Source organism: Sturnira hondurensis, unplaced genomic scaffold (genome assembly GCF_014824575.4).
Source record: "Sturnira hondurensis isolate 20B ecotype Veracruz unplaced genomic scaffold, ASM1482457v3 Scaffold0002840, whole genome shotgun sequence".
NCBI lineage: Eukaryota > Metazoa > Chordata > Mammalia > Chiroptera > Phyllostomidae > Sturnira > Sturnira hondurensis.
In genome coordinates this window covers 13576662-13648750 of record NW_028075471.1, presented here as the reverse complement: position 1 = coordinate 13648750, position 72089 = coordinate 13576662, and positions in this window count along the sequence as shown.

Genomic DNA, 72089 nt, shown 5'->3' with positions numbered 1-72089 from the left:
CTTTCAGTGCAAAACATTCCAGTGGGGATATTTTAAAAATTAATTTATTTTTGAGGCTACACTATAGAGTATCTGAGGCATTTAAGAACTTTAAATATGAGAAAATGTATTGAAAGGGGGAAGCGAATCATTTAAAATAGTGTATCAGAATTTAGAACAGGTGGGGAAACTCAACTTTTTTCTTAATGGAAGGAAATGTTGCAAATTGAGTTTTTCTTTGCTCACACAGGAATACTAAGAAACTAAAGCATCAGCCTTCATCTCTGCTAAAGAGCTCTAAATATGTAACATTGCAGTCACTTCCACACATACAGTGCAATCCACCATGTATATTTGTAAACAACTAAAGACCCAGCTAATCTGGGACTAATACACCAATGAGCCATCTTTGAGACCACCAGTCGCCTGCTAATAACTTTCTAAAATTGCTCTCCAGCACTAATTGAAACCATAAATCCTCATCACATTCAAAGCCTAATCACTGTACACCAATAACTCCCTTCAGTTTATCTTCTTCTGGGGCACTTTCTTGCCATATCCTCCTTCTCCTCTGAGCAGCCACGTTACTCCTGTTGGAGAGCTAAACATCTCTCTGAGCATCTCAATACCAGGGCCTGCTTAACAGGAATATCTATCCCAGCCCCATTGGAACAAGGTAAAAAAATGTTGGCAAAATATATTTTCACTTAGTTCATCCTAGATGCCTGTAGATAACACAGATCCAAAGAATATTTAAATTTTTTGTTATGACAGGCTTCTTCTGCTACATAGGAGAGCAGGTAGATAATTTGCCAGGCAAAAAAAAACGGTTTCACAGACTACCTGGCGGCTTTATTCTTGTGGCTCTGGCAGAAAAACAGGCAAAAAAGATTGCAGAGGTGGCAGAGTGAAATACAACACAAAACTTCAGAAAAATGTTAACTGGCTGTAAAATGAGTGTGAAGCTGTAGTAAGGGAAGCAGCATTTCAGTTATATTAAATCACTTATTACAACACTTTTATAGCCAAATTATACTCCTTTTCTGTGCTGTATCTTTGTCTGGAGCAGGTGGTAAAGAATCCTTCCATGAGGCACAAAATATTTATATAAAAGAAGAGAGAAGCACCAGCCATGATTTATGTTTCAGCTGAATCACGCTCCTGGTCTCAAAGGGGCCCCTGGCAGTGTTGGTCTGATTGATATGGAGTCTGCGCTTTTACAGATCTGTTCTTGCCCCATTTATGCGCCTACACCACCACTCCTGGGCCTGTTAATGGACACGTAATTAATGTGGAATGCTCCGATACCTGTATCCATACAAGTCCATTTGGGGGTCTCAAATCATTGAGGCAACAGTGAACACTGCAAGTTTTCTGTTCCTTGAAGCAGGAAAAAACAGACTCGATAAAGTATTTTCTTAGATGATAGCCCACTTGGTAGAATCATCTTCAGTTCGTCCTTTCTAGCCACACTCACTCATTAAATGTAGAAGAGAAATGGTCCTCTTAAACCTCTTGTAAGGACTAATAAAGACTTGGACATTCCATCCCCTAAAGAAAACTCTTCTTCATGTAAAAATTTGAGGTAACAAGCTATGCATATCCTGTGTTCTATTGTTGTAAGAAATATTAATACATGTTTATTCAAAGAAAAAAATCAGTAATGAAGTATTTGGGAAAACTAGGTGAGCCGATTGAATAGCTTTTCTCACAGCTGGACCTCTCAGAGGTGCTGATGTCTTAACAGGAGCTTCAGATCTTCAAGACAAATGTCTCTGTTGCTAATATTTATTTTACCATAGGACTCTTTATAGAAAATTGCATGGGATTAGTTTCTTAGAAGACTGTAAGAAACAATGCCCTTTACCTAGTACTCTATTAACAGTGAGAAATCATGTTTCTTTAAATGACAGGCAAATTTAAATACTTGCCCTTTCAAAAAAATTTAGAACTCCCCATTCCATAGAATAATTTTCAGATGTATTTATTTTATTTCATTTTATCTTCCTTTTGACATTCAAAATCCTAGAAAATAAGGCCTCGGACTTTTTCTCCCTTTGTGATGCAATACTTAGCTTTCCTGGCCTCTCACACTCTAGCCTCGTTTATTTCTTGCTGCTCTCTACATACTGTTTGTATCTATCACCTCTATATCCTTAAACATAATGCTTCCTCTGACAAACTTTCCTCTTACTTTTGTTTATTTGGGACTTAACCATTTTTCCAAGATCATGCCCAATGCCCACTTCCACAAAGTATTCTCCAGTCTTGCTGTTGGGAATCAGTCTTCCTGTGTTAATGTTTCTGCTGCACTCAGTGTGTATCTCTAGCCCAGCTTACATCAGCTTTCCCATGTTTTCATTGTTTTTCTCTTTTTTTGTGTGTAATTTTTTACTGTTGTTCAAATACAGTTGTCTACATTCCACCCCCTGACTCCCCCCTCACCCCAGCCATCCCTACCTCTTTCCCCTGATCCCAGCCCCCTTAGTTTTGTCCATGTGTCCTTTATAGATGTTCCTGAAAACCCTTCCCCCTCCACCCCATTATCCCCCCCGACTTCCCCTCTGGTTACTGTTCATTTGTTCTTAATTTCAATGTCTCTGTTTATATTTTGTTTGCTTGTTTGTTTTGTTGATTAGGTTCAACTTAGGGGTTAAATCATATGCTTTTTTTTTTACCTCCTGGCTTATTTTACTTAGCATAATGTTCTCCAGTTCCATCCATGCTGTTGCAAAGGGTAGGAGCCCCTTCTTTCTTTCTGCTGCATAGTATTCCATCATGTAAATGTTCCATAGTTTTTATTTTATTTTATTTTAAATTTAATTATTGTTCAAGTACAGTTTTCTGTCTCTTACTCCCATCCCAGCCCACCCCCCAGTGCTCCCCACCTCCCTCCCATTTCCACCCTCCTTAGTTTTTGTCCATATGTCTTTTATACTAGTTCCTGTGAATCCTTCCCCTTTTCCCCTGAAATTTTCTCCCCTCTCCTCTCTGTTCCCTGTCAGCTTGTTCTGTATTTCAGTGTATTTGGTTATATTTTGCTTGTTTGTTTTGTTGTTTTTCTGATTTCCATGAGTTCTTCTTCTCAAATACCAGTTTCTTGAGAGCAGGAACTATCTCTCATTCGTCTTTGGGCACTGAGCCTGTTATATTGTGAGGACAAACAGAATCTAGGTCACACTAAAATGACATATGCAGCCCCTAGACACCATTTCTACCTGACCCTCTTCCCTCAGCTTTCCTGAACTGTTTTTTTTAAAGGGTCAGGCCATAAGTTGATGGCAGTTTCTACCCTAGCAAGTCTGAGTGCACTATGATGAGCTCCAATGTTACATGTCTATTTCATCACTTCATGATTGACAGGGTGCTCCCAGCCCAGAGAGTTTCTATGGGCAGGTCCAATTTACCTGCAGAATTGTTCAAAACTTACACTCATCGGGCTGAGCCTGCCAGGTTGGGGAGGCAGCTGAGCTTACAAAAGGTCTCATGTGCTCCTCTCTCTTGGCTCCAGCAACTACCCGTGTACATGTCCCTGATGGGAATGCTGTCTCCAAGTTCTTCTCGGTTTCAGTCTCTGAAGAGCCCTCAGAATTATGCTTTCATGAGGTGGATTTATTTGTTCTCTGCAGCTTCTTTATTAAGGTCTCCATTCGCTGCATGCCCCGAAATTGAGAGACAATGTTCTCTCTGAGCTTTGGGAGCCCTACCTAGGTCAGGATCCTGAACCTTCCCATGTCACCAGGTCAAACCATCCATTACAAAGACTTGTGCCTGGAAGCAATGCCATATAGATTTAAGAGTAAATAGGAGCTCAGAGTCAAGTGGCCTGGTTCTTATCTAGCTTCCACCATAAAATAACTATGAGTTTGGGAAAGTTAGCCTTTGTGACCTCAGTTTACTTCAGTATAAAACAAATTATGGTAGCACCTATGTGCAGGCATTTTGCGAGAATTGAAGGAGATGTCACATATGAAGCATCTGGTACAATTACTGGCTTGTTGTAAGTGCCCCCAAATGGCAGCTTTTGTTACTACTTTGGAACACAGTGGAAAGACAAATTTAAAGCTTAGAGAGTTCCCAGGCAACAAGTTTAATATCCCCACTGCCCTTACCTATAAAATGAGTGTGCTGCATAACAAAGAACTACAGGCTCTGTGGCTTTGACAAACACACTCATTCTCTCCCAGTCCCCATGGGTCAGGAGTCCAGACACCGCTCAGCTGGTCCTCTGTGAGGCTGCGTTGCTCATCCTGCAGGATTTTCTTCTGGGGCCTGGGGACAGTCAACTTCCAAATCTCACTCGGGCTGTGAGCAGAATTCATTTCCTGTGTCTGTGGGACTCGTGGCTCACTTCTCCAAAGCCAGGAATAGGGGGAGAGAGAGATTCCACAGAGATTGCACCACAGCACAATCACACATGCCCCGTGACACTGGTTACAAGCAAGTCACAGAAAGTCACAGATCCCACCCACACTTGTGGTCAAGAAATCACACAGAGGCATGAATACCAGGAGTGACATAATGGGGGCCAATTTAGTGTCTATCTGCCATAAAAGCAATGATTAAAATAGGAATGAATTCATGGCTGTTGTGAGGATTAAACAAATTAACACATAGAAAACATTTTAAATAATGCCTGGTTCTAGTAAGTGCTCAGCGAGAGCGCTCCATTTATAATCAAGCCCATGAATAGAGGAGAAAGCTGGGTTGGGAATAATGAATGAATGAATGAATGAAGCTTTGTTCAGGATTCATAACTGAGTTGATTCTTTCCAAGCCAACTTTTTGCAGGGGTGATTTCTGCAGTGTTTTTAGATCGGTGGCTGTGAGCTCTGCTGTGGGTGGTGTTGAATGTCAACAGTAGGTGGGTATACTTTTCCTTAGTCATGTGTAACTAATTTAAAGTACACTTTTCAGGCAAGTGTCTATAATTGCCACTCTTGGTAATTGTGAGAGTGACTTGTTTGCTGTCTTCTTTCACAATTATAAGAAAATGAGTCAGGAGTGAAGGAGTGGGCTTGAATGAATTGGCTTCTTCCTGTATGAGCTACCTAAAAATTGGTTTAGCACAACAGATTGGCATGTAGGCAAAGTTCAGACAATCACAGAGCTTAGGAATCACTGTAAACAAACACAGCCTCACTAATTCACAGAGAAGTAGCACAAAAAATGAATTTCTTCATTTAATCAGGAGACTCTTCTGTGCCAGGCTTTGTCTCAATACTTATAGGACAATGGGAAAGAAACTCATGGAATTTTTAAGGTAAGACCTCAAAATTCTTTGACATTCCTCCGATTGAGGGGGGTGGGAACATTTCTCTCCTCTCCTTGAGTCTATGACTATTGTCCAATAGCATATGGCAGAAGTGATGCTGTGCTTGTTCCCAGTCCTTTAGACTTAAGATCTACAACATCCGCTTCCTGTCTCTTGCTTTTAAAACTCAGCCACAGGTCATCATGGTAAGTCCCATGTGCAGAGGCAGTGATAACAGCACCACCTGGATCCAAAACTGATGCCTTGTGGAACAGAGGTGAGCAGTCTCCATCCAGCAACACTTGCCCAAATTGCAGATTCATGAGCAAAATAATGGTTGTTGTTTTAAGCAACTAAATTTCGAGGTGGTTTGTTGTGCAGCAGTAAATAAGTGGGTTGGTTATGGCATCTTGCACTCAGAAAGGGCATCCCTCTCTGAAAAAGTAATGCTGGAGCTGAGGGGAAAAGGATATAAGTATATTAACTAGATCAAAAAGGAGCAGGAAGCAACTTGTGCAAAAGCCTCATGGTGAACAAGAGCATGAGGTGTTTAAAGAAGTGGGAAAAGCCCTAACTGGTGTGGCTTAATGAATAGAGTGCCGGCCTGTGAACCAAAGGGTCACGACTTGATTCCCAATCAGGGTACATGCCTCGGTTGTGAGCCAGGTCCCCAGTAGGCAACCACACATTGATGTTTCTCTCCCTGTCTTTCTCCCTCCCTTCCCCTCTGCCTAAAAATAAATAAAAATATTTTTTAAAAACGAAGTGGGAAAAGGTCAACGTGGATTGAGGGGTGAGAGGAGTGACTCAGAATCTGCAGATAAGGTCAGTAGTGTCCAGATGTTTGAGTGGGTCTGTCTCTGCAGAAGGGAGTGTCTTCAGATCTCATGGGAGAGGAATATGTGACTGTGGGGCTCACAGACACACATAGGGTGAGTTGAAGAGAAAGGACTGAAGCTTGGCAGAAGGTTTGGTGTAACCTGCCCATCTTACCTACAAATGCAAACCACAGTGTATGTCCCACTGCTGGCATGGGGTAGGGTCTTAATTCAGTGAGGAACCAATTATTTCCTGGGAGAAGAAAGACGAAAAACCATTTTATTAACAGTTCTAACTCTTATTTCAAACTGCATTTCATAGCTGACCTAATTCAGTAGCAATATCTACAGGAGTTTTTAATAGACTCATAGGGATTAGTGTTTCACAGACTTCTCTCTATTTTTACATCTTCACAGAGAAGAAATTATTTCTTATAGCTAAGCATACTTGCTGAGATTTTGGTCTTATTTCTCTTCTCTTGCCTCTGTGTATGTAGAAAAATGTTGAGCAGAGGTCTTTGCATAGATCTGGGTCATGTGTATGAGGACAGTTGCTTCAACCCCCCTCTATTATCCAGCTTTTTTGAATTGTCCGTTTTTTCAGGCAGCATCTTCTGCCCTTAACCCTCAAATTTACACTTTCCTTCCTTTCCACACTCACAGCATATCCACATCACTTCATACCTAAGACTGAGATTCATATAAGCAACAAGTATTTTTTGAGCACCTACTGTGTGTCAGGTGGTAGGCACTGAGGATTTCAGAATAAGGTCTAGTGTAGTCTGACCAGGACAGTGGGTCTCAATTCTAGCAGCATATTAGAATCACTGAAAGGTCATGAGGACAGAGGTGAGAGTTTCAAAATATGTTGATGCCTTGGTCCTAGTCCCTGATATTTTTATTTCATTGGTATTTTACTATTTGTGAAAGAAGACAAATAAGCCAGAGAAGTAAGCTAGACTGATTCATGCAGTAAGTAATTGACCAGACTCAGAAATAGCAGTATGAATTCATGTTTGGCTTAGTATAGATACAGATGATTACATGTAGAAATATTTATAGAAATATAAATATATATAAACTAGTACATTCACATATATTTCCTTGCTCTGTCACCTGAAATGACTTAGAAGCAATGATTCCTCAGTGGCAGTGAGCACACCTGGAGCTGAGATCTAGAACCAAGGATCCAAAAGAAAAAGCAATCCTTAGAAAAATGGCTGATTTTAGAACCTGGACAGGAAATACACAAGATGAGCCTGGAGCATCTTGTAGTACCAGAATATAAAGGATTGCACACAAAACACACACAGAAACACAATCCCACAATGAGGAGAGTATGGCAAAAGGCACTCACAGAGTGCCAAAGGCCAAAGCTGAGGATATTTGAGCAGGAAAATAAATAAAATAGGATTGGATTATAACCAAGAGCATAAAATAAATATCCACAAGTCTATATGGATATGCATAAATGATTACATAAACACATGGAGAGAAAATAGAAATGAAGAAAATGCCCCATGCATAAGTCCAAATAATTTATGTATAAACCTTGCTCCCTGGGAGGTGAAGCATAACTCCCCATACCTTAAGTGTGGAACACAGTGAAAGCACACAGTGGCTGCCTTCCAAAGAGTATGGACAGGAGGAAAGTAATGACTTCACAATAAAGAAGTCTGACAAACAATACCTCAACCAAGTGATCAAGATCAACATTAACAATGGTAGGTCTTGTTAATCACATATACTCTTGGCATGATATAATGCAAGTGACCCTTTACCTTTGTGATCTTCCTCCCTCCCAAAAAACATAACTCCAAATTAATCATGAGGGAAAAATCAGACATCCTAAATGAGGGACATCCTGTAAAATACCTCACCGGTATTTTTTGAAACTGTCAAAGTCATCAAAAACAAGGGAAATCTGAAAAACTCTGGCAATCCAGAGGAGCCAAGGAACCATGACAGGTAAAGGTAATGTAGTTCTTTAGATGGGATTCCAGAACAGAAAAGGACACTAGGTAAAAGCTATGGAAATCTGAATAAAGTATGAGATTATGTAATAGTAATGTATCAGTATTAGTTCACCAATTATGACTAATGTGGCATATTAACATAAGCTGCTAATAGGGGAAATGGATGTGGAGTATATGGGAAATCCCTGTACTATCTGCTCAGTTTTTCTATAAACCTAAAAGCATTCTCAGATTTAAAAAAAGTTTATTTAAAAAATAAAAGTCTGTTTCATAATATTTGGTTATCTCCATTTTGTTCATCTTCTGTCCAATTAACAAGCCTATGAGTTCTCTGAAAATGAAATCTTCTTTCTTTTTATATTATTTTAACATATACTACCATGTGAAATAAGTAGGCAATTATGCCTGTTATATTTATGCCCTGATAATGAGAAAATTTTAAGTAACATATGCTGCTTTCATAAAATTGAGGAAGAGTTAGTTAAAGTAAAAAAGAAACAAAGAACACTGTTCATGCTTTCATATTCTACTAGATATTCTTTGTTTTCCATTATAAAATTGAAATCATGCATTACCTATTATTTTGAAACCTATTTTCATTAATGGTCTATTGAAGTTTTTCTTATTCCATAAATCTTCTTCCAGTATAAATTCAAGTTTTAATAGCTAGATAATGTTCAGTTGCCAAGATTGCTCAGAACTTAGGGAAGAAAGGGAAGTGGCAAGATAAAGGTTAGGGGAGAGTAGGAGCAGTGCTGAGCAATAGCAGTGGTGTTGGCACTGGGTGTCAGGAGTACTCAACTTGCTAGGGTGGTGGGAGTCAGACAGGCTAAGGGAAAACTAGTCTTCTTTGCTCCTCTAAAGTCACTTTTCTACAGGCAGAAGGACCTGAAGAGGTCACTTTAATGCTTCTCCTTTTCCACTGCAAATGAGGAGGAAAACAACTCACCATCAAGTTGAACAGCATTTTCAGTGCCATGTTATTTCTTTCCCTCATTCAGTGGACAGTCCAAGACTCAGAGGTTAGCTGGCATACAGTGAATAGCTCAGTGTCTTTGTAGAGCTCCAGCTTTCTCTGCTCAGAGCCACTGTCTAGCCTGTTTGTACAATGGAAGAGTGTTCTAGAAAACAACTAATTGAGAGGAGGTTGCTCTTCCTTCCTGTCCTCAGTATATATGGAAACACAGAGCAAGCAGAGTTGACCCCATGCTACAAATCCTCCACTAATTTCTACTCCCCACTTCCCCAAAAACCAAGTTTCAGTGTCTAGGCAGGCTTTTCCGTCATAAAACAAACTGTGCTTGATACATGCTAAGTAACCTTCCCCAGGTTTTTGTAGGGCAGTGCTTATATGCAGGAGCAGGAAAATAAATCAGATAGGCTTTATATAAAACCAGATGCTGATTCCCAAATTCTGTGACATGCATTCCCTTTTCAGATGTTTCAAAAGAAAAACTGAAGTAAAAACTTCTGAGTGGGCTGCTGTGAATGGAGAAATATTTTAGGTTGGCATAAGGACATTTAGAAAACAATGAGTGTTTAATGTGGAGAGTGAGGGAAGCAGTCACGAAATTTGGGACCAGTATGGATTTGGGGTTTTAAATAGCACATGGGTAACTGCTGACATTTGAAAGCTTTCATTTGGGGTGGATTATACATGTAGGAATTACATGTGTAGGCATCTAATTGGCATTTAATAATGCCCAACTGAGAACTGATATAATTTGGTGAAAAAAAAAGTTCATGAGTTAACTCATCCTTGTAATAAAGATACTATAGGGTCATGTTGATAAGTGTTTCTGGGTGTTGGGGAATGTTTATAGCCACTAAAAACCAACCTTGTAAAAATACTAGAATTTCAAATTGATCAGGTTTTTTACTGTATAGAAGTTTCAGGATTGTGTGAATCCCTCTTAAATCCCATCCCAGGAGCATTATTTAACTTAATAATGCTTAATCACTTAAGGCTCTTCTTTTAATAAAAAGATTTTATTTTATTTTATTTTTAGAGAGAGGGGAATGGATGGAGAAAGAGCAAGAGTTGTGTTTGGACCAAACCCACAATCCAGCCATGTGCATTGACCAGGAATCAAATGAGTGACCTTTCCCTTCGCAGAATGACACCCAACCAACTGAGCCACTCCAGTCAGGACAAGGCTCTTCTTTGAAGTTATCTTAACTATGAGAAATTGGATACCACTAGAATATGTATTAGAAAAGAGGAATTAGAAGGTTTGGTTCAAATCCCTGCTTGTTATTACAGTGTGCCCCCTTATATGGGTGGTTTCACTTTCTGTGGTTTCAGTTACCAGCTGTATCCAGGGATCCCAGGACAGGTTCTAGAAATTGCCCCCATTTTGAATTGTCACTTAAATCTTTTTAACTTGTATGCTCTTATCTCATCTCTCCCACTATTAAAGTGTAATTTCCTTGAATACAGGCATTTGACTTGTTTGTTAACAAGAAAACATACGGCAAATGTGAATAAAATACTTGATTTGGTCAATGTGTGCTGAAATTATTAAATAAAAAATTCCAAAAACTAAACAATTCATAAGTGTTAAACTTTGTATTGTTCTGAGTAGCATAATGAAATCGTGTGCCATCCTGCTTTGTTCTGCCTGGAAACTGAAGAAGTCTCTTTCCACACCATTGTATGCTCCCTGCCCAGCACTCACTTAGTAGCCATCTCAGTTATCAGATCCACTGTCACTGTATGAGAGCTTGTGTTCAAGAACCCTTGTTTTACTTAAAATGGCCCCAAGGTCAAGAGTAGTAATCTTGGCAGTTTGGGTATGTCAAAGAAAGTCCAAAAGTGCTTGCTTTAAGTGAAAAGGTGAGTCCAGCATTATATATTTTGAGAGAGAGAGAGAGGCAGAGAAATCATATTTACATAATTTTATTAAGTATAGTATAATTTTTCTATTTATTAATAGTTATTGTTGTTAATCTCTTACTATGCCTAATCTATCAATTAAATTTTATTATAGGTATATACTTATAAAAAACATAGCGTTTACAAGGTTTGGTACTATCCACAAGTTCAATCATCCACAGGGAACCCTTGGAATGTATCCTCTCCAGGTAAGGGGGGACAATTCTACCTTACTGTGCAACAATAGTGAAACATAGAATCATAGACAATTGCAAGTCACTGTGGTAAGTTCTGGTGATCTGTGATTAGAAATCATGGGTCCAAATCCTTGCTCCATCACTTCTTAGCTATGTGACCATGAGAAAGTCAGAGAACTTTCCCGAACTTCAATTTTCTTTTCCATAAAATGAGAATACTGGTTCTGGCCAAGATGGAGGCATAGGCAAAAATGCTTCACTTCCTTGCACAACCAAAAGAAGGATAACAACTAATTTAAAAACAAAAAACAACCAGAGCTGCTAGAAAATGGAATGGCATGGAACTTCAATAACTAAGGAGACAAAGAAACATTCATCCAGACTGGTAAGAGGAGGAGAGACAGGCAACTAGGTGGACAGGATGCATAGCAAGGCAGCAAACCATGCAGACAATGGAGGGGTGGCTGGTAGACTGGCCACTCCTGCATTCATGTGCAGATAAGTCAGGGGGAACAAAAGGGAACCGAGACAGACTGAGAAACCCAGGGTTTTAGCATGGGAACTGAAGACTCAAAACCCATCTGGCTATAAAATGCTGTGGGGGTTGTGAAACAGGAGAAACTCCCAGTCTCCCAAGAGAGCCCTTTGGAGAGGCCCACAGGGTCCTAGAATATACACAAACTCACCCACATGGGAATCAGCACCTGAAAGGGCACAATCTGCTTGTGGGAAGCAAGAGAAGTGACATAAAGTAGGCCAAGAGCCCAGCAGGTGGCATTGTTCCCTCTCAGACTGCTGTCCCACATGCAGCACCACATCCCAGTGAAGTGGGTTGCCCTGCCCTAGCAAACACTTAAGGCTCCACCCCTTACAACATAACAAGTATGTTGAGACAAAAAAAATATGACCCAAATGAAAAAAACAGATCAAAACTCCAAAAAAGGAAGTAAGCAACAAAGAGATAGACAACCTATCAGATACAGAGTTCAAAACACTTGTAATCAGGATGCTCACCGAAATGATTAAGTTTGGCCACAAAATGAAGGAAGAAATGAGGGCTATACAAAGTGAAATAAAAGAAAATATACAGGGAACCAACAGCGAAGGGAAGGAAGCCAGGACTCAGAACAATGATTTGGAACAAAAGGAAGAAATAAACATCCAACCAGAACAGAATGAAGAAACAAGAATTCAAAAACATGAGGAGAGGCTTAGGAATCTGCAGGACAACTTTAAACTTCAAATATCTGAATCATAGGAGTTCCAGAGATGAAGAGAAAGAAGAAGAAATTGAAAACTTATTTAAACCAATAATGAAGGAGAACTTCCACAATCTGGCAAAGGAAATAGACTTCCAGGAAGTCCAGGAAGCCCAGAGTGTCCCAAAGAAGTTGGATCCAAGAAGAAACACTCCAAGGCACATCATAAATAAGTCACCCAAGATTAATGATGAGAGAATCTTAAAAGCAGCAAGAAGAAAGGTGAGAGTTACCTACAAATGAGTTCCCATAAGTCTATCAGCTGATTTTTCAAAAGAAACCTTACAGGCAAGAAGGGGCTGGAAAGAAGTATTTGAAGTCATGAAAGGCAAGTACCTACATCCAAGATTACTCTATCCAGCAAAGGTATAATTTAGAATGAAAGGGCAGATAAAGTGCTTCCCAGATAAGGTAAAGTTAAAGGAATCCATCATCAACAAGCACTTATTATATGAAATGTTAAAGGGACTTATCTAAGAAATAGAAGAAGATAAACTATGAACAGCAAAATGACAAGAAACTCACAACCATCTACAACTGAATGTGGGGGCAACTTCTCTCTGGAGTCCCCCCGGGTGCCATGGACAAAAGTGAATAATGACCGAGCCATGCTGAGATCTATTTGGGGAGGAGGGGTGGGCTGTGGCCAGTTTCTCCGGGGAGACAAAGGCCAGCAGCAGCCAGTTTCTCTGAGAAAAAAGAGGCCCCGAGCCCCCTGCTCCATAGCATTTTATTGGGTTGTAATACACAGGAATATAGGGTGGCAAGGATCAAATAGCAGATAACATTTCAAAAGTATCTGAGAGCTTCAGAGTCTGAGTTAGTGTCTGTCAGGAAAGGGGGTTGCAGAAACTCTGGGAGACATACTCATTTCCTCTCGGACCCTTATCATATGAATGAAAGCACTCTTAGCAGAACAGATTTCACGGGTTTATCAGCAAGTCTTTGTGAGGCCAGATTTTTCCCCAGGACATGCTCTAGCAAGGCAAGAAGCTGCACCTCTCCCCAACAGGTATTCAGGCTTAAGGAGATTAGAGCCAGGAAGCACTTTTCCCAGAGAACATGGGGACTCAGGCTATGTCAAAGCCAGGGGGCGAGAGTCCATTGCTCTTTGTTGCAGCCTCCCAAGTCCTTCCATGAAGGCCTCCCAAGTGATTGAGTCTGGCTTAGGTTGCCCCCCCCCCCACTGTAAGGGGTCTTACCCGTCATTGATTTCTGACCAAGCTTTGGGAGCAGGGAGAGCAACTGAGGCAGTGTTTGGTACCAGAAACAAGCTTTGTCCCCTGCTGCTCACATTCCAGAGGTCGTCCCTCACCCTTAGCCACAAGGGGTATGGATACAATTCCTAAAACCAGGCAGAGCGGTCTACAACAACTGAACCCAAAAAAAACTAAAACTAAGACTAAGCAAACAACTAGAACAGGAACAGGATCACAGAAATGGAGATCACATGGAGGGTTTTCAATGGGGAAGGGGAGGGGGGTAATGGGGGGTTNTTATTTAAACAAATAATGAAGGAGAACTTCCACAATCTGGCAAAGGAAATAGACTTCCAGGAAGTCCAGGAAGCTCAGAGTGTCCCAAAGAAGTTGGATCCAAGAAGAAACACTCCAAGGCACATCATAAATAAGTCACCCAAGATTAATGATGAGAGAATCTTAAAAGCAGCAAGAAGAAAGGTGAGAGTTACCTACAAATGAGTTCCCATAAGTCTATCAGCTGATTTTTCAAAAGAAACCTTACAGGCAAGAAGGGGCTGGAAAGAAGTATTTGAAGTCATGAAAGGCAAGTACCTACATCCAAGATTACTCTATCCAGCAAAGGTATAATTTAGAATGAAAGGGCAGATAAAGTGCTTCCCAGATAAGGTAAAGTTAAAGGAATCCATCATCAACAAGCACTTATTATATGAAATGTTAAAGGGACTTATCTAAGAAATAGAAGAAGATAAACTATGAACAGTAAAATGACAAGAAACTCACAACCATCTACAACTGAATGTGGGGGCGACTTCTCTCTGGATTCCCCCCGGGTGCCATGGACGAAAGTGAATAATGACCGAGCCATGCTGAGATCTATTTGGGGAGGAGGGGTGGGCTGTGGCCAGTTTCTCCTGGGAGACAAAGGCCAGCAGCAGCCAGTTTCTCTGAGAAAAAAGAGGCCCCGAGCCCCCTGCTCCATAGCATTTTATTGGGTTGTAATACACAGGAATATAGGGTGGCAAGGATCAAATAGCAGATAACATTTCTGAAGTATCTGAGAGCTTCAGAGTCTGAGTCAGTGTCTGTCAGGAAAGGGGGGTGCAGAAACTTTGGGAGACATACTCATTTCCTCTCAGACGCTTATCATATGAATGAAAGCACTCTTAGCAGAACAGATTTCACAGGTTTATCAGCAAGTCTTTGTGAGGCCAGATTTTTCCCCAGGACATGCTCTAGCAAGGCAAGAAGCTGCACCTCTCCCCAACAGGTATTCAGGCTTAAGGAAATTAGAGCCAGGAAGCACTTTTCCCAGAGAACATGGGGACTCAGGCTATGTCAAAGCCAGGGGGTGAGAGTCCATTGCTCTTTGTTGCAGCCTCCCAAGTCCTTCCATGAAGGCCTCCCAAGTGATTGAGTCTGGCTTAGGTTGCCCCCCCACTGTAAGGGGTCTTACCCGTCATTGATTTCTGACCAAGCTTTGGGGGCAGGGAGAGCAACTGAGGCAGTGTTTGGTACCAGAAACAAGCTTTGTCCCCTGCTGCTCACATTCCAGAGGTCGTCCCTCACCCTTAGCCACAAGGGGTATGGATACAATTCCTGAAACCAGGCAGAGCGGTCTACAACAACTGAACCCAAAAAAAAACTAAAACTAAGACTAAGCAAACAACTAGAACAGGAACAGGATCACAGAAATGGAGATCACATGGAGGGTTTTCAGTGGGGAAGGGGAGGGGGATAATGGGGGTAAAGGTACAGGGAATAAGAAGCATAATTGGTAGGCATAATATAGACAGGAGGATGTTAAGAATAATATATAGCAAATATAAATGAATGGATCAAGAAACCATGGTACATTTAAGCAATAGAATACTACGCAGCAGAAAAAAGAAGAAGCTCCTACCTTATGCGACAGCATGGGTGAAAATGGAGAGCATTAGGCTAAGTGAAATAAGCCAGGTGGTGAAAGATAAATATCATATGATCTTACCTTCAAGTGGAACCTAATCAACAAAACAAACATGCAAGCAAAATATAACCAGAGACACTGAAATTAAGAACAAACTGACAGTAACCAGAGGGGAGGTGGGAGGGGATAGTTGGGGGCAAAGGGGGAAGGGTTTTCAGAAACACCTATAAAGGACTCATGAATAAAACCAAGAGGGGACAGTGAATCAGGGGAAGGAGGTGGGGATGGCTGGGGTGGGGAGAAGTTGTGGAGGGTAAATGCAGACAACGGTACTTGAACAACAGTAAAATAATTTTAAAAATAAATCTACTTATAGGTTTTTGGTTTCTCCATAATCATTGCCAAAAAAAAAAAAAAGAATAGCATAAGGAATGGAGATGCCAAAGAACTTATATGTACAATCCATGGACATGACCTGAGGGGGCAAGGGGGCTGCTGGAGGAGGGGGGGTTGTAGGGTGGAGGGGATAAAGGAGAGAGAAAATTTGGGACAACTGTAATAGCATAATCAATAAAATATACTTTAAATAAATAAAAAATAAATAAGAATACTGATAATAAATACATGCCCTACAACCTCTACCATAGAGTGGACAGAAGAAAACAAGGAAGATGGAAAGCTTGATGTAGATATATAATTAAATGTGAAATACTGGCACAAACCCCCAATTGATGTTGCTGTGGGGTTTTAGTTCTGATTCAGGAAGCTTTAAGACATTGGAAATAATTTAATAATGATACATTTTAAAATCACTTTTGTTCTTTAAAACCCAGAATCTCTCCAAAGAAAAAGGAATAGATTTGTCTGTAGAAATCCTCCTCCTTGTGTCCAGAGAACAATAAACTTTGTTCACAAAGATTACTAGATGCTGTAAATGATACCAAGGTGGGGATTCTGGTTGGCCTAAGGACTGGGGAGGGGGACTTTTCTTCATTAAGTCTCTCTCCATGAATAATCAATCCAGAGGTCCTTACCAAGAAGGTAACACTGACTACTAGGCCAGATGGCCCTGACTTGACATGAGGAGACCAAGCATTCCCACAACAAAGGCTCCCAGGACACAAACTCTAGAAATTGCCCTCATTTTGCATTGTCACTTAAGTCTTTTTAATTTGTATGTTTTTATCTCATCTCTCCCATCATTAAAGTGTAAGTTCCTTGAAGACAGGCATGTGACTTGTTCATTAGGAAGAAAGCCTGTGGCAAATACGGATAAAATACTGATTTGGAATTAAAACAATCAAGTTCTAATGTCATCTTCAAACAATGAGTTCTCCAAATTCAGCTGTATAAGACTAGGCAAGAAGCTCTTAAAGCCCCTGAGCCTTGTTTTCTGCTTCTAGATATGAGAACTTTATGGCCTCCAACAGAATAACTTGGTTTTGTTTAAATTTACTTAATAGTGACAGTGTCTGTTAGGCCATGTGTGCTTGGTTCTCTATATGTATTAACCCATGAAGCCTCACAGCTCAATGGGGTACAATATTATGATGTCCATTTTGTAGATATAATCACTTGCCATTTTACAGAAACATTAGAAATGCCCTGAGATTCATTCCTTGGTTGTTTTTTACTCTTTTTCTATTTATACTTACTCCTTGAGTGCCATCTGGCCTCAAGGCTTTCAATGTCATCTAGTTCCAAAGACTTCCAACTTAATCTGTCAAGCCTAGACCACTCCAAGTAACTTCATACCCAAATACCTAACTGCTCACTCAATATTGAACAGGAATCAGAATATGACCTAAGCCAAGCTCCTTTTTCAGTTACACATTCTCGGTAAGTGTTAACTTCCTTCTTTCAATTGCTGAGACCAAGTGCCTTGGAGTCATCTTTGGGTTTTTTTTTAAATATAATTTTTTATTTAATTCTTGTTCAAGTACAGATTTCTGTCTTATATTCCCAACCCTGCCCGCCTCCCTCCCCTTTCTGCCTCCCACCCTTAGTTATTGTCCATGTGTCCTTTATACTTGTTCAGGTGAGTCCATTCCCCTTTCCCCTATGATTCTCTCCCCTCTCCCCTCTGGACCCTGTCAGCCTGTTCCATATTTGAGTGTCATTGGTCATATTTTGCTTGCTTGTTTGTTTTGTTTAGATTCCTGTTAACGGTGATATCGTATGGTATGTTATCATCTTTGAATCCTCTTAATCTGACCTCCCAAATCCAATCCTTGAAAAAAATCTTTTCAGCTCTATGTTTGGGCCCCTCACTTCTGGGTATCTACTGCTACTCCTTAGTTCAAGCTACCATCATCTCCCACATGAATTATTGCTGGAGCCTTTGACTGGTCTCCCTGCTTCTGAGCTTTCCCTGTAATGGTCTGTTCTCCATACAATGTCCAGGGAAGTGCTGTTGAAAAGAGAAGGGGACTGTCTCCTCTGCTCTATATACTCTTATGGCTGCCCATCTCATCAGAGAAAAATCCAAGTCCTCTGACACCAATGAGGACTAACGTGATCTGCTGCCTGCCCATGCCCTTCTGACCTCATCTCTGAGCAACCTGGTCCTCCTTGACTTCAGCCTAGCTGATTCTTTAGCACCCCTGCATCCTCTCTTCAGAACCTTGGGCTTGTGGCTCCCTATGTCTATAACTCTCTGCTCTCACATACCCACATGGCTCCTTCCCTCACTTCCTTCAGGCATGTCTCCAACATTCTCCTGGCTCCTTTTTCTAGACCGTCAGCCCCAAAACACCCCAATTCATAATGTGAAACCCCTTCCTTTATTGTTCTTTCTCAGCATGTGTCATTGTCTAAAATATTACATATTTCCTTTGTTTATACTCCATCACTCCCTCTATAATGAGAACTCCACCAGAGCAAACATGTCTGTTTTGGTCAAGACTGTGACCCCAGTGTCCAATACATGACACTTAGAAGGTGCTTAATTCATTTTGGAATTGATGAATAAGGAAACCAAACCTCACAGAGATTAAAAATTCCCTATAATCAAAAATGTTGACACAAGAAGTAGTATTTGTAGTATATGAAACTTAAGGTCTCTCTGAAATAGAAAAAGGGGAGATTCAGGCCTTTTGGGCCATGGTCCATTTATTTCTGAAAGCTCCTCAAGTGCCATGCTTGCCACAAAGTGTCTTTTAGAACTCTTGGTGATGGTGCCCAGTGAGTCAGCCCTGGTAGGCTGCCTGGTGCATAACAAGCTGACACAGATAAGTCCTGTAGTTCCGTGCACAAATCAGATTCATAGCCCTTGACATGGCCTGTCAGCTCCCACTGCCTTAGGTTCTAAATTTGTGTGATCTCAGCATAATTAGGCCAGTTTTTGTCATTCCACAACTACTAAGTATGCAGTGGCTGATGTATGTTATGGCTCCTCTTAGAAGCAGATGTCATATCATGAAATACTTATTAAAAAACAAGTGCAGTTTTTCTTAGTTATTATCACTGACTGCTTCTCCTCAAAGTCCAGGAGAGGTGAATCTGTGTACAGCACCATTGCTTGAATAGGATAATTTCTTTTTGATCTTTAATTTTCTTCCCGAGCATTTGGGTACATTTTGTGGCTTCTTTGAAAAGCTCCACTTAGCCAGACTGGCTGCTTATTTCCCCAATTTACAATGTCTTTTGTTTTATCATTTACATTTCTTAGGCTCTTTCAGGTGAATAAATATTAACTCAACTGCTCTACCTTAATAAAACAATTATTGCTCATTACCTCTGTGTGCTAGAATTAGCTGGAAAATATGCAGTGGGGTTGTCCTCTGGTTTTCTGTATTTAGAATTAAAAAATCATTTCTTTCTCTGGGACCCCTGAAGTATATCTTAGGGAGTGAAGAGAGAGGTCTTTGGACACAAGTTAATGAGTTCAGGTCATTGCTACATGCGACCCATTTTTTACTTAAAGGCATCACCAGTTCTTAGGTGGGTGAGTAGAATTAGAAAGTGAAATGTGCTTCAGGTGTCCAAAAACCCCTGTAGCTCATTAAAGCTGCTTGGTCTTAGAGCTCTTCTCATCCAGGTCTCAAACCTCTCTCTTCTCTCTTCCTCCTTTCTTGCATTTCCCTTATTCTATAGCTTCCTTCTCATGTAAATACAAGAAACTTATTTAATGAGTTTTCACATTGACCAAGTCTGGGGGCTCCCATCTCCATAAAATGGAACTGGAGGATGGAAAGCCTATTCCATGTGAGGATTATGAGATCATTAACCATAGAACTACTTGAAACAAGAACACATCTCTCAATTTCTTTTGCCCTTTCTCAAATCTCTTAAGCCTGCCTCTTTTTGTAGAAGCCAAAGCAATTGGAATGGATAGAAACCTATGCACTAAGATCTTAAAATATACATTTACTTTTATCCTGTACTAATAAGAAAAGTAGAAGCTAGTCTCATAATCCCCATTTTGTAGGTGGAAAAGCTGAGGAACTGAGAAGCTAAGATCTAAAACTACAAGTAGAGCCCTGGCTGGCGTAGCTCAGTGGATTGAGTGTGGGCCTGCGAACCAAAGGATCACAGTTTGATTCCCAGTCAGGGCACATGCCTGGGTTGCAGGCCAGTTCTCAGCAGGGAATGCATGAGAGGCAACCATACATTGATATTTCTCCCCCTCCCTCCTTCCCTTCCCCTCTAAAGTTAAATAAATACAATACTTAAAAAAAATTTTAAGTAGAACCCAAGGGTAATAAGAGGGAGTATTTAATACATATAAAAATATGTAACTCAATGAGACGTAAAATACACTAACAAAATGAATATTGAAAATACAATATCCAACTCAGACAGTACCGATACAATTGAGTTCATCTGTAGATAGCCCGAGCTAACCACTATTCTAAATTCCATGTTTATTGTTCCTCTGCTTTTTACAGAACAGTATTACTACATTTCTTTACATTTCTAATCAATATATATTTCATTTTGGTTGTTTTAAGACCAATAAAATGCTAACATATTGTAAATAGTTCTGAGACTTCTTCTTTTTTTTCACTAATACAACCCCCCCCTCAACTCCATCATTATCAATATATGTAGTTCAAATACTTTAAGCACATGAAATGGGATTCATGTTACTTGTAGATTAATGAAACGGGGAGAGCAAGCCCAGAAGGCTGTTTGGCTAGAATTCTGAAAGTGCGGGTGCACAATTCAAATTCATCTTGGTCCTGGCTGCACCTGGTGGCAGTTGCCTGCTCCTACTGCATGTCAGTGAGAACAACTCTGCAATCAGCATTACCATTCAGAGGAGAGCCACCAAGTAGAGCCAACTGACCTGCACTGGACTCTGATGAGGATATTTTCAGGCCACTGAGATTCAGGTTGTTTTTCAGAGAACCTTGTTTTCTTTTTTAAATATATTTTATTGATTATACCATTACAGTTGTTCTATTCCCCCCCTTCAATCCCTTCCACCCGCATCCTCCCTCCCCCACCATTCTGCCCCCCTTAGTTTATAACCACGTGTCTCAAGTTCTTTGGATTCTATATTTCCCCCACTATTCTCGCCCTCCCCCCTATCTATTTTCTACCTACCATCTATGCTATTTTCTGTGCCTTCTCCCCCCTTCTCCCCCTCCCACCCCCCTGTTTCTAACCCTCCATGTGTTCTTCATTTCTATGGTTCCACTCCTGATCTAGCTGTCCTCTTGGTTTGCTTTTGTTTTAGGTGTGGTTGTTAATAGCTGTGTGTTTGCTGTCCTTTCACTGTTCATCTTTTTCATCTTCTTTTTCTTATATAAGTCCCTTTAGCATTTCATATAATAAGGGCTTGGTGATGATGAACTCCTTGAACTTGACCTTATCTGAGAAGCACTTTATCTGTCCTTCCATTCTAAATGAAAGCTTTGCTGGATAAAGCAATCTTGGCTGTAGGTCTTTGGATTTCATGACTTGGAATACTTCTTTCCAGCCCCTTCTTGCCTGTAAGGTCTCTTTTGAGAAATCCGCTGACAGTCTGATGGGTACTCCTTTGTAGGTGACTGTCCCCTTATCCCTTGCTGCTTCTAGGATTCTCTCCTTCATTTTGGTCTTGGCTAATGTAATTATGATGTGCCTTGGTGTGTTCCTTCTTGGGTCCAACTTCTTTGGGACTCTCTGAGCTTCCTGGATTTCCTGGAAGTCTATTTCCTTTGCCAGACTGGGGAAGTTCTCCTTTATTATTTGTTCAAATAAGTTTTCCACTCGTGGCTGTTTCTTTCCCCCTTCTGGTACCCCTATAATCCGGATGTTGGAACGTTTAAAGATGTCCTGGAGGTTCCTAAGCCTCTCCTCATTTTTTTGAATTCTCATTTCTTCATTCCTTTCTGGTGGGATGTTTTGTTCTTCCTTCTGGTCCATTCCATTGATTTGAGTCCCCATTTCCTTTCCATCACTATTGGTTTCCTGTGCATCTCCCTTCATTTCAATTAGTTTAGCCTTCATATATTCCTCTAATTTGTGACTATAGTCTACCAGTTCTGTGAGCATCCTGATAAATAGTGTCCTGAATTGTGCTTCTGAGAGGCTGGCAATTTCTTGGTCGCTGAGAGTTATTGGCTCTTGGACTTTGAGTTCTTCTTGTGCCATCTTTCGGGTTGTTCATGCCTGTTCCATAGCAGGATCAGAGCCTGTCCCCGTTGAACGGTTAGATGTAGTCGGACTTCCGTATAATTCAATTTTCTGTCCTTTGGTTGTGTCTTTGTTTCTCCAAACCTTTGTTTTATTCAAACTTGGTTGTGGGAGAAGGCACAGTGTTTCCACCTATGCCTCCATCTTGGTGGAAGTAGAACCTTGTTTTTTAGCTATCCTGATCAATACAGCTTCTTTCAATTCCAAATGATGCTTCATATCTGTGCCTTCTCTGCATCTTCATCAACTTCATTTGATGTTTGTTGACTTTACACTAGTCTTTTCAAAGAAGTGGCTTTGGCTTAATGGACTATCTCTATTTAAAGGTCTGTGTTTTATTTCAATTTAAAAATTTTCCCTTTTACTTCCCTTGAGTAAAAGGAAAAGTTCCCTGAGTCTGTGCAGTGATTTCTTTTAATTAGCTGCTTAGATCATTAAATGTCATTCTTTCTTCTTATGCAAATATCTAGAGCTACATGTTTTCTTGAAGTACTAGTTTTGGTCTATGCCACTTGTTGAATTGGAGTTATATAAGCCAGGATAGTCTAGATATGCTACCGTAATAAACAGCTCCAAAGTCTCATTTAGTCAGAACAACACAGGTTGTTGCTAACAAGTTCCCAGTTACTGCTGCTGGTGCTGACTCCTGGGCCACACCCTGAGTAGCACTGCTTTAAGTTTATTCTCTCCTTCCTACTAAATGATACCTTAAGCTAATAATAGTTATGAAATAAGCTATGTACCTTAAGCTATGAAATGGATAAGTAACCTCTATTACTGAGTCATTTATTCCTTTGTATTATGTCTTCAGACATCCTCTCGAGGACATACCTTGAGGGTGTTAATCCTCCTTTCCAGGTAGGGAAATTAAGAGGCATAAGAGCTTTCCTCTAAGGCATCAGAAGGTATTTGGCCCTGGATGCTGATCTAGCATGGTCTTATTCAACTATGTCTGGACCACAGGTGAAAGCAGCTCAGAGAGCTCATGCTACTCCAGAAGGTCCCATCACTTTTCCCTGACCCACCCACCCCGAAAGGCACCCAACAAAGTAACACTCCACTGTCTAGGTTAAACCTCACAATATCTGCCATGCCACATCCCACTTAAATGAAGTTCCTTCCACATACATCAAAACTAGGGCATATTGTAATGTTACCCAACCTTTGGTAGGGCCAAAGGTGGGCAGCCCAGTGTGAGAGCTCTGTGTAACAAGAACAATGCAGATTAACCAGACCACTGGATTGTCATCCCATGAGGCCAGGAGTATTATAGTTCTGTTTTCTTCCCAAGACACCAGATTAACAGACTCTTTATGATCAAAAAGACTGAAATTTCTATTGTGGTAGGAGAGGGTTAAGAAAGCCTGTTTCAAAGCTTAGGCTCACAGGGAATTAATGTTTGATTATTCAAAAGGCAGTGGCATCAAAGGCTAAGAAGGGACTGTTTGCCCCTGGGCAGAGATGAGATATTTAAAGTACTTGCTGGTTGATAATTTTTTTAAAAAAGCAAACTTGAGGATATCATTATAGTTTTTACATTTTTATTTATAGAAAAGACATCTTCTTATTACCTGTTGTGGGACTGAGTACACTCCGCGGCAACCTTGGAATGCCACTGTTAAAAGGATAAGTTTCCAAGGGTAGAGGGCAGGATTGATGAGCAAGTGCTGGGCAGCTCTTCTTTGGGCTGATAGGTGAAAGAGCATCCCATCTCACACAGCACCTACGACAGGCAGACCTAAGCATGTGCACATGCCTAAGCATGTGAGAGTACATGTGCATATCTCGAGAGTGATCACTCCATGCTGTGGCCATAGGAACTGAATTCCTAAAGGGAGTGGCTCCTTGAGCAGCTCTGAATGAATTATAGAAATTTAGTCAATGAACATCCTAGCTCTTACCCACATGGTCTGTGAGCATCAGAAGCTCTTTTCCAAGCTTACTAGACTTCCATAGATTCCAGCGTTATTTTCATACATTTCTTCAAAAGGATTAAAATTTTCCACCAATGTGGTGATAGGGCATGGAGAAATGTTTGATTTAGAAAAATTAAGAAATACGGGTTTTTTTGTTCTGTGTGTCAAGAACCAAAGTGATATCGATTAAGCTGTCTTGCTTACTGCCATATTTATTCTTATAATAGCCCTCCTGGCTTGAAGAAATTTGAATTTTATTCTTGCTGAGAAAAGGGGACAAACTGGTTCAGAAACATAGTGCAAAATGAGTCTCCCCTAAACAGCTGTTTGCTGCTTCTGGTCAAAGGAGAGAATTACCTAGTTTCACAGGAAGGTTAGTATCTCAGAAAATGAATTCCTGGCAGGCTCTCTTACCTCTGTTTGATAAGACATTCTGGGCCACGCAGAATGGAAACCTGAGCCAAAGTAAGGACAAGTGGGTTCCCATGAGAAAGGAGGAAAAAAGGGAAAGCAAAAGTTATTTCCACAAATACAGAATACCCTTTTCTAACCTTTCTCCTCAGAAAATTGCTTATTGGGAAAATGATACATTTTCCCATTACCTGTCTGAACCTTCTTGACAGTATGTTATATCCCTTTTTTAGGGATACTACATCACTTTCTTGATGGTTGTAGGTTGGCCTGTGTCCCTCAAAACAATACCAATACCTCCTTGACCTTGAAGTGACCATGGGGTTATTGCTGGATTTCCAGAATTCTTTAACAGAAACCTTCTATAAACCCCTGTTTGCCCATAGTTGGTGGGTGGATTTTTCTTCAAACACAGGAGAGAAGTCACAGAGTGTAGATATTATGATCCCACAATGATGCAGAGTTCATTCAAGGCTCTAATGAGAATGGTTTCAATTCTCTTCTTGTTCCCCTCCCCCATTATGGTCATACCTATTTGAAAGTCTTCCTTTCCTGAATTCTACATTAAAATTAGCCTAGACTGACTTAATGCTGGGGCAAATGTAAGATTAAGCATTAATGGTTGCTTTATTCATTTACTCCTAAACAAAATAAACTCCAGCTTTATTGACCTAATTAGCAATATTACCATATTATTTATCCCAGTTTCACTTGAGTTTCTCATGCAGTGGCAACCTTATGTTGGCTGGAGCTACAGTCGTCTGGAGTCCTAACATGGGCTGAAGAATCCACTTCCCAAATGATTCTCATTTGCCTAATGAGATGGTGCTGACTGTTGGTCGGAGGCTGCAGATCCTCACTATAAGGGTGCATGAGCATTCACAATGCATGGCTGCTGGTTTCCCCAATGGGAGGGACCTAAGAGAAAGGTGGAAATTGCAGTCTGATTTCTGTTCTAGCCTTGTCACTTCCACTGTGTTCTATTGGTTGAGGCCATTACGAAAGTCTGCTTGGGATCTAGGGGAGAGAACAACTCTACTTCTTGATGGAATCACATTGTGAAAAGAGTATGCATATGGAATCTATTTTATTGCAGCCATTTTTGGAAAATACAATCTGCCATAATGGCTGATAAAAATGTAACAGTGCCTCAGGTATAAATGTTGGAAACACAGAGTTCCTAAGTTTCTTTTTTAAAAATATATTTTATTGATCACGCTATTACAGTTGTCTCATTTTTTCTTCCCTTTATTCTCCTCCACCCTGCACAACCCCTCCCACCAGCATTTCCTCTACCTTTAATTCATCTCCATGAGTCATACACATAAGTTCTTTGGCTTCTCCATTTCCTATACTATTCTTAACATCCCCCTGTCTATTTTGTACCTGCCAATTTTGCTTTTTATTCCCTGTACCTTTTTCACCATTCTCTCCCCTCCACCTTCCCACTTAAAATCCTCCATGTGATCACACTTTGGGTGATTCTGTCCCTGTTCTACTTGTCTGCTTAGTTTGTTTTTATTTTTTTTTTAGGCTCAGTTGTTTGTGGTTGTGAGTTTGTTGTCATTTTACTATTCATAGTTTTGTTCTTCTTTTTCTCAGATACATCCCTTTAACATTGTATATAATAAGGGCTTGGTGATGATGAACTCCTTTAACTTGACCTTATCTAATCCGCCTTTCCTTTGTATAGCATTGCTGGATAAAGTAATGTTGGATGTATGTCCTTGCCTTTCATGCCTTTGGATATTTCTTTCCAGTGCCTTCTTGCCTGCAGGTATCTTTTGAGAAATCAGCTGATAGTCTTATGGAAACTCTTTTGTAGGTAATTGCCTCCTTTTCTCTTGCTGCCTTTAAGATTCTCTCCTTATGGTTAAGCTTGGGTAATGTAATTCTGATGTGCCCTGCTGTGTGCTTCCTTGGGTCCAACTTGTTTTGGACTCCTTGAACTTCCTGGACTTACTGGATGTCCATTTCCTTTGCCAGGTTAGGGAAGTTCTTCTTCATTATGTTTTCAAATGAGTTTTCAATTTCTTGCTCTTCCTCTTCACCTTCTGGCACCCCTATGATGTGGATTTTGGAAAGGTTAAAGTTGTCCTGGAGGTTCCTAAGCCTCTCCTCATTTTTTTGGATTCCTGTTTCTTCATTCTCTCCTGGTTAGATGTTCATTTCTTCCTTCTGCTTCAAACTGTTGATTGATTTGAGTCCTGATTTCCTTCCCTTTCTGTTGGTTCCCTGCACATTTTCCTTTATTTCACTTTTCATAGCCTTCACTTCTTCCTTTATTTTGTGACCATTTCTGTGAGCATCCTGATTATCAGTGTTTTGAACTGTGCTCTCTCTTTAAAAAGAGAGGTTGGTTCTCTCTTCATTGCTTAGTTCTATTTTTGAAACTTTGCTCTGTTCTTTCATTTGGGCCATATTTTTTTTTTTGTCTTCGTGCAGCTGTTAGGTAGTAAAGGGCAGAATCTTATGTGTTCACCAAGGTGGGGCAACCCACTTTGCTGCATAGTGATGCTGTATGTGGGAGAGGAGTCTGAGCAGGAACAATGCCACTTGCTTGGCTCTGGGCTGGCTTTCAGTCCCTTCCCCCGCTACCCACAAACAAATTGGGCCCTTCTGGTGCTGATTCTTGGGGGGTGGTTTGTGTATGTTCTAGGACCTTGTGGGTCTCTCCAATGAAATCTCCTGTGAGACTGGGCATTTCTTTCACTGCCTCAACCCTGACAGGTTTTTACAGTCTGAGATTTTGAGGCTTTATTTTCCTTCTCTGGAACTCTGAGTTGCATGGTTTGTCTTGCTTTATAGTTGTTCCTCTAGGTTTATCCACAAGCAAATGTGAGACCAGCCAGTCTGCCAGCCACAGCCTCACCTGCCCCAATCCTCCAGCCACTGCTTTGGTGCAAGTCCTCTCTTCTCTGGCTGCCTGTCTCTGCCCCTCCTACCAATTTGGGTAAATATTTCTTCTTTAACCCCCTGACTGTCAGACTTCCATACAGTTCAATTTTCTGGCAGTTCTGGTTATTTTTGTTTTTAAATTTGTTGTTGTCCTACTTTTGGTTGTGTGAGGAGTCAGAGTGTATCTACCTGTGCCTCCATCTTGACTAAAAGTGGTTTCATAAATTTCTGAAGGTACAAAGCCTTACCACAAAAGCCCAAATATATAATGTTAGAAAGTAAACTTGTCCCTAGAATGTAATCTGAACAGTAGCCACAAATTGTACATGAGAGATTCAGTAATGAGAGAAATTCAGGCCCTGAATTAGTAGATCTCACAAGTGTGAAGAAAGACAAAATACTAGCACTTACAATTTGAGAATTTTTTTTCCTCCACACTTTTTCTTAAAATAAAGAAGATAGTTTTCCTTAAGGAAGCTCTGGCTTCATAAAGCAGATTCTTTGGGCTTTGGTGATGCAGAGTTAGAAGAATGAAGTTAGCAGGGTGGGTTAGCATGGAGATTGAAATGGAAAGAAGGAAGGATAAGGAAAAGGAGTCAGGCCTGCCTTAGTGACTAATTGGCTTAACTAGAGTGAGAAGAAAGCACTTGGCTTGGAATGAAGGATTTGGGAATATAGTTTGAGGGTCATTACAGGAGAGGCATGCCGTGAGAGTAGTAGAGAAATTAGGACTTCATTGGGTTTGAACTGTGCATTTGATGTTCTTTAATATTCTTAATAGATTTGGGAAAAGAATGGGATTCTATTCAAATTAATTTTACCCACTGAATTGTAATTTTTTTCCTTTTGTTGATTCCAGAGAAAAGGGAAGGGAGGGAGAAAGAAAGGGAGAAAAAACATTGATGTGGGAGAGAAACATTGGTTGCCTCTTGCACATGCTCTGATTGAGGACCAAACCAGCAACCAGGCATGTGCTCTGACTGGGAACAAAACTTCAGTTTGCAGGACAACAGCCAACCAACTGAGCCACACTGGCCAGGGCTGAATTGTATTTTTGAATGAGATTCATACCAAAAACTGAATCACATGTGTATCAGGGTTGAAGAAGCCAGCAATTAAATTTTGGGGTAAAAGTGCGATCTGTGAAGTCACACAGATATTGATACAATGCTGGCTTATGAGGTACTGGCTGGAAGCTGGGAACAAATTATTTACCTTCTTGGAGCCTCAGTTTTATCTTCAATTAAATGAGGTAATGTGTTTCCAAGTTTCCTCTAGCATTTTAAATACTAGACCTGATACATCCCCAAATCATATGACTTCCTATAGTTTGGCATCCAGGCAAAAATCAGGACTTTGAAAAATAGAGTCTCTGAAACAGAATAATAAGAGGAGTTGCTTAAAATAGAGGTTCTCCAGCAAATCCAGGGCATAAGACTCTTCATTTATGGCAATTAAAACTTTTCAGCCCTCTCTGTGGAAACTGGGACATGCCACCTGCTCCTCAACCTCTTTATGGCATGTACTTTGCATCATAAAGTTGTAAAAGAATCAAGTAGAATTCTTTTTTAAAAAGTATGTCCAAGTTCTGATATGTTCAAATTAGATTTTAATTCTTCTTAGATCTTTAAAGTGAAAATAAAAGTGGAAACTGAGGAAAAATATCAACTTTCCCCTCAAACTTAATGTTTATTTAGGAAAACATTCAGACATTTTGTTTTTATTTAAAGCATAGTTAGATAGATTCACTCCCCCCCCCCACCATTTACTCCAAAAAAGCAGTTTCAATATTTCTATTATTTTTCCCAACTGATAGGGTTTTACTTGAACCTGGAGTCTTATGTTGCTGGTGATAGTAATAAAAGTAATTGAATAGGAAAACCTGCAGTATTCTGGACCTCTTTATATCTTTAAATCTGTTATTTCTTCCTTCTCTCTTTTTTTCTTCCTTTGCTCTCATGATCATCGTCTCAGCATTTTTTTGAGCGAGTCACAATGTGTAGGACTTTTCACATATTCTATCATTCAATTTTTATAAATTCTCTAAATATTATATTATTATTTCCAACTTAAAGGTAGGTTTAAAGTGTAAACCCAGCATGATTAATTACTGATCCAAAGTCCACAGTCTGCAAAATGGCAGAGCTAAATTGCCTGATTCCAAAATATTTTTCTCATAACATATACAATTCTTTTATTCAATCACAACTGCTAATAGTTGACCATTTCCTCCTAAAACACTCCAAGTAACACCTTGGAGTATGATTGCTGGATCATATGACAGGACTATGTGTAACTTTACAAGAAACTGCCAAACTATATTCCAGAGTGGATGCACTATTTTGCATTTCCACCAGCAATGAATGAGACTTCCAATTACTGTGCAAACTTGTTAGCATTTGGTATTGTCAGGTTGTTTTTTTAACTTTAGCCATTCTCTTAGGTGTATAGAGGTGCCTCATGTTGTTTTACTTTGAAATTCCTTAATGATGTATGATGCTGAACATCTTTTCACAGGCCTTTTTGCCATCTAAATATCTTCTTTGCTGAGGTATCTGTTTAGATTTTTTGCCTACTTTTAAAATTGATTTAGTTGTTTTCTTATTGTTGACTTTTACAGGTTCTTTGTCTATGGATGTACAAGCCTTTATTTTTTTTATTTTTTAATATTTTATTTATTTATCTTTTTAGAGGGGAAGGGAAGGAGAGAGGAAAGAAACATCAATGTATGGTTGCTTCCTATGCATCCCCTGCAGGGAACTGGCCCCTGCCGGAAACTGGCCTGCAACCCAAGCATGTGCCTTGACTGGGAATCGAACTGCGATCGTCTGGTTCGCAGGCCCGGGCTCAATCCACTGAGCTACACCAGCCAGGACTTACAAGCCTTTAATAGATATGTGTTTTACAAATATTTTCTTCATCTATGGATTATTTTTCATTCTCTTATGCCTTATTGCTTTTTAAGAGGATCTTTCTAAGTTATTAAAATTTGGAAATGTCCTATTGACAATCTTGCCAAATGTTGCCAGGTAAAGCAAACAAAACAAAACGCCAAACCTTCAGTGAAGAATTCAATCACTTTTATATTTATGTTCAAATACACTGATACCAAGTTCCCAGAGGTTGCATACCCCCACCACCAGCACTCACTCCTTGATCGCAAGGGCATCCACAGTAGGAGAGCATATGGTACAGTCTTACAAATAAGTAAGAAGTTTGACCACTGCTAATAAAAGTAGTCATTGGGATTGTTCCCTATTCTTTGCAGCCAAATGTGATGCATTCCCTGTTCTCAGTTATTCTCAGATCTTCTAAAATGAGGCAGATCTGTGACACCCTGCTTATTCACTGTGAATTCATTATACCAAACTAGCTGAGTTATCTTTGGGAATTTCTATTTATGTGTTTTGATTTTTACCCACTCCCTTGGATTAGTCATCCTTGGTTAGATTATGCTGCAATGCCAATTCAAAACTCTCAGAGGTTCAAAACCCACACATCACACTTTATGTCCTCATGAAGGGTTATCCTCAGTCAGTGATTCAGGCTGATAGAGACTGAGCCATTGGGCCCGTTGTTAGTTGCTATGGCGAGAGAAGCAGGAATGTGGAATGGACCACTGGGTCCTAAAGTTTTCTTCCCAGAACTGACACAGTTTCATGAGCCATATCAAGCCACATGACCATATCACTCTTGAAAAGGACAAAGAATTAAAATGCTACCACATACACAATGGGAGAGATGAGATATATTAGTGAATAACCCTAATGACTGCTGAGCACCATGACTAGAGGATCCTGAAACATTCTGGCTATAATTTTTAAATAATTTTTTAATTTTTTAATTCCAGTTTACATTCAATATTATTTTCTATTAGTTTCAGAGGTACAGCATAGTGGTTAGACAATCATGTACTTCACAGAGAGGCTCTCCAATATCTCAAGTACCCTCTTGGCCCCATACATAGTTATTATACCACTACTGGCCTTGTTTTCATGATATAGTGGTTATCATGTTCACCTAAAATTCTGGCTACTAGTGATAACTATCATTAAGCATGTACTGTGTGGTCTTGAGTGGGTCTTTTTGAGGAATTGGTCATAACATCTACTGAGGTCAAAGTATACCCTGTACCCTCATATTCAGGCAAATGACAGTCATCTGTTACAGAATTTGCTGAGAAAAGGCTGATTTAGTAGAACTGCACTTGGCTGTCACTTCTCACCTTTTGGAGGAATGAGAGTGGATTAGGACTCATATGGTTTTTCTACCTAAAGGTGAAGTATGGGGGTAGGTGGTGGTGAGAAAATTATTTTTGAAGGCTTATAAGTTTTGCAAGAAGGAAAGAGATATATCATATTCACCACAGGTTTTCTCCCAAGCAGTCAGAATCTCTGCTTACGCTGGTGCTCCCAATGTGGAATAAAAGACATTACTGCAGTGAGTGGTGGTACGCCCCTAAGGTAAAGCCAGTCTATGCCCACATAAAGGTGGAGAAAAGTGAAAATGGGGGACTCAGATTTGTTGGAGACCACATAGGTACAGGGCAAATGGGCCTGTTTCAAAGAGACAGGGCCTGCTCAACAGCACCACCAGGAGAATGTGGGCTAATCCTGTGAAGAATAATCAACAGCATGGAAGCTGGTTGGATTGAGGCCCTCACCTAGTTGGCCCTTTGGGGCCTGCACAAGCGTATAATGACCCTTCAGACCATGAGCTACCAGCTTTCTTACCACAGAGAAAGACCAATCTAATCAAGGTAACTTAGAGTAATTCACATTAGGAAAGGGCTATTACCATGCACAAAGAAAGTATTAGGTAGCAGCCATAAATGAGCAGCCAGAGAGGAAATAAAGTAGGGCCCCAGCCCAGAGCAATCTAATGAAGAACTTAAGGCAGGATGCTAGAAACAAAAGGGAGACATATCTCACTTGTTGAGTCATCAGTCCTGAGCCTAGTACAATAAGATTGCCAGGTGTTTGGAATAGCTCAAGCAAAACTGTGATAGCACAAAAGAAGGTGAACCCTTGAAATTCTGTGTACAATATTTCCACTAGCTGGGAAAGAAATCTTTTGAAACTGTATATTAATCCCAAGGTCTGGAGAGGGAAGGAGGAGGGGTACCTAGAAGCTGGCTAAAGTATATAACCCCTGAACCCCAATAGTAAGTGCACACAGGTTAATTGAGTGTCCACTTGAGCTTCGGGCTCAAATGTATAGAACAAACTTACTAACAAACTTATTAACAGCTTTATTTCCTCTATACATGTGGCATTCAGACTAGCTGGGTGACTGCCTTAACAAGTTTAGTACTAAACTTGTTATCTAATTTCCATTATACATGCTGTCTCTCACCTGAATTCTTCTACTGCAAGCAAGGCAAGAATAAAGGAGAGGGAGACCCTTAACTCAAGTTTTCCCTGATAACAAAAGCAGCCAGTGCAACAAGATACCGTGATATGAGGATGTAAGGAAATACTAGTTTCCCCCTTCCCTATTCTGAGGCAGAGCCACAAGGGTAGAGTTTGAGATGGGATACAAGTGTGGGAGTACATACCCTTTCCACTCCAAAGCCCTTGGCTGGGGGGTGGAGGAGGAAAAAACACTTTGAGCTGACTATGAGATTGAATATGGGAAAGACTGAGTATTCACTTAAATGAGGCTGCTTAAATAACCAAAAATGACTGAAAAGGCATGGATTGAGATGAGAACTATGAAAACAGCTAGCTCAGTAGTGAGAAAGGTGAGCTTTGATGATGCATGGTGCATAGCAGGGAAAAATGAAACCCACCTATGTTTATATTTCAGTACATTGAGGTTCTAATCAACTGGGCTCCATATAATGAAACAACTTACATTGGTGTAGTAACTTCTCGTTTAAACAATGCTTCACATCCTTTTCCACCATCAATGTTTTTACCAGCCCTGAGAGGCATGTAGGACAAATATTGTCATCCTGTTTTTTTTTTTAGATAAGGAAAGTAAGTTTTCAAGCAATAAAGTGACTTGTCCAAAGCTACATGGTCATTAAGATCTTAACTACCAGTTTTGTCCAGTCTGTCTGATTTTTTTCTGTTCTATTAACATAATGGATTAAGGGAAAAAAACTTTAAAATTCAAATAAATACTAACATAAAGGAAATAAAAGAACCAAAGACAATTTTGCGAATAGGCAGATAATGAAGAAAAATGACAGTGTTTCTCACAGTGAGATATTTGGTCTGTAGACATTCAAATCTCCTGATTACGAATCTATTAAAAATTCAGATTTTAACATTAACTTTTAACATTAACCCTCAGACCTTTTGAATCAGAATTTCACAGTTGGGGTCCAACATTCCACTGTGAAATAAACTCTCTCAGTGATTCTTATTCATTCCAGTGGTTTAAAGCCAAACACTAAGTCTTCATGTTTGTTTCACTCTTTTCTTTCTTAGCTCTTGCTAAGAACCAGACACAGTACTTTGATTATACTTTACAAAATTTACTCATTTAATTCTTCACAACTATCCCAAAAGGCAGGGCTATTATCTCCACTTTACAGTTAGGAAAACTAAGGAACAGACATTTAAATAGTTTGCCCAGCCCTGGCTGGTGTAGCTCAGTGGATTGAGCACGGGCCTGCTAACCAGAGGATCGAGGTTTGATTCCCACTCAGGGCACATGCCTGGGTTGCAGGCCGGTTCCCAGGAGGAGACACATGAGAGGCAACCATACATTGATGTTTCTCTCCCTCTCTCCTTCCCTTCCCCTTTAAAAATAAATAAATAAATAGATAGATAAATAAATAAATAAATAGTTTGCCCAAAGTCACACAGCTAGTAGGCAGATGAGCTGGGCTGCAAACTCAGGCCTCATTAGACCCATAGGCCTGTGAGGTTAACTTTCAGGCTCCATTACCTCTGTCATATTCTGCTTTCATGTTGCCCAGGTTTTCTAAGCCCTTTGATTCTGGTGAAATGAGTTACTCTCATGTCTAAAAAATATATATCAAATATATTCAGAGCCAGGCAACTTAACTGAGGTCAGATAAGCTCATTTTTCAGTCTTACCAAAGTCATCAAGAGATTGTTTTAAAGGATGCTATTTATACACTGATTTATCTCTCAATAATTTGTTGATCTATTAATGTCTCTCTTTTTTTCTATTCTATTCTCAGGAAAGCAGTCAAGTTTCCTCCTAAGTTATGTTTTATTACAAGGAAGAGGATAGTAGTTTGTTCATGAGTTTTCCATATTGTTTGAGCATTGCATTTTGAAAATATAAAAAGTTGGTGGAGGTGCGAGGGCAGAAGGAGAAAGAGGAGCCCATCCATGCCTTGTTTCATGGGGCTTCTGAAATGCCTATTCAGCAAAAGGTCCTGTTAAAAGCAGACTCTCCTGGCCATCACAGTCTAGCTTCGGAAACCTGTGCAGTATTTTTCATGGCTGTGTCACTGACGTAGCCTCAAAAGTCTAGATATCGCATGGAAGAGATCTCTCTTGCTATAGTCCATCTCCCTGAACTACACAGAGACCCTTGCCAGCATTCAACAGAAGGAGTTTAGTACGGAGATCTAATGTTAATAAACTTTATTGTAAAAATCCTTTCTGCTGATCATGCTGTACACTTTAAATATATTAAAAATGTAGTTCTATATGTTATGATTGAAATATATTAGCATTTTATTGATCAAATATACCTCTAATAAAGCTGAAAAAATATAGTTACAGACGTGTTACAAGAGCTAAAAGTAAACAGGAAAAGGTGAGCAAACCCACAGTTTAACAAATACAAGAAGGTGCTTCTAAGGGTAAAATTGGTAGAATTGGAAAGACCAGAAGAGGAGATGGTATTATCAGAGTCCAGGAGTCAGGAATACCCTAGGAAGTAGGACCTTGGGAAGGGTACTGGCCTAGGGGACTGTGTCTAGGACTGTCAGGTGAAAGTTGAAACTCTCAGATAAGAGAGTGAGGGGCACAGAGGGAATGTGCACCCAGCAGGAAATGGGTACGTGTAAGAGATGCAGCCACTGACGAGATGCCTCCTGAGCAGACAGGGAGCAGAGAAATAACCTGGCTGCTTCAATTCCTTGTCTGCCCTTCAGTCTTTCAACATTTCCTCACATTAGCAAAGAAGCCTGGGAATTGTCGGTTTTTTAAATTATTTATTTATTTTTAGAGAGGGGGAAGGGAAGGAGAAAGGAAGGGAGAAAAACATCAACGTGTGGTTGTCTCTCGTGGGCCCCTTGCTGGGGACCTGGCCTGCAACCCAGATATGTGCCCTAACTGGGAACTGAACCTCAACTGTTTGGTTCACTGACCTGTGCTTAATCCACTGAGCTACACCAGCCAGGGCAGAATTGTAGTTTTCAGCATTTCACTTCCTGTGACACAGAGCAGAACAGAGAAAATGTCCGAGTGGATCTGAGAGGAACTGGGAAACTGATAATCAATACAGGCATTAAAAAGAAATAACATGTGAGTAACATCACAATTATAGATTACAAATGGGGAGCTAAAAGCCTGGAAACAGAAAAAAATATATATATATAATACATGAGTTAGAGATATTACATTATACTATATGCGTTCAACAACATTACATGATATGTTCATTGTTTTGACCCTCATCAGTATCCATAGATTGGTGCACTATAAAAAGTGCCACAATAATGTTACATGAATGCATTTTTGTCTATTCCTGCACAGGCATATGATACCTGTTGCATCCCTGACTTGTGCCTTTAATTTTCAATGCATAATCTGCATCATTAGCATATCCTAAAAGAACTGTGTCCAATTGGTTTTTAAAACAATATGCCTTACATTACATGCATTAACTTGTTTAGTTAGCTACTATTGCACATTAAACTCCATCTCTAATTTATTACACAGAGAAAATCTGACTTAATCTACAGAAAAGTAAACTTCCAGTTTTGCGAGCTTGATTTCATGACAGGTAACTGAGGGCCTAGTGATCAGTATGAATTGAAGAAATAAATTGAGGATAAACTTTATTCTGTGCCTCAGTTTACTTCAAAATGGTGGTTTGCAGTATGGAAATCTAGAAAAGGTATCCACCTAGTGCTTAGGAAACCCAGACACATAAGAAACACTCCTGGAGGATCACAATTTGAATAGAATTGTAGATCTGAAGTTTACTCATTACTGATCCAGAAATTAAACTCAAGGAGAGAGGACTGTAGTCAGTTTATTAGATCAAATGTGAGTCTCAGACTCTCCAGAGACCATGAATGACATACAGAGACTGTAAACTATTTCTCCTCACCCTCCTATCTAAATGATCAGTCTTCACATTCAGTTGGCCAAGCTACAAACATCTGTCAGGCTTCCTTGCTCCAAATTGCCTCCCACTTTCCTTTGCAGCAAGTCCTATAAACCCTACCACTTATGCCTATCTTTTTTTTAAGTCTGTTTGGCTTGTATCCAAGAACAGGGCTTCTTGTCAAATTCATATGTACTTGTACATTATCTACTGCAACAGCTTCCTAACCAGCTTTCATTTTGGCTCATTATTCATCTAATAAATCTTTCGATCTATGTTTCCATGTAGTAACTAGAGTGGCATTTCTAATATCTTGATCCAATTGTGTAACTTATTAGTTAAAACCTATAGTGGTCCCTTTTTATATTAACTAAATTTTATTACAACTTACTATCGAACAACAACAACAAAAACTCTATGAACATGACATATGAAACTTCCTAATACAACTCCAACCTAAATTTATAGCACCACTCCTGCAGTTTCTCTTCATTTAACGATTGCCATTCTAAGGAATAGAACCTTATTCAAAGCAGTGCAGGTGTGGATACAACAATTTTCAGGCATCTGTTTCAGTCTTTAGTGCTGTTGGTCAAATATTTCTGGTTCTCTACCACTAGGGTACATGGTGAAATGGTTTCTCTCCTTGTGGTGGGTGGGTACGGATGATCAGTTCTGGCCCACATGTTTTGTATGGTTGTGGTACGGGTCCCTTCCAGACTGGAGCACTTAATTGTTGGTGCAAGACCTTGCGGAACTCTTTTTCTTTGCACAGTGTGTGATGGTACTCAGCATGGAGGCTGCAACTGTCAGCCTCTCCCAAACAAAGGAGTCTTGGTGCAAAGCTCCACAGTGACAGGCATCATGAGTGACAAATTAACACTTCTTACTAAAAGCTTCTCAGTTTGTTGGTACTTGTTGCTACAGTACAAGAGTAGGCAAACTTCTATATATAAAACAACTCTGTGGGCAGTGTAGGTAATTGACCCCCTTTGTCATCCTCCTTATGATCCTTAATATTATAAAAACAAACCCTAGGCTGGATTGTTCCCAGGATCATAGTTTACCTGTGATAGTAACTAAAGACAGGAAACAAAATACATGTTCTTTCACCATCATTTTCTTTTTCTGTGAGTCTCTTCAGTTCTTACTTATCTGTGGACCAGTTTCCTCTGCTTCTTGTTGCACAAAACCTAATGTAGTCACCATACATGGCCCAAAATGGCTGCCCTGGTTTCAACTTTTCAGCTTATGTACCTCTGATCTACTAGTTCAGTTTTCTAAGGGTCATCTGATTGGTAACTTAACAACCAATGTATTGGATAAGGTATCATCTTTGATCCAGTTGGCATGGGCAGACTGCAGGTACATAAAATCTCCTTTCAGAAGCTGTGGGTGTGACAAACTCTATAAACAGGCCATGAACAGGGAATGTTTCTACATTCGTCTAATAGAGTACTCAAACATTTTGTGAGACCGACGCCTTACCACTTGGCCATTTGTATGGACGGTTTCCAATCCTCTAATTTGGTCTACGTGTCACATGTTTCTTTTCCCTGCTCTTCACTTGACAATCTTTGATCCATATCCCAAGATTCAGCCTAAACATCTCCTCCTCTGTGAGGTCTTTCACTGACCATGAGCATCACCTCATGTCTGCCATTCAGCCCAACTAGGCAAAATTACTTGCTTGTGCTTTGTAGTCCCATAGTACCCTATATAAATTAACCAAACTCATATAGTCATGTAGTGATTACATGTATATCTCCCTTAAACGGAGCTGAACTTGAAGAAACCATAGCTCATTCACTATCAGGGTCATTTATTGCTGCAGGGTTGCTTCCTCCTTAGTCCTGGAGGGACACAGTCCCATGGTAATTCTATCATTCTAAATTTAGATTTATCATTGGAAACCACATCTGAGGTTCTTAGTAATAATTACTTCAAAGTAGATTCAATAAATTTACATTTTTCCCTTAGCAGAACAAGTCTAATTTTTACGAGATTTATCTTCAGAAGTGCAGAAATTGTGAAATCTATATGCAGCCATGTATAAAACGTATCCCCTCCCTCCCCCAAATCAACTCTAGCTTGAAGGTTAACAAGAATTAGGTAACTGCTGCTTACAGGCTAAGTTCACATGAAAGCTTTTTTGCCCCCAGTGAAGAGCAAAGTTATAGAATTTGTGGCTCTAGTTACCAAACCAAAACAAGCTGGTTTAACTTTAATAAAACATCAAGCTGCTAAATATGCCAGGCTCTTTTGATTCCAGCTTTTAGTATATGTACGGATTTGCTTGCAGTTCCTGGAATGCAAAAAAGTAAATAGAACAATATGTGTAAGATTTATTTATTTTAAATTATTATTTGGCAACATTTAAGTTTATAATGTCAGTTTTTAAACATTTAGGGACTTTTTTTAGTATATAATGCCATTTAAAAGTAAAATTTGCCCTCTTTAAAGGTAATTTGATATTTGAAAATGCCAAATTTTATGACTTAGAAGCCCCTTTTAGGCATTTTAGTCTGGGAATGATCAGTATCAGTTAAATAATCAATTATTGGTTGATAATGAGCTCATTTTATCCATAGATTAGCGCATTCTTTTTCTTAGCTCTCAGATGGCTATAAGATATTCTATTTGAGTATTCACTGATATTGTTCGGATGGTAAGAAACATGGGTTATCAGTGCTGTAGAGGCTGGAAGTCAAGGAGTGATAAAGAGGAAATAAGGTAGAGCAGCTAATAGGTAGTTGAAGGAGAAGTGGTGAATAATGCTAGGGGAATACGTAGCAAGAAGGAAAAGGCCAGTATTTAGAGGCCAAGGAAAGGGGAAAGTCTTGAGAGAGAACAAATACTGATCCAGAAGAAAAAGCCACATTTTCAAAGAAATTGACCATCCACCTGTACATGGGACCCTTAATTATTGGCTGTTGGGTGTCAGGGTGTGTTTAATATACTACATGTTATTCTCATGGCCAAGGGCCACAGGAACATACAAATTCTGCCTGGGCCAGCTCCCTATTTTCTTCATGAGGTCCTCATGACAGCAGATAGATACCTAGGAACAGTAATCAGTGATTGGGGTGGCTAGCTATCACTGTGGTTGAACCTCAACACCGAGAACAAGTTCTAGTGAGATTGCTTTTTTAATTTTTAAATTTTTTTGAAAATATTTTATTGATTATGCTATTACAGTTGTACCATTCCCTACCCCTTCATTTCCCTCTGCCCTAAACTGCCTCTCACACAAGCATTCCCCATCTTTAGTTCATGTCCATGGGTCATACACATAAGTCCTTTAGCTTCTCTATTTCCCATCCTATTCTTAACATCCCCCTGTCTGTTTTGTAGACCATTTATGCTTCTTATTCTCTGTACCTTTTCCCCCATTCTCCCCACTTCCCCGCTGATAACCCTCCATAAGATCTCCATCTCTCTGAATCTGTTCTTGTTCTAGTTGTTTGCTTAGCTTTTTTTTTTTAGGTTCAGTTGTTGATAGTTATATTTGTTGTCATTTTACCATTTATATTTTTATCTTCTTCTTTTCTTAGCTAAGTCCCTTTAACATTTCATATAGTAAGGGCTTGGCGATGATGAAATCCTGTAACTTGACCTTATCTGGGAAGCACTTTATCTGCCCTTCCATTCTAAATGATACCTTTGCTGGATAGAGTAATCTTGGATGTAGGTACTTGCTTTTCATGACGTGGAATACTTCTTTCCAGTCCCTTCTCACTTGCAAGTTTTCTTTTGAGAAATTGGCTAGCAGTCTTATGGGAACTCCTTTGTAGGTTACTGTTACCTCTTCCCTTGCTCCTTTTAAGATTCTCTCCTTATCTTTAATTTTGAGTAATGCAATTACTATGTGCTTTGGTGTGTGCATCCTTGGGTCCAACTTCTCTGGGACTCTCTGAGCTTCCTGGACTTACTAGAAGCCTATTTCCTTTGCCAGATTGGGGAAGTTCTCCTTTGTTATTTCTTTCAATAAGTTTGCAATTTCTTGGTCTTTCTCTTCTCCTTCTGGCACTCCTATGGTTCAGATGTTTGGACATTTAAAGTTTCCTGTAGGTTCCTGAGCCTCTTGTCATTTTTTAAAATTCTTGTTTCTTCATTCTGTCATGGTTGAATATTTTTTTCTTCCTTCTGTTCCAAACCATTGATTTGAGTCTCAGTTTCCTTCCCATCACTGTTGGTTCCCTGTGCATTTTCCTTTACACTTTTCATAGCCTTCAGTTTTTCCGCTATTATGTGACAACAATACTCAACCATTTTTGTAGTATCCTGATTACCAGTGTTTCATACTGTGTGTCTGACAGGTTGACTATCTCTTCATTGCTTAGTTGCAATTTTTCTGGAGCTTTGTTGTGTTCTTTCATTTGGACCATTTTTTTTTGGTCTCAATGCAACTATTATGCAGTAAGGGGCAAAACCTTAGTTATTCATCAGGGTGTGGCAACCCACAGTGCTGTTGTGGCACTGTATGTGGGGGAGAGGTCTGAGGGGAAATAATGCTGCCTACTCAGCGTTCAGGGGGCTTTCAGTCACTTCCTCCACTACTCACAAGCAAATTGGGCCCTTCTGGTGCTCATTCCTGGGTGGGTGGTTTTGTGTATGTTCTAGGACCTTGTGGGTCTCTCCAACAAACTTTCCTGTGAGGCCTGGAATTTCTCCCACTGGTGTAATACCCGCAGTTTTTTCAGTCAGAGGTTTGAATATCTATTTCCCTTTGCTGGAACCCTGGATTGCATAGTTTTTCTTGTTCCCTCATTGTCCCTCCTGGTTTATCCACATGCAAATATGGGACTTCCTGCTCTGCCAGCTGCAATACCGGGTCTGCCAGGTGCTGCCTTGCCATACTTCCTCTCTGCCTTGGCTGCCCATCTTCACCCCTCCTATCTGTCTGGATGAATGTTTCTTCTTTAACTTATTGCTTGTCATATTTCTATACAGTTCAATTTTCTGTCAGTTCTGATTGTTTTTGTTTTTAAATTTGTTGTTGTCCTTCTTTTGGTTGTGCAAAGAAGCACATTGTATCTACCTATGCCTCTCTAGTGAGTTTTCTTGACTAAATTGAATATTTCTTTCTTTAAAGCCAATTAGGCCTGATCAGCCTCAGCTAAGGCAGGTTGTGAGGATGGCTCTACTACTTATCTGACCTTGTGCCAAAAGCTCAAACACAGGACTCTGGTTCATTGTGATGAGATGAGATGTCCAATTTCCACTAACAATGGACAATGGAGCTTGAGCAAGCTGGCCTAGGTTCCCTTCCAAAGCTACCTAACATAAAGAAAAGAAGGCATCTAAGGAGAGACAGAGAGATGCCAGGCCCTGTAAGAACAGCCCTAAGCTCTTTCCATCTCTTGGGATATCAGGAAGAAAGAGAAAAGAGACCATGCCCACATATGACATACCTTTTATCCCCTCTAAAAGTTGTCCTATCGACATTTTTAAGTTTTAGCAACTCTCCCTCCTTGGGAAGCCAAGTTTCTTGCTGTGGATCCTAGAGGTAGGAATCAGTTTAGAAATGATTCAGGAAGAAAACTGTCTTGACTCCTCCTACAGACCAACAGTGCCCCACTTCTCACTTTATCCCCTTATGTTATATAAATATATTGAAGACAGGATAGAATAGTGTCTACCAAGTGCAATATTCAGGTCATCTCAGATTTTTGTTCAATTTCCATTGAACAAAACTGATAATTATTTATAAATCTCTGACCCTTGTATCCTAAATATGACCAATATAACTGAGACTTTGACTAAACTCCTGGCTCAAATATAACCATTTTTTATTTGACCTCTTTACCTTAATGGTCCTATTTCTGAATACTGCCTGCCCATGTGACCATTCAAAGACCTCCCAACTCCTCTTTAAGTGCCCTCACATCTTTAACTCAAGCTTCTGATTCTTGACTTTTAAGAGAGTAGGCATTTGAGCAACCCACATTTTCCAGTAAGATGTTTTTTTATTTTTTCCAACAGCAAAAAGAGTTTATATAAGGAACCAATTTAGCAACATTCATTTCCAAAGTCGTTTTTACAGGCTGTAAATAAATTTGCAAAATCATGTAACTTCATGGCAATAACATGACTTGGAAATCACAAGGTAATTAAACTCAAAGCATGTAAGTGTAGTGCTACAAGAATAAATTACTTCTTGATGCCAGGAGTCAAGATTTTATGCTACTAAGCACTAATGCAAAAGGAATTAGTACTGAAGTTCTAAGCTACCATACTCCAGGAATTACAGGGGCTGCCTCTGCAGTTGCCAGATATAACTGATGATGGCAAGGAGTGGAGGTAGTGGTGTAAGAATGCTTGGAGAAGACTATTACAAAAGTTTATTGTGATCTTAAAGCAAGTTTTGTGTTCCCTGTGGAAGGTAAATTTAAGCATCTCAATGGCCTGTATGATGAATGACTGCCCTAAAAGTCAGGACTCGATCAAATCTGGATGTATCCAAATATTTGAAAATGGAGGTGATAGTTTGATGGTGTACCTTGAGTTTACTGATACTATAGGAAAGTTCTGGAGGAGATTTTTCCAGGGTAAAAATGGAAAGTTTTCAGATTACAGTTTGGACTGCTAAATCATAGTGGAAAAGAATCCATAGCCAAGCATTTCCCCTAAACCCTGAAGCCAATTGCTTGCCCCCAAAGCAGCTGCCCAGCAGACTGTGGCTGCCATCTTGAATAGGCACCATCCTCTTGGACTGTGCTTATCTGCCCCACCTGCTACCAAAAGGGGCTTTTTTATTCCACTGAAAAGAAACAAGTAAAATACTTCAGGTCACCTCCACATTGTCTGTTTGGGTCTCCTGAGAAGATAATAAGGAGACATACTGCTTTCCAGCCTTAAGTAATTGGTGTTATCTATGGTGTGCTGTGGCTCATTTGAAGCAACTATAAAATGTACTAGGAAAAGAGTCAATGTTGCTGCCTCTGGTGGCCTCAGAATGGCTTATCCCTCAATCTAAGGTCACTTCTCTTCTCAAGGCTGCCCCCCTCACATGATGTTTTTCTTCTAAGCTCTGATTATTTTTTGAAGCATCTTTTGTCTTCAGACCTAAGAAAGTAACTATTCCTCTCTTATTAATCCTGGAGTAATGTGCTATTCCTTGTGGTTTTCCTACTACTGCTCACATCTTTTAAATATTCCCTTCATTAAGTACTCTTTGGATTATCCTAATTTGAACTGTCTGTTTCTTTTTGGGGCTCTAACTGATACTCTTATTAATCTATGGGGGGGGGAATTTTTGAGTTAAATATTTGGGTCATTGATATCTATTTTAATTGTTAAGAGAATGTAGTCTGTGCAACACAAATTCTAACTCTAATTCTTTGTGGTTTTCTTTATTTATGTTTTTGTGACATGTGAGCTAAAGTTGGTTGATTTTTATAAATGATTCATGAATGTTAAAAAAGTCATATTCTTTATGTGGGAGTCAGGGTTCTACATAGATTCATTATATTAAACTTTAACAAGAAATCAGACTCACCAAAAGTCATGAGAACTTTGAAATGCCTAGACTGAAATACTACTAGAACATGAACTTTATTTTATGAAATGTAGTAATGTGTGATTGAAAAATATAAGTTAATCCCCAGGCCCCTATAAAGAGAGACCCCACAAGCTCTAATGAGTAGAAAATGAAGCCAGTGAACAGGTGGGAGCTGAGCTGTCTGCTTAGTTTACTTACAAGGTCAGTTAACCTGGGTTGGACCTTCAGAATTTGAAGCTTCAGGAAAATTGTGTATAGCTACATCCCGAAGACCTTTGGAACACTCCTCTGTAATTAGACTTGCAAGTGTGAAGTCCACACAGACCAAGACCTGTGTCCATGAATCTAGTTCACTGTGCCACTGGCCAAGGGACCCAACAGCAGTAATGCAGGTGTGGTTGCATCTGCCCAAGGACCAGAGAACACTGGTGTGAATGCACACTTATCCAGCATGGAGATGGTGGCAGTGTTTGTTGTGTGGAGAACAAGACATGTGTATGCTATGGCTGCAGGAAGACTGTGAGGATGGTATAGATCTTATTAATGGAAACCACATAGAGAAGGAAAAGGTGAATAATTCAGATTTTCCGCAGTTCTTTTTCGCTTAATCTTTGCTTTCGAAGCTGTTTCAATAAGGCTAGTGTCTAATAAGAGACATTAACATAGATTAAACTTTTAATTAATGAATATTAACTTTTAATGCTCAAATGTTTTATGTATTTTAATAATTTTGTCTGCTCAATTTACTAGTATCTAAAAGATATGTGATCAAATCTCTTATGGTTGTGTTTGTCGGTTTTTGCCTTGAAGCTCTTTTATTCATAAATGTAACTTATCTTTCATGTATTCCACTTTCTTTTTTTTTAAATTTAACTCTTGTTCAAGTAGTTTTCTTTCTTGTATTCCCAGCCCTGCCTCGCCCCCCAGTGCTCCACTTTCTGACATTGTTTCTCCAAGGTGACAGTTATCTTTTAGTTAATTTACCTTGAATTATTATGGATTGGTAATAAGTTAATATGTTGTCTGAATCCATAGGCTATCTCTAGAAAGTCCCTCTATTTACAAATAGATTCCGTTCTAAAAGATTCTACTTATAACTCAGAGAGACCACTAGTGTCCTTAGAGGCCATGTTTAATGAGCTTTTGATCTGGTATGCTTCTTTGCTCATTTTTTATAGCAGCTTGCATCAGTGAGAAGTCCCATGTTCAAAGAACATGATTAAAGGCTCTTCTATATTAACTTAAATAGTGTATCTGTTCCACAATGAGGAAGAGATGGAATGAATGGTGAGAGTCACAGTAGATGTGTAATTGAGATCCCCCTTCAAGAAAGGACTGCTTGTTCAGCTGTAAGATGTATAGCTAGCTGATTGCCTACAGCTGTTACCTCCTTCAGTGGACCCTAGAATTTGAGCCAAGATCATATTTTTTGGGGGGTAGCCCCAGACAGTGACTAGCAGCACAGTGCTACAAGGTCCAGGGGTGTCCAACCCATGGCCCACAGGCCACATGGGGCCCAGGATGGCCATGAATGTGGCCCAACACAAAATCATAAATTTATTTAAAACATTATCACTTTTTTTTGTTTTGTTAGTGTTTGTGTATTTAATGTGTGGCCCAAGACAACTCTTCTTCTTCAGTGTGGACCAGAGATGCTAAAAAGTTGGACACCCCTAGGTCTTCCTGAGAAATACTCCTCTAAATGGCTGGCTATGCTCTGCAGAGTCCTGTTGGGCTGCCAGATCTATATAAGGTCTGAAGATCTTCTCTGCCCAATTTTGCTTTCTCCCTTTTTCTTTCACTATGTTACTTCCCCCAAAATATTCTTTAATCCTAACTCAGTGTAAACATTTACTTCCCAGAGGACCCAACTGATACCAGAGTTAATCAAAAGTGTCCATTCTGAGCCAGTTCTCTTACTTCCTTGCCATGCTGCTTCTGTAATTCTTCTAGAAAGATTAAAGATTTTATTTCAACTGGAATCAGTTTTATTTCAATCTATAAAGTAATGTGTCCAACAGATTCATTAATAAGTTCAAGACAACACTGGCTCATCATACTTCTACAACTCCTGACTTGTCTGAAGTTTGTTTGAGTAATCTCCATGCCATTGAGGACATTTTTTTGCTTTTTAATTTAATCTTTATTGTATTTTTCCTTTAATATGTAATCCCCTTATGCCCCTGTTCCCCAGCAATCACCACACTGTTTTCCATGTCCATGAGTCCTCTTTCCTTTTTGCTTGATCCCCCACTCCCTAACCTCCCTACCTCAAGATGTCATCTACTGTCCATCTATGAGTCTATCTTTATTGTGCTTGTTAGTTTAGTTTGTTCATTAGATTCCACACATCAGTGAAATAAAATGGTATTTGTCTTTCTCTGACTGGCATATTTCACTTAGCATAATGTTCTCCAGGTCCATCCATACTGTTGCAAAGGGTATTTTTTTTACAGTCAAGGAGAATTCCACTGTGTAAATGTCCCATAAGTGCTTTAGCCACACATCTATTGATGGACACTTAGGATGCTTCCATATCCTAGCAATTGTACATAAGGTCACAATGAACATGGGGGTGCTTATATTCTTTAGAGTTAGTGGTTTGGGTTCCTTTAGATATAGTCCCAGAAGTAGGATTGCTAAATCAAAAGGCAGATCCAATTTTAACTTTTTGATGTATCTCCACACTGCTTTCCACAGTGGCTGTACCAGTCAGGTTTCCCATTAACAGTGCAAAAAGCTTCCCCTTTCTCTACATCCTCACCAACGTTTGTTAATTTATTGATGATAGCCATTCTGGCAGGTGTAAGAGGGTTTCTAATTTGCATTTCTCTGATAATTAGTGACATTAAGCATCTTTTCATATGTCTATTGACTATCTGTATATCCTCTTTGGAGAAGTGTCTATTCAGGTACTTTGCCCATTTTTAATTGGTTTGTTTATTTTTTGGTGTTGTTTTGTAAGTTATTTATAAATTTTGGACATTAAACTCTTATTACGTGTATTAGAGAATATGTTCTCCCATTCTGTGGGTTGTCTTTTTACTTTGTTGATGATTTCCTTTGCAAAAATTTTTAGTTTGATGTAGTCCAGCTTATTTGTTTTCTCATTTCCCTTTCCTGGGGAGATATATCTGATAGCAAATTTCTATAGGTAATGTCCAGAACTTTGCTGCCTATGTTTTCTTCTATATTTTTTATGGTTTGGGGTCTACATCTTTACAAAGATGTAAATCTTTGATTAATTTTGAATTTCTTCTTGTATGTGGTATAAGAATGTGGTCTAGTTTCAATTTTCTTCATGTATCTGTCCAATTTTCCCAACACCACTATTGAACAACCTATCTCTAGCCTATTTTATGTGCCTGCTACCTTTGTCAAACACTAATTGACTACAAAGTTGTGGGTTTATTTATGGGCTTTCTATTAGGTTCCATTGATCTATATGTCTGTTTTTATTCCAGTACCATGCTGCTTTGATTACTGTGGCCTTATAGTATAATTTGATAATAGGTAGCATGATTCTTGCAACTTTGTACTTTATTCTCAGGATCTCTGTTGCTATTCAGGGTCTTTTGTGGTTCCATATAAATTATTGAAATATTTGTTCTAGTTTTGTGATATACATCATTAGAATCTTCTTAGGAATTGAGCTGAATCTCTAGATTGTTTTTATAGTATATAAATTTTAATAATGTTAGTTTTTCCTATCCATGAACACAGTATGTACTTCCACTTATTTGTATCTTCTTCAACTTCTTTCTTTAGTATCTTATAATTTTCTAAGTACAGGTCTTTTACATCATTGGGTAGGTTTATTGCTCTATTCCCACCTTACTGAGAGTTTTTATCATAAATGGGTATTTAATATATTATCCAAAGGTTTTTCTGCATATATTTAAGTAATCACATGGTTTTAATCCTTCATTTTGTTTATGTGGCAAACCACATTTACTGATTTGCAAATGTTGTACTCACCTTGCAATCCTGGAACAAATTCCACTTGATCATGGTGTATATTTTTGATGCATTGCCGTATTTGGTTTGCTAAAATTTTGTTAAGGATTTTAATTTTGGCCTAAAACTTTCTTTCTTTGTAATGTCTTTATTTAGTTTTGGCATTGAGATAATGCTGGCCTCATAAAATGAGGTTGGGAGCCTTCCCTCTTGAGGTTTTTTTAATATTTTGAGGAGAGGTATTAGTTCTCAAGCTATTTGGTAAAATTGACCTGTGAAGCCATCTGGTCCAGGGCTTTGGCTGTTGGGAGTTTTTTTATCGCTGCTTCAATTTCATTAGGTATAATCTATCTGTTCAGATTATCTGGTTCTTTCTGATTTAGTTTTGGAAGATTGTATATTTCTAGGAATGAATCTATTTTATCCAGGTTGTCCGGTTTGTTGGCAAATAATTGATCATAATGTTTCCTTACAATCCTTTGTATTTCTTTGGTGTCAGTTATTATTTCTCTTTCACTTCTCATTTTATTTATTTGGGTCCTTTCTCTTTTTTCCTTTATGAGTCTGGTTAAAGGTTTGTCAATCTTGTTTATCTTTTCAAAGAACCTGCTCTTGGATTCACTGATTTTTTGTACCATTTTTTAAGACTCTGTTCAATTTATTTCTATTCTAATCTTTGTTATTTTATTCCTTCTACTCACTGAACTTTGTGTTTTTGTTTTTTCAAATTACTAAGTGTAAAGTTAATTTATTTGAGCTTTTCCTTGATTTTTTGTCTATTTGTTTGTTTGAGTTAGCCCTGTAATACTATGAATTTCCCTCTTAGGATTGTTTTCCCCAGTGTCCTACAGATTTTGGATTGTTGTGTCCTCGTTTTCATTTGTTTCAAGATATATATTGGTTTTTTCCTTGATCTCATTGTTAACCAATTCATTGTTCAATAGCGTGTTATTTAGCTTCCATTTATTTGCATGTTTTCAATGTTCTTCTTATTGTTGATTTCTAGTTTCACAGCATTGTGGTCAGAGAAGATGCTTGATATGATTTCAATCTTCTTAAACTTATTGAGACTTTTTTTGTGTCCTAACATGTGGTCCATCCTAGAAAAACATTCCATGTACTCTTGAAAAGTAGGCACATTTTGTTGCTTTGGGCTGAAATGCTCTGAAGATATCAATTAATTTCAGTTGATCTAGTGTGTCATTTAAGGCTGCTGTCTTCTTGTTAATTTTCTGTCTGGAAGATCTATCCATTGAAGTCAGTGAGGTGTTAAAATCCCCAATTATGACTGTATTTCAGTCTTTCCCTCCCTTTATGTCCATGAAGATTTGCTTTACATATTTAGGTGTTTCTATGTTGGGTGAGGCACAAATGTTAAGTTACAGGTGCCATTGATCTCCTACACAAGTAACAAACACAAGGCCCGTGGGCCTAACCTGGCCCTCCACCTGGTTTTACCTGGCCCTGCACCTTGTTTCTATCTGGCAACAGTGCCGAGCTCTCATTTAACTGTTAAGGAGTAGTTACATTTATACAGTCCTAAAATTACATTCGGCCATTTGAAGGCAACCACGAGGCTAATGTGGCTCCCAGTGAAATTTAGTTTGACACCCCTGTGGGACCTACAAAATACTGCAAAAAAACAATTATTGAAATTTGAGTTCATTTGATTAGTGCGTAGGAAATTGAGGATCCAGGAATCAAATATGAATTTCAGGCATCAGATTTTGTGCTTTTACCAGTGAATGTATTTGTTTTTTCTATGATTTAAAATTCAAATGTGAAATTTGTCCACTTCTAATAGCTGAGAAGGTCTGTGTTCCACAACACATAAAACTTAAACTCCAAAGTTTAAAGAAAGAATTTAGAAATTAAAGGGATTGCAGTAGGTGAGATGTAAGAAAAGCAAGTAAGACAGGGATGTTCTGAGTTAATAAGTTACTGGGCTAGTATTGCAGAAGAATGACGAGCACTTGTATGTGATGTAAATGTATTCTACCAGGTTATAAACTAAAACTCAGAACAAATAATCTGACAAAGGACCATTATGTTTTTCTGTGCGCAAGAGAAAAGTCTAGATGCTGAAATACTGAATTTCTATGAGTTTGATAGGTTTGAAAACAATGAAACTGAATATTTGAGATTTGGTTTTTAGTTTAAAAAATCTACTGGTCCTTATTTTAGTTTAATTCATTATCTCCTTCAGCGATGCAGAATCTGAAATTCAAATAAATCTAGATATGAGACTTGAAGTTTCCTAGAAAATTCAATGTGGTGCATTAGTCTTGTAGCTTCTTAGACTGGTGTGGTACTGTCATTTTGACTCATCTTTGGGTTTCTGACTGTTGTTGGAACACCTAGGGGATCTTTGAAGGATTGGGTGGGGTGGGGGGCAGAATGGTGTGAAGACAGCTATGTCAAACTAGCCAAAATATTTGTAAAGAAAAAAGATGGAGCCCTCACTGGTGTGGCACAGTGAGTTGGGTATCATCCCTCAGACCAAATGGTTGCCAGTTCTATTCCTGGTCAGGGCACATGCCCAGGTTGCATTTCAGGTCCCTGGTTGGGTGCATACAAGGAACAACCAGTTGATGTTTCTCTCCCTCCCTTTCTTCCTCCCTTTCTCTCTCCTTGAAATTAAATAGCTTAAACCTTTTTAAAAACTTTGAAAAAATAGATGGAAATAATAGGATGGAAACAGGACTATGAGCCACTGATTTGCCATCAATGACCTTTAAAATCCAAGATAATCTCAACATAGGTTTAATTTCTGATCAAAGAAGTTAATGAAATCCAGTAAAATAATTGTGTGGAAGGGTGGGTGGGAAGAAAGGGAAATGGATTTTATTCTGCCCAAATTACAGTGGTTCAATGATATGACACCAGATTGATTCAACCTGGCAAATAAAACATCACATAAACTTTTCCTTTAGATCATTATTACTAGATTTTAGTGTCTCCTGTGCCCTCAAAATGTTTATCTTTCTTTTTGAACTATTTTGCTTCTTTTAATTAAAAAATGTGATCTATTTTTTATTTTGCTTTGCCTGCCAGGGAGCTCAGAGCTAAAGTTCGTGCCACATGATAGTCATAATCACATGTATCTGAAACCTGATATAATCACACCTCTTTGCAGACATGATTGCTTATATTAATTTTTATGTAAATTTGGATATTTGTGTGATGATACTTATCAGGTTTCTTTGATCTCTAGAAATGAGAGTGACGTGAAGGGGGAAGGAAGTTAGATATTTTAGAGAAAGATTTTCAACAATAAGCGTTACAATTAAAGTTTTGTTATTAGCACTCAATAAAGAGTTCCCACAACCAGGCATTTTACTTAATGAGACTGTTAATACAATAATTAAACTCAGAGGCACGTATTATAAGAAGAGTGAAATACATGTCCTGATAGGAGACAAAAGGAATAATGGAAAAGGGAAGATGTTAAGACTGAAGCCCATTAAGACCTGCGACTATTGTTAAAGTTTCAGAGGAAATAATTGCCATAATGAAGATGAACATTTGGCAAAGTCCAGAAAGCTTGTTACCTCTGTCTATCTGAGAGCTGCCAAAAAAGACAGAGGGAATTTAAAAGTGAACTTTTGGGCATGGTTCATCAGAAGATACCCTCCTAATTACAATTTTCTGAAACATTTTACCTGACTCCAAGACCTTTGCATTTCTAGACCCTTTAATATGTCTCTGCTTTCTCCAAAGCATCAGAAAGGAAATTACTAGGATACTTCACATTTCCCAGGAGAAAGAGAATCCATTTCCAGTGCAATTTGGAATGGAAGCAAGTCTGGCCTCATTCTTTATCTGGAGTCCTCTCCGATATCCTCCCTTCCAACAATGACAGAGTTTGACAGCCAGGAGACTGTCAGCAAGAGAAAGAGGTAAAAGAAAAAATTAGCCACTTAGCTGACCTTAACCTGTCCCATGGAATACTGAACATTCACTTTGGGACTTCTGTAACTTATAATGCCAATGGTGTTGTGATACTGCTGCTTTGTCCTTATTGTTTTTTCATCTTGTTGTTGATTTTTCACTTGTGTCTTTGTAAAGACCTATAAACTATTTATTTATAAGCCTCAAACAATGATTAGTGCATATGTAGAGGCAATTGAAAGTGCTATTGATGCATATGTTAAATTGATTTGCACCTACAGTTTGCATTTACTCTTCTGGTACATCTGACACTAATGTTGTGATTAAACTGCCATGATGAATATTAATTATATAAAGGTTTTTTTTGCTGACTTTGTGAGCAGCCAAGTTGATTGTTGCACTTGATTTTCTAAGCTTGGTACCTAATCACAAGATGGGCAATGTTTCCTGGTTTTGCTCAGCACCTTCATAGATTAAGTACCCCAAACCAGTCTGACCTCATAAATGTCAAGGGAAAGGTTTTTGCTAGTGACAGTGTACCAGCTTACTTGATTGAGAAAGAAGTAGAAGACTGTTCCCTTCTTGACATTTTTCAAACATTTGGATTTGAGCAGAGTTCTCCAGAATAAAACAAGAATTGTGCTACTAAGGTGGGTATAAATCTGCCCTACACACAAAAAATGGCAATCTGGCCCTGGCTGGTGTGGCTCAGTGGATTGAGTACCAGCAGGTGAACCAAAGTGTCACTGGTTTGATTCCCTGCTAGGGCAAACACTTGGGTTGCATGCTGGGTCCCCAGTTGAGGACATGTGAGAGGCAATTAATCAATGTTTCCTTGCACATTGATGTTTTTCTCCCTCTCCTTCTCTCTACCTTCCCCTTTCTCTAAAAATGAAAATAAGAAATAAAAAGAAATGGTGATTTGTTTAGCTTTCATGATCAACCAGTATTGACTCCAACACCTTGAGTTGATGATGATTAGGTTCTCATAGGGTCCATTTTTCTCCTTTGCAAAACAGGGATAATTAGCATTACCACCTGTGCTCATTCAACTACTCATCAGTGTCCCTGGGGTTGATGCTAAAGATGCAGTTTGAGGTCCCAACTCAAGTCACGCAAAATCAGAATCACTGAAGTGTAGTCTATGCATATCTAGTTATGGTTTAGGAGTCAGCTCTACTCTCCCTTAAGATTCCAAGGAGGCTCTCAGACCTTAAAATATGAGCACATTGCAGACACTCCTATAGAATTCACTGTACAAGTCCACATGTGCATTGGAAGAGGTAGCTGGGATACTTCTGCAAGGGGCTTAGAGTTTGAGTCCTTTGCTGAGATTACAAAACCCACAGGTCTGATGTTTCAGGCCTTCAGTACCCACAACTACTGCCTCAGAGTGGAGGAGAGTCCCTGGGCTCTCTCCAAACCCAACACTACTCCTGTGTGCCAGCCAGACAGTTCCCAACACCAACCTGCTTCCTGAGACACCTATGCTCAACAAGGCTTGTATCTCTAGGTTAGCCAGTAACTACTGTTTTCATCCCTGAAACACAAGCTCAGGTTTAATCAATTACTGAAGCAAGAAAGCCAAGATCCAGTAAACAGAGCCTTATAACCTTTTTGTGCTGGGCCTAAAGAAAACACTCCTTGTTATTCCAACTCCCATAGGTGAGTCAAAAGAAGGCACACTTTACTGTTTCTAGAAATGTATCTGCTTCATTTATATTTGAATTCACTTTCCTAATATATGTTTGCTGCATTAGTCAGTGCCCTGGAAACAGAAGACAAAGGTGTAGGCCCAGTGTCAGGAAGACCACAGGAATATTCCAGAACCCATGGTCATTATTAGGAGGGAGAAGTTACCACACACACTCCTGAGACAGCAAGGGGTTTTCAGACAAGGCAATTGTGCAAAAAGGAATGTTTTTTTTCTTTGTTTTGTTGAAGGATGCTTCTTGGAGAAACAGAGGAAATTAAGACCGCATGCCTCTGTTCTCATACTGGAAGTCAGAGAAGCCAAGGAAGCCCAGTGACGTGTCCCATGATGGCTGACCTCAGGGCAGGAGCAGAGAGGGTGGAGAACAGGCAAGGGCCAAATGAAAACACTCAGAGCTTCTTCCCATGATGGTAATTTTTCAGAATATTAGCTGACATTCTCTGGGTGCTAGTCATGGGCATCAATTAATGCCAGGCACTACTCTAAGCATTTTATATACATTGTCTAATATGACCCTCACAACAGAACAGTGGGATAGACATGATTATTTTAGGGATGAAAAACTGGAGACTCAGAGAAGTTTAAAAAATCAGCTTTCTTTCACTTTAAAGGGCACTTTCTTTCATTATCAGGACACTAAATATATCTGTCGAATTGGCAAATGAAACAGCCATATTTTAGCTTGAGTTTGGCAACAGGTGATATACTAATTATCTAGGTCTAAACTCAGAATCAGTTGAGAAAAATCTTTTTCATTATCTGTCATTAAGGAAGCTCAAATCTAGCAGGCAGTGATAGCATGTTTTCTCCCTTTGGCCTTTATTTATTTATTTTTAATTATATTCTATTGATTATACTATTACAGTTGTCCCAATTTGTCTCCCTTTAACCCCTCCACCCAGCAGCCTCCACTGCCTCAGGCAATCCCTACACCATTGTTTATGTTCATGGGTCATGCATATAGGTCCTTCAGCTACACCATTTCCTATGCTGTAATTTACATCCCCATGGCTATTCTGTAAATACTTATTTGTACTTCTTAATCCCCTCCCCTCTTCACCCAACCATCAAAACATTCTCTGTATCCATGATTCTGCCTCTGTTCTTTTCATTTGCTAGGTTTTTCTTTAGATTAAATTGTTGATAGATACATGTTTGTTGCCATTTTATTGTTCATAGTTCTGATCTGTTTTTCTTAAACAAGGCTTTTCTAGAATAAAACATTTATTTTCTTAAATAAACATTAAGAAAAGCATTTTCTTAACATTTCATATAATAATGGTTTCATGATGATGAACTCCTTTGTTTTTGTTTTTATTTGTTCTTGCCTGGGAAGCCATGACTCTGCTCTTCAGTTCTAAATGAAAGCTTTGCTGGTAGAGCACTCTTGGCTGTAGTTCCCCACTTTTCATGACTTTGAATATTTCTTGCCATGTCTTCTAGCCTGCAAATTTCTTTTGAGAAATCAGCAGACAGTCTTATGGGAACTCCCCTGTAGGTAAGTAACTACTTTTCTCTTGCTGTTTTTAAATTTTTCTCTTTTCCTGTAACCTTTGGCATTTTAATTACAATGTGTCTTAGAGTAGACCTCTTAGCATCCATGTTGTTTGGGACTCTCTGTGCTTTCTGGACTTGCACATCTGTTTCCTTCACCAAATTAAGAGTTTTATTTCATTATTTTTTTCAAATAGATTTTCAATTTATTGCTCTTTCTCTTCTCCTTCTGGCACCCCTATGATGAAAATGTTGTAATGCTTGAAGTTGGCCCTTATTTATTTTAGTTATATGTTTATTTCTTGTAAACTTTTTTCAGAGCATAACATGCATGCAGAAGAATACTCAAGTTTAAGTGCATGGTCTGATGAACTTCCACAAAGTAATTCACTATGTAACCATCACCCAAATATAAAATGGAGCATTCGCAGCCCTAGAAGCCCATGGGTACCTTATAGCAGCTAGCCTACCATCCAGATTTCTAATCACCATATTTAGTTTGTCTTTAGCCCTAGGTAGGGTGCAACAGGAGATGAATAATACTTATTTTATATTTAATGCAGATTTGTTAATGGTTTATCTTATTATATTAGAGGATGGTAAACTACAGTCCATAAGCCAAATACCAGTTTTTGTAAACAAAGTTTTAATGGAACATGGCTATGCCCATTTGTCTACATATTGGCTATGGCTGATTCAAGCTACAATGGCAGAATCAAGCAGTCCTAAAGGAGACTTTCTTGTCCACAAAGCCAAAAATATATAGTTACTATATGGCCCTTTGAAGAGAACTTTACTGAGCCATGTACTAACATATGGAGACAGAGTAGTAAAAATATAAATCTAGTCTGTGTTCTCAAAATGCATATAGACTGCTTGGAGAGATCAATTGGAAACAAGTAGCTACCCTCTACAACAACATGGTTGGAACTGGAGAGCATTATGCTAAGTGAAATAAGCCAGGCAGTGAGAGAAATACCATATTATCTCACCTATAAGTGGAAACTTATCAACAAAGCAAACAAGCAAGCAAAATACAACCAGAGACATTGAAATTATGAAAAAACTGACAGTTACCAGAGAGCAGGGGGAAGAGGGATAATAGGGGAAGGGCCATCAAGGAACATATATAAAGGACACATGGACAAAGCTAAAGGGGTTCGGTTCAAGGGTGAGAGGTGGAGATGGGTGGAGTGGAGTGGGTGTGGTGGGGTGAAAATGGAGACAACTGTACGTGAACAACAATAAAAAAACAAATAAATAGTAAATTACATACCATGAATGTTCTCTGAAAAGAAAGCACAGAGTGCTATATGGGGAACAGGAGGACACTAGAGGCCATCCACTTTGCTGTCCCATTTTTCAGAAAGTCTGCCTACCTTGGTATAGAGCGGTTTTGTTTCACTTGGATGGGAACAGTAAGGATCTTCTGGAACTATAATGGAATATGAATGAGCACCACAGAGAAGACTGTTTTCAAACACCTAGCATCCATGGTGGGAGGGACCCAGAGGATCATGTTTGAGCCATTGTGCAGAGGTGCCTCACCACAATATCAGTCTGCTTGATAATGGGATGTTGCCTTGGCTACTTATCTTAACCTGGAGGCCCAGACCTCCTTCCTATCTTTTGTTACCCAGTGGCCTCTTCTATCAGCAGCCTGTGAACTTGGCTGTCATGTGTGGTTCTGACAAAAGACATTGAGAAGCCCTGGGCTGGGGCAGTGGGTGCAAGCTTCAAAGGAGCATGGCAGGTTTACATTTAATATTGTTAGGAAGGCTTTTATTTCATTTTCACCCCATTTTCATTTCAGAGTTTATAAAACATGAATATTTGGATTTGTCTGTGAAGGAAGAAATTTGCAGTGACTTTCCACCTTTGTCTAGTCTGGAGTCAGGTGAGAACAGGCATTTGGGAGAATCAAACCTGAGATGTCAGTGAGGGCACAGGACTGCCACAAAGAATTTCAGCCACCAGGCCTGCTAGGGGCTAACTCCTGGGTTTTGTGATATGATTTGTTTGGATGTTTGTCTTGTATTTTTTCCTTTAAATATTTTACTGAAATGTGTTCTCATTGGCAGGTGTTTCAGTTACCTGAAGTGAGATTGTAGTTCTGAGAGATTCATCTTTACAGCTGGTTATTGGAACAGACTTGTCCTAATACCGAGTGAGTAGCCCTCCAAGCTTTGCATGTTCTCAGTGCATCCACAACAGCAGAATATGGCCTCGCCCCTCTGAGCTGCATGCTGAAAAGAAAATAACTTGGAGATAATTTGGCATTGGAATAAGGTGTTTTAGAAAGACTGTTGATATTTACAAGAGAGGCAGAAACTTACAGAAATTAAATTTACAGATGGAAAAGCTCCAGGTAAATTTCTATTTATGTAAATCAAGCCCATGCCAAACATCAACAATCAATCACTGCACTCCATTGTGCTGAGCCTGGACAAGGCCTCAGACTCTTTCCTAATACACTATTTCTGGCAGCTACTATCAGGCAGTAGCGCAAACTTGAACAGATTTACTATTCTTGATTTAAGTAATTACTTTCAAGTGGACAGCATATTGTCAATAATGATAATAATGGCTAACATGTATTGAGTATTTATTATATGCCAGACATTGTTCTAGGTGCTCAACATGGACTTACTCATTTAATACAAACCACATGATTACAGACATTTTTTGGATTATTGTTACCCTGCCAGTGACTAAAATAGGTGCTGGTACATAATGGGTGCTAAATAAATCCTTTTATTCAAGCAAATTCTAAAACAATGATTACTATTCCCCTATTCCAGAAAAAAAACTGAGGCCCCAGAGAGCTTAAGTAACTCTCCTAAATCAGTAAGGGCTGGAGCCATCATTTGATATTGCATTAGTTCATACTTATAACCACTTTTTGGCTTCTAATTGGAGCTGCTTGATAACTCTGTTTTATTTCTTAATGTCCAGTAACTTGCTTATCCAGTCTTTTTGCCTCTCTTTATTTTTCTTGCTTCCATCCATTTTGATGTTTTAGAGAGCCATTTGTCTCTGAGACAAAAAAAGAAAAGAGCAGGAGGTGACATTTTCATGCCTATAGAGTTTGAACAGAAGACAGAAGTGAGGGGCAGGCCAGGTGGCCACAGGCAGGGGAATGAGCACAGCTCTAGGCAGCCTTTGCTGCTGCGGGAATCCAAGCCAACATTGCCAGCTTTTCTCACTTTTCAGTAGAAGTAGGAAATCTAAACTTTCATATCAAAATACCAAATGAAAATACCAATCTAAACAACCCCATGTATAAAATGGTATGAAGCAAGCAGGCACTTTAATAAACAAAAACCAACAAAACCTTGCCAAATCAAATGAAATATCTCCATGGGCTCCACTAGCCCATTGACCTGGAGTGGGCAACCTGAGGGAGAAAACAACGTTGACGCAGAAGTAAAAGTGGCTTTGACAACTGATCTTACAGTTCTGGTAAAAAAAACAAACACAAACAAACAAAAAGAACAGGATGGGAGACAGTTGTAACTGCATGTTAAAATTGTAGGATGGGGTTGTTTCTGGGAAAGGCAGCCACCATAATGACAGTAGCTCAATACTTTTGCATAGGGCTTCATATTTTTTCAATCACGCCTATATATGCATTTGAATATTCCTGAAAATCACTGTGATGGTGAATTACTTGGTCAATATTAGGCAGTAGGATTCAGAATTCAGACACTGATCTCCCAATTCTCAACCTAGTTTTCTTTTAGCCACATCATCCTTGAGTGACAATGACTGACTACCAACACCCCCAATTCTTACAGGCCTGTGCTTTTTAACCTAATAGATCATCAATAATGCATATCAAGATATAGAGCATATTTCCAATTTCTGTTGAATGTCCAGGTAGGAGAGAAATAGGACAATCATTTGAGGGTGCATGTATGATTGCTAAAACGTATTATTCTGGGAAGATTGAGGTTGTTGATTTCCATGTGGTCCTCCTCAAACTATCTCTAATTACAAAAATACACACGTAGCAAATGCTGGATAAATAATTTAACTGTGGCCTAATCACTGTGTACAGCCCTAACACTCCACTAATGACTTAGCAGGTTTGTTGTTTTGCTCCTCCAAGTGCAGCTTATCACCAGCCAGAGCTGAAATGTGGTGTGTTTTATAGGTTCCAGGGAAATGACTTTAAGATTTGGAAATCATCACACAGAAGGAAATTGTTCTGGTTACTGGGCCTGTGTGGGCCTCTTGAATGTCCATTCTATGCAGGAAGGGCTCTGTCATTCAGTGCCTTTCTGCCAGGTTGTGTGTATTTGACAGCTGTTCAGTGGCTGTCTTTTCCCAGCCATTGCTCTGGCTATTGTCATGAAGCCAATTAGAGTCACAGGCAATTAATGTTATTTTCCTCACGTGCTCCTGGAAGTACTTATATTATGTAGCACTTCAGCATGAAATCTGTGACCTTTAGAAATGCAAGCCCAGAAAGCAAATGCTCTTAGCTATGCATGTCCATATTCCATTATGTTATGATGAATAAGAAAACAGATTGTAGTTGCTGGATGCAGAAATGTCCATGGAGCACTGTATGTCTCAGCATTCTTAGAAATGAAGATATATGCCCACACCAAAACCCAGATAAACCATAAAAGGGTGATTGGTATACTGAACAGCAATGCATTTACATATTTTCAGCAAATTGCTCAACAAAATTCATGAATTGTAACACATCCAGAATAAGTTTCCAAAACTAGTACTTTACAGTCGTTTTGTCACATTTAAGAAGGTTATTAACAAACTGAAGAGAAACCCTGACATTTTAGGAAGAATCAGAAAAAATGGAGCTGCTTGAGCTAGAAAGAGAAGACTTTGGGGAATTATACTCCAATAGATAAAATGAACTCCACATGAGAATGCTTGTCTTATTCCCTGCGTTACCCCTAAAAAGCCCTTGTAACCCTTGGTTGAGAACACTATGCCTAGGGCATAATAAGTGCTTAATAAAATTTGTTGAATGAGTAAAAAATGAATAGGACAATAGTGCAAGGTATTTGCTGTGAGATGAATCCACGAAAGCAGCTATTATGTGCAAGGGATGGGTTTGTCAGGAGTTCTCCCTGTTATTTACTTAAGTCAGGGCTGTAAGTTGGTGGCCGATGAACGACCACTTGCAAATGGATGGATATTGTTTGCCCACTCAGTGTGTTCTTAAAGTTTGGAGTATTAAAAAATTGTATTTGAAAGGACTGCTTGTTCCCCACCCCTTCTCTCTGTTCTGCATGTCAACTACAAGATGAGAAGCTTGCTTCTGGTGAGGTATGTGTTTCCTGGTTTCCTCACACCCCACTTGTCCCTGTGGCAAAGCTCCATTTCACACATTGGTCAGAACCTTTCTTGGCCCTAGAGGCACCTGAGCTTGCTGTTCTTGGCTGAAGCCGAGACGGTGACCAACCACCTCTTGTAAATATAGAAGTGGTTCCTACAACAAGAAAAAAGGTGGGTGAAAAGGCAGTTCCATTTTTAGTTTTTTGAGGAAATTCTATACTGTTTTCCATAGTGGTTGCACCAGTCTGCAATCCCACCAACAGTGCACTCGGGGTCCCTTTTCTCCACAACGTCTCCAACATTTGTTATATGATCTCACCTTTAACAGGTACCTAATCAACAAAACAAATAAGCAAGCAAAATATAACCAAAGACACTGAAATGGAGAACAGGCTGGCAGTGACCCGAAGGTGGGGGGTGGCATTTCAAGGTAAAAGGGTGAAGGGTTTGAAGGAACAATTATAAAGGACACATGGACAATAACAAAGGGGAGTGGAAACAGTGGAGGGAGGTGGGGAGGGCTGAGGTTTGGGGCTATGGTGGGGGGGAAAGGTAGAAAACTATACCTTAACAACAATAAAAAAAGAAAAGAAAAATAAATAAAAATCCTCCAAATCAAAAAAAGAGAAAAAGAAAGAAAAAAGATGGGCCAGACTTTTAATCCTAACATGCCTTACTCATCAGAGTAAAAACAGCATTGGTCCATTTTCTTGCAGCTCACAAGCACTTCCTTTCAACCCAGCCAGTACCATCACAAGGAACTCTGCTGGATCGCCAAATCCTTTGGCCTATGTAGGTCTGGATGGCACTGTGTCCTCAGAATTCCATGTCACCTCTGCAAGGTGACTAGCTAAAACTTCACTTTCATGCCATCCTTCACCCTTCCTATCTCACTGACATTGGTTTCCTTCCAGCTGCACACAGACAAATCGTCCAGGAAGTGGGGATAAGGGAACTCATGGAAAGGAGTTGTGTCGCCAATTGACATCAGTGTCGAGAAGAGCTGGAACTAAGCAAGTGTGCAGGGAGGGAGCTGGGAGCATAGGCTTGTTTGAATTTAAAGGTCGCCATAGTTGTGCTAAATGCCAATTGTTTTGCAGCACACAGGCTAATGCGTGCGGAAGTTGGGGCTCATGTATTTTAGCTATTCCAGGCTGGCTCCTGAGAGAGCAGCAAATTTCTGGCTTTTGCTGTGCCCCTTCTGCTTTGCTCCCTTCAAAGAATTATCCTTATATGGGGTCCCCTAAAATTTAGACAACAGCCACAGGAGAGCTGGAGAGGCAGTGAGAATAAAAAACAAATCCTCTGATTCACACTCAAGGTCTAATTGTTGACAACACACCTGATCAGATTAAATTGGCTTTAGAATATTGCATTCATTTCCTTTGATATCTTCCAAATGCTGTATAACCACATCAGAAAAGGCCAGATTGTTGTATTTCTCAGTGGGAAATGGGAGGGAATCTGATCCACAATCACCTAGCAAGTGCTGAATAATCAGCAGAAAGGCTGGAAGCCATGTGCCTTCGGTCCCAGTGTCGGTTCTGCTGTGTTGAGAGGTTTGTGGTCACACTGTCTCAGGTGCTATAAGCTAGTGACAGGATGGTGTCCTTGGGCCACACATGTTTTGGTCATTGTCCAATATGTTAGGTGACAAAGGCAGATGGCCAACAGGACAATGTTTCTGGACTTTTGGAAAATATACCACCCAAGTTTCTGGCTGAAATTGGATAATAATGTAATAGAATATTTGATTTACCATCAAAGACCTAAGCTGGAAAGATTGCCATATTGAAACAAGAGGACAGCTTGGCTGATTTCTTTCAGCTCTACTTAGTAATGGCCTCTCAGTGAGCAGGGTCCTCAACTCTCAGGGGGACCACAAAGTGCCTCTTTGACTTCTCTGTCCCCCAAACACTACACATCCATAAGCACATGCCCAGGTAAGGTTTGGAACCATATTTAGAAAGTTAGAACATTAGCCTAAGAACAAAGGTCAGGGCCAGAAGTCACTGGATGTTCCCTCAGAGGGCATATAGGTGTCCATCAGAGTGGGTGAAAAGATAAATGAAATACCATTTCCACTGAACTCAGTGAGATTTTTCTCCATGCTGCCGGCTACTGACTAGGCCTCCCTGATGTAAAGTTTCTCTGTGACTCACCAGAACCTTTTTTTAACTAGAATACCTCAGTCCTCCCAGGGGTCACTAACTTGAAATTAGGATTTCCCGCTGTCCATCATCCTAGGTCTCAGGGTAAAGAATCTATCATTTCCTCCCGATATTCTGGGGATTTTTCAAAGAATACTTCCTTGGCATTACCCTACCTGTGGAAGGCTGCTTATTATTGTAAACACCAATGATTCTTAGTGTTTTTTTTTTCTAAGGGAACACTCTTGGAAAATGTGAAATGCTGGGAGTGAATGGTTCCAAAAGTAGCCTTCAGTCGGTAACAAATGAGAAGCCAATGGAAAATATGTCAGCTTCTTTGTCCTTAGTTGGGACCATTTCTTGAAATGTGTTCTGTATACTTTTTCCTGGTTCCCTAGGTGGGTGAGCTCCAGTTTTTCACAGTGGTATCTGACTGGATAAGACATTGTATCACGTGCTTCATTCCTTTCTTGTCATATCTACTCCCCTTTTGGTGTTTCCTGGTAGCTCCCCCCTGCCAAATTTTAGACGCTAGAATCTCCCTCTCAGTGTCCACACTGGGAGAATCCAGACTAAGAAATTAGCATCCATGCAGGAGGAAGGGTGTGCAAATTAGATTGTGGGATTGTGTGTTTGGGGGCCTGTGTTCAGGGCTTGCTTTATCAGGAAGCATTGATCTTCACTGGAAAGCATATCAAAAAAAAAACATAGAAAATTACAGAAAAGCTATGAGGATGAACTTTAGGAAGAAAAAGGTTGGCACTTTTTGACATGCAAAAATGGCCAGCGTCTTAGATCTTGATTAAGGTCTCTTCCTCAGTGAAGTGTTTAATTTCTTAGAGGGTAGGCCATACAGACTTTGTTCACCAGTGTGTCCCCATATGGTAGACACACAGTAATGTTATTCCACTCTAATAATAGTATAATATAGTAAGTTATAAGGTTTAAAAATAATGGTGCCAGAAGAATAAATTATTGCACACTCTCTATCTAACTATTGGGCTCCTTCATTACTTCTAAAGAGACTGAAATAGATATAGGCACCCTCAGAGGATTGTATATAATGATATGCTAGTGCTAATGTCCATGATCTGAGTGTTCTATGTATGCCCATGGGCTAGTTATCAATTTATTGTCTCTCAACTCCAAATCCCTTCTTTTTGCACTGCTTTGTAATGCTGGTGCTGGACCCTGTAGACAGTTTCCTTTCCCCACTGTCAAGATGTTAGCATTTGTCAGAACGCTTGAAGGAGCAATCCTTAGAGGCTTTGGAGGCAGGAAGACACTTCTCTTTGTGGCTTCAGTCTCCTGATACTTATTTAGTGTGAAAACTGAGTGATACATGTGGGACCAGCTCCACTGGGGCCATCAGGACAGGCTCTCATCACTGCCCACTGAAACCTGACAATGGCAGGCCACTTCTACACAAGGTAACCTCTTGCAAGTTCCTTGGCCTTCAACGAACTCTCTCTGTGCTAGCTGTACCCTCTTCAAAGAGGTCTGAGCCTTATCTTGGGGGAAGACCTGGGTACTTTAGTCCTCACTGCCCACTCTTCCTCAGTCTAGAGGCAGAAGCTGCTCTTCCACTCTGCTGCTTCTTAGGCCATTACAATCTCTTTTACCACCCGCCCCCCAACTTATTTTGTAGTTAAGCACCTTCTCCTAATTTATAAGTCTTTATTTTATAATTTTCCTGTTCAATTAGCTAGTGAGGTTTCTGTTTTCTCACTGGCCCCTGACTGAGATAGCCCAGAATTATGAAAACAGTTCAGTTTCATTCAAGTTCAAGCAGTAAGACACATTGAATGGCTCCTCAAAAGAGAAAGGGTAGGGAGAGAGATAGAAAGAGAGAGAGGCAGAGAGAAATTGGTTTAGCCTCGACTGATTTTATACCTCTGCATCATACAAGTAGCCCATAACCAATCAACATTTCCCCAGGCTTTGTAGCTCTAACAGTTAGTGACAGAAATGGTTAAAAATTAATCTTCTCAGCCCTGGCATGTAGCTCAGTTGGTTGGAGCATCAGCCATACACCATAAAGTTTGCTGGGTTTGATCTCTGCTTGGGGCACCAGTCTCGGTTTTGGGTTTGATCCCTGGTCAGGGAATGTACAGGAGGCAACTGATGAATGTTTTTCTCTCACATAGATGTTTCTCCCTCTCTCTCTCTGTCACCCACCTCCCTCACTTCTTCTCTCTCTAAAATCAGTACAAATATTCTTGGTTGAGGATTTTTTTAAGAAATTGATGTTATTATTCCAAACTGCTGATTTCATTTTGCCAGCTTAGGTTTGCTTCAAAGTTAAGGAAATTGTTGGGAGGGATAGAAAAAAATGCAAAGCAGCATCTTAACCCCAAGGATTTGTACACAGAAAGGTGTTCATAACAAAGTTGATAATGAAGTGGCACTTCTGGCCCTAGGGCTGTATTTTAGAGCTGGTGTGACAAGGAAGGTACAATTTCAAGGTACCCAGCCTTTTAAATATGTACATCCTTCCCTCCTACTTGTTGTGAGGAAAGCAACACTGCATAGTGTTTAAGCGTGCAGATGTTAGAGCCTGCTGCCTGGTTAGGTCCTGGCTCAGCCATTCTCTGTGTTATCTGTGTCAAATTACTCAATATGCTTCAGTTGCCTCATCTGTAAAATGTGGATAATCTACATCTTAGAGCAAAGAAGGTTGTGTGAGGATTTAATGAGTTACTATAAATGAAGTGCTTAGATGGTTACCTGGCACATCATGTGGGCTACAAGTGTTCACTGATGATGGTGATGATGGCCATAATTGGGGGTCTTCATTTGTTACCCTGTCTCAGGCCCCACAAATGCTATAGGTAGGCCTACTACTCCCTGAACTCTCAACATGTAGGGGACGTTCATTCTATTATTCATTTTTCATCCACTCAGCAAATATTTACTAAACATTAACCCTGGGACCCAGAGAGGTTATGTAACAAACATTTACAAGCATTACAGGCAAAGCTGAGATGCAAATGCAGGCAGCCTGCCCACCACACTAATATTGCAGAATATTGAACCACCTACAATGAGAAATGTGGGTAAAAAATAGTTTTATTCTCTTCTACCAGTGTTTGCCTCCACCCCACCCCAAACTAATTATTAACTAGTAAATGGCATACACATAGGACAGTCTAAATAGACAGCAGCATCCAGGTCAGATGCTGGTGGGCACACATATGAAAAGAAACATGAGGACCAGAAGGCAGGGCACTGGGGCTAGAGTATTTGAAGATGGAACTTTCACTAGAGTTTAATGGGAGCTAGGGACATTGAGCAGCAGAGAAAAGCAAAAACTAAGCTAATCAGCAGAGAGGTAGCATCAATACCTCCAGGTGGATCACATGATGACCCTTATGAGTTTTGACCGCAGCTCAGCACAGCATATACCATGTGATCCTGCCTCCCTTTCTCAGGGATATTTGTGAAGTCCAGCATGCCCTCTTCACTCTCCTGTTTAACCTGTAAGTCTCAAGATTGTTTCCAATGTTTCCAATACTTCCTCAAGGGAGCAGTTAGGAAAGAAAAATCTGCCACTCCTTGCACATCTACTGAAAGGCTCTTACACCATTGACTACTCAGCATGTGCACAAAACAAGCAAGGTGGGCAGGCTGGTGTGTAGCCCCATTGAAACATTCCATCACCCTGTGAGAGGGTGATTCTTCAACTGTTCCCCTTTCCTCTAGTCATGAGGCCTGGAAGAGAAGTTAAATTCTGAGGATCCTCAGAATTACATCCTCCAGCTCTAGCTGTGGGTCAAAATGACTTTATCTGGGCCCATTTAAATGAGCTGGGGAACAGCCCACCTGTTAATGAAAAAAGCACTCTTGGAGAATGAAGAATAAGAGAGGAACAAAATGCTGAAAACTAGCAAATTTTAGCCATCCTCAATCACTCACATCTAGTAAGTTGACTAGAACAAAATTCTTATTGAGCACATATTTAAAAGCCTTTCTTATCTATATAATTTTTATAAGCCAGAAGCTGTGGGCAACCCCTATGTCCACATGCTTTTACCACCTCACAACCTACTACTTCCAGGTTTTCCCAGGCTTGTATCATTACTTCCCTGGAGGGATTCCTCTGGTCATCACTTCAGGCTGTAAAGGCATCCTCTCTCCCAGTAGCCCCCAATGACTTTCTGGAGGGAGTCATGGATGATTCTCAGATCCGTGCCCTCACATGGGTGGCTCTGAGCCATGTGATCTACAGTGACTCCCAGAGATCCCCAGAAGGAGCAAGTTTCGGTTCCCCACAGGGTAACAATTGGATAATATGCATTTTATTGCCTCCCTTACCTTTCTCTCTCACCTCCTCCTCCACTACTGCTTTCTAGAATCACCTTTTAATTGCTTCCACACAGAGCCTTATCTCAGGGTCTAGTTGTGGGAATCCCAAACCCAGAAACTTTATTTTACTCTTTATGTTAAACAGCAAGGGATTCCAACTTTACAGACTTCAATAGAAGAAAAAGCAGAGAAACCCTTTCCCCTTCAAGCAAACGTTAGGCAATTCCACTTGCTTTAAATCAGAGTTAACTGCCCATACATTTGTTAAGGTTGTTTCAAGTCAAGGATCATTTAGTTTAAGTGACACAAATCTACTTAAGCTAGATTAAGTTTTTGAAAGAAGAATTTGGGACTTTATTTTAAGGACACTGAGGTATCTCTCCAGGCTTGGAATGCACCTTGAGGCAGAGTAAGAATTCAGTATGTAGAAGTGGACAGTCATCTTGCTCTTCCTCTGGGGTTTTAAGTTCTCTTGGTTTTACTTTATTTGCACATCTACTTCTCTCTCTGTAGACTGGCTTTTCCCACCACTTTTTATGAGTAGATGAGCATGCTCACCTGATAATCTTTGAGTTTCTACTTTTTTTTCCTGCCTTAGAGCAATTCAGAATTTCAGGAGAAAACCCTGACTGTCCCACCTGAGTCAAATGTGATGTGATGCACTTAGCAGGAGAGAGGACAGTGAACAGCCATGTAGTGAAGTGTGTGCTTCTAGGGAACTCAAAGAAGAAGGCTGAGGCTTAGGGATCCCCCAAATGGTGGGAGTTATGCAAATCTGTAAAGAGAGAATGATATGAAATATTCTTCTTAATATATTAAAAAAATTGTTCTTCACATTTGGTCATCACCTATATGGACATTTGAAAAAAGCCATCTAGTTCCAAGATGGTAAGTTTCTGCATATACTATGCAATGCAAAATGCCCCTATGTACTAATACCAAGGCAATGGTCACTCACCTAACAAAGGTTATTTAAATCCATTGAACTGGAAGAAACAAAATGGTTTCCAAAGTGTTTTTGCCTGGGGAAAGACAAAAAAGTGTGGGGTTTATCCATTGCCCATCTTTGTATCCCAAACCATTTCATGATCAATGTACAGTGCCTATGTAGAAAAGCCCACTTTGGATGACTTTGGGAGTTAAACTTTCAGTATGTATAATTTTTTATTTCAAGCAGAGCTGGGTTTGAATGCCAGCTCTGCCACTTTCTAGCTACAGCTCTCACCTATAAAATGGGAACATTAATTGAAAAGTAGTAATTGATGAACTGCCTGGTATATTGAGAGAGTGATATGAGTGCAATAAATGGTAGCTATTGATGTTGTTATCATTATTAACATTCTATTCATATATCATTTCTCATTAAGATAATCAAGAAGGCAACAAAAACACAGGTGGAATTCCCTGAACTGGTTAGAATCATGTGTTCCAGAGTCTTTCTACCTCACCCATTTCACTATCTCTATTTCAGTGGAAAGGATGGCCCAATGAATTAGATTAATATTCCAGTTATTAGTGGTGAAACAGTGTCAAAAATTTTATTTCCTCCTCAAAGCAAAAATAAGTCTGCTTTGAATGTGTGGCCACTATGGACAAATTTGCTGCTTCAGTGTGAAATATTCCAGGCCAAAAAATTCATGAATATATATTTCAGCTCAAGTTTACTGGTAAAATATAGTAAGAGAATTACTCATTTAGGACTATTTTTGTATTAGACAAGCCACAACTTTAAATACTAGCCTGTCTGCCTTTTGAATTTAATCCATGTTAATTTTTGTGATTCTGAGAAACTGCTGACCTTAGTTGCAAACTCCTAACTCCATTGTCATCATCACATTTGCACCTTGACTGTGGGTGCAGACTCTGGGATGGTCAGTGTCCCATCACAGGGATGAGAGCCATGCTGGTGATTCTCATCACACTCAAGTTGGAAAACTCCAGGGGTAATGGACATGAAGGTGAGCTTTGAGATCAGTCCACTAGGTTTGAATACCAACACCATCACTCACTAGTCATGAACTTATAAATTACCTAATTCCCATGCCTTTGTTTCTTTACTTATAAAACACATTATTGTGACATTTTAATGAGATAATAAATGTCAAGTACTCAGAACAATATCTGACACATAATAAACTCTCAAAAGTATCTGTATAGTGACTCTAAAAACCCCATTTCAATACTATATTAAATAGAAGTGGTGAAAGTGGACAACCTTGTCTTGTTCCTGATCTTAGTGGAAAAGCTTTCAGTTTTTGCCCATTCAGTATGATGTTGGCTGCAGGTCTTTCATATATGGCCTTTAATATATTAAATTAAAAAATTGGGGAAAAAGAAAAAAATAAAAACCCCATTTCATAGACAATAAAACTGAAGGTAAGAGGATGAGGAGGTTTTACTGACTGAAGTAAGGTCTAAATTAGAGGCCATGACCCCAAAGTTCTCAAGGCATTCTGAAAATGGGTTGGCTGTATCAGAAGAGGTTGAGACTAGGGAGATCCCCAACAGGATTGACTAAATTCATGTGTCAAGTGTTTCCCGAGTCATTTAATTCAGATAAAACAACAGTTGGCTTGGGTGCCAGTTGCAAGGTAAGTCTGGCTGAAAGCATTCCTTCCTATTGCATTGCTAAGCAAGCTCCTTGCAAGAGCCAAAACCCACCCAGGATGCTGACAGCAATGAAGAGTCTATGTGCTCAACTCACGCAATAATGTCATGGCTGCAGTTTCCTCTGTAACCTTTAAAAATCTTAGAAAAAAAGGTGAGAAGCCCAAAAATACCACCAAAGGTGGTCATACTAAGGGACTCTGTGAAGAGCTGTTTGGAGGACAAAATCAGATAATGTGTCCAGTGTTTCTCAATATAGTGGCTGGCATTTTGTGCATGGTCAATAAGGAGCAGCTATGTGTAAAGGAAAGCAGTTCAATTCAGCCAGAGGAAAATGTCCTGCATGGCTCTGAAAAAAGGGGTTGTTTAATTTTACTGTACTTGGACTGATAAAATTTCTTTAAAGAGGCAAAATCAGCACAAATTATATATCCCTTTAAGATTGAAGCCTAACGCAGGTGTCAACCTTGCCTTGTGGCAAAGGTCAACCTACCATTTACTCAAGTGATGACCACGAGAGTATTAAAATTGTCAAGCCACTCCTCTGGAATTCAAATTTTAGTGGACATAATTAAATAAAACAAGTAGTCACAAGGCTGTAAAAAATTCAGTATGTTTTGTCTTTTTCAGTAACTGAAGTCTGTATTTGATGTGGTGTCTCCTCTGCTGTGGGTCCTGCTGTCAACACTTTGGTAAAGATTTTTCTCAGATCTATTCTCTGCAAATGAAGTCTGGTTTCTGTAGATGGGTTCTCTCAGACCTGCATTCAAATTCTGCAACTTACTAGCTCTGTGCTCTTTCAACTTCCTCAATTCCTAATGTTCTTATCTGAAAAATGAAGATAGTGATAGCAAAACCCACATCAGGGTTGTCAGGGTTAAAGAAATAATGAAATGAGAAATGAGAGAGTGCACAGTGTCTAGTGCCTAGTAAACATTTAACAAAAGGTGACCATTGTTAGTATTTTAATTGGTAGTGTTATTTCTGTTACTGCTGCAGATATAATTTAGATTTTCATACAGGTGAGGACATGGAGAGAAATGGGGAAAATCAGAAAGTCTACCATTAAGACTTACTGTGAGAAATAATATAGATGGACACTGAACATTGACCGTAGACAATACCTAATGCTACCTCTTTATTGTCACCTTTTGCTTTTACATGTGTGACCAGGAAACAAGGATAAGGCCTATATCTAAGTTGAAATACAATGTCCAGGTGGAAAACTACCACAGCCTGTGCACCTGCTCATTGTAACAGCTATTGGCTGAACCAGAATACAAAGTTTTTCAGGGCCTGAATTTGTGTTTGTCTTCTACATTAGTTTGATGGATTGTTTTAAAGGGACTGATATTTTCCTACTGAAAAAATCAAGTGTGCTAAAAAACAGCTATTTGTATAGTTTCTCCTCATCGGACCTGCCAGGAGTGCCATAAATCACCTCCATATTGACTATTATGTCATCATCAAGCACTGGAATGACATAATCTGGGGAAGTCTCATGGCAACTAAGGAGATGGTTTTCTTGCTTGTGTCAACTCAAATCAAAGTACTTAGAAGCAGCACTAAATGAGTGCCCTACCTTTTAAATCTTCTTTCCCCTCTTTTATGCAATAAATGAAGAGTCAGAGGAAGCTCATTCCTACTTCCTGGCATAATGGTGGTGGGTGAAAATTGATTTTCAGATACTCTCGTTATCAGAATACCTGAAACTTGTTATCCAGATACTCTTGTTATTCTTAGACTCTGAAACTATGTGCAGGGAGGTAAGGACTTGACCTGACAGTCATACATACTTCTACAGATATCTCATGGGAAAAACTAAGGAGTAAAGAAAATGAAGAAGTGAATAGGAGCAGCCTTGCCCAGGCCAGAAAGTGTGATGATGACAGATTTCAAGAATGATGCTTGTGTGCAATGTAGTCAGTCCTTCTTATCCTCCTAATCAGGTGGGGAATGAATAGTTACACAGGGGAGGTGCTATGTAGCCTTTATGAATTATGCATCTTAAATAAACTTAAATGAACTTGAGCACTCAAATGCAAGCTTTTTAGCCAGAAGGAAGCTACTATAAAGTGGTATTGTATATCTTGGCAATGGTTTTCAAAAGTTGTGTTTTGTCACTCACATTGGTGAGACACTACACAGCTAGCTCTGACTCACTTGTTAGTTGCTACCCATTGCCATTCCCATGTAGATGGCTGTCTTGCAGGTTTTTTCATCACGAAGCTTTCAGAAATCTGCCCCCTTGAAATGAAAATTACCAGGATCACTGTTTTTTTGTTTTGTTTTGTTTGTTTTTTTGTATTTAGGGCTATGAGTAGGTCGAAGCATTCCCCTGTGCGCTCCTCAGGCACAGATTCCAAAGATAAAAAAGGAGAAAAGATGGGAAGTCTCAGTCATTCAAGAGGAAGACAGAGCAGAAAGAAACAGCAGAAAGGAAGAAGTGTATTGGAGGACAATGAATGCATCCCAGGGATATGTAAGATGTTAATGCCCTGAGCTATTCACCTCAACACAAGATTGTAGGTTTCAGTAATGGATAATTTTGACTGTAATGAGAAATGCATAGGAC